The sequence below is a fragment of the Charadrius vociferus genome, unplaced genomic scaffold (assembly GCF_000708025.1).
Source record: "Charadrius vociferus isolate BGI_N301 unplaced genomic scaffold, ASM70802v2 scaffold262, whole genome shotgun sequence".
Taxonomy (NCBI): domain Eukaryota; kingdom Metazoa; phylum Chordata; class Aves; order Charadriiformes; family Charadriidae; genus Charadrius; species Charadrius vociferus.
Genome location: NW_009647218.1, coordinates 2409970 through 2482058, shown reverse-complemented (window position 1 = coordinate 2482058; position 72089 = coordinate 2409970). Strand labels below are relative to the sequence as shown.

At 40.6% G+C, this 72089-nt stretch overlaps 1 protein-coding gene across 1 annotated transcript; it reads left to right on the top strand.

Annotated features, from left to right (window-relative positions):
• Nucleotides 1-27395: 27395 nt before the first annotated feature.
• Nucleotides 27396-60612, top strand: LOC104281538 (multidrug resistance protein 1-like). The gene is made up of 27 exons (XM_009879553.1): nt 27396-27460; nt 27578-27626; nt 28659-28812; nt 29272-29338; nt 29548-29739; nt 30871-31042; nt 32063-32187; nt 34625-34799; nt 35781-35894; nt 36790-36900; nt 39275-39400; nt 40639-40842; nt 42088-42258; nt 44862-45023; nt 45499-45738; nt 47680-47826; nt 48328-48432; nt 49216-49293; nt 50433-50516; nt 52460-52663; nt 53527-53627; nt 54970-55110; nt 55602-55758; nt 57411-57608; nt 58542-58748; nt 59743-59889; nt 60409-60612. The coding sequence occupies exons 3-27, from the start codon at nt 28692-28694 to the stop codon at nt 60604-60606; spliced, it is 3747 nt and encodes a 1248-aa protein (XP_009877855.1). The 5' UTR covers nt 27396-27460; nt 27578-27626; nt 28659-28691; the 3' UTR covers nt 60607-60612.
• Nucleotides 60613-72089: the final 11477 nt, after the last annotated feature.

Genomic DNA, 72089 nt, shown 5'->3' with positions numbered 1-72089 from the left:
CTTCTGTTGAAGTTAAAGCTAATCTCTGATGGTGTTGATATGCCCTGGCCATCTTCCAGGGTCTGCTCCATAAAAACAGAATCAGAATGATAAGTCAGGCTCGCGGTTTTTAGGACTGTATGTTTGCCCCATCTTTGGCTTATCTATAGCAGGAGATAACAGCCAAGCCTGACCTCTTCTTAGGACACATTTATTAGCACAGTATTAAATGATCATTTTCGTTTATCATAAAAAGCAATTGCCATGATAAGAACTTTGTAAGGAAAATTTTGTCAAAAGCAGTCATCAGAGATTATTCTCTGTCCTCTTCTAGCTATGAATTCTTCTGCAACAGTAGTATTTGTGAGCTACCCTGGCATAAACTGCTCTCGATAATTAATTTATCTCGCACCCTGAGTGGTCACCACCCATGGGGGAGGATGCCAAACCTCTTTTTAAGCTGTCTTATTAGTCACAAGTAATGAGCACGTGTACAAATTGCAACTCTGATTCCTAAAACTTCAGACAGGGAGGCAGTGTCAGGAATGAACTACCAGAACTCAGCGACAAGTTTGCGTTTGGCTGTGCTGCTTCATGCCCACATCCAGACCTACAGCCACTTGGTAACCTGCGTTCACTCATCGTTTCTTACCATCTAAGGTTATGGGAAACAGACGTTTTCCTCATTTTTAGTACTGTCATCCTACGTATCATTTTCCCGCTATGTTTTCAAGTGGACTTTTCATGCATTAAGACTTTCTTGTCTTAGGAATTCATGTTCACTTTTAGAGAAATTATGGGTTTACTTTAAAAGTCTTCAGTAATATGTTGCATCAAAAGCTCAGGACCCAGTCAGCAGCTACTACCTGCTTTCAGTACTAGTACGGAGTCTCATAGATGCGACAGTTCTCCAAATTCTTTCTAACGTTCCTGTTCTCCTAGGAGTATTTCTGTTGCTGTGATTGCTGACTTATATAATAGAACTGTGAAGAGAAGGAGACCACCTGCAGGATAGTCCTAATTTGTAAGAGGCTACCTGACCTTAATTTTTCACGAAGCAGCTCCCAGAACTTCACATTCACTCATCATCTTCTTCCACATTTGCAGCATCACTAACCTTTTGGGGGGGGAAGCAGAACAATTAAGTAGACAAGCTCGAGACTACTAAAACATTGGTAGTGTGGAAAGGTACAGGCTTTTGCCCACCACATCTGGCCTTGACCTTCCTATGACACGGGAAGGAGATTTTAAAGTGGTTTTCTCAAAAATATGCCTCTGCCTCGACCACCTCTGGTGTGTACGTGGCTCAAAGTCTGGTTTTTGTACATACCTAACCATGATGAGTCATAAATGCACATTGTCTGGTTACAGGTGGAGTTACTAATAAGGTAACTGGTTATAAATGGATACAAGAGGCACGAATCTAATTGGAAGAAATGATCCTCAGTCAATGTTAATAACAACTGCACATGGTGTAACTTACAGATCAAAGTAGCTCCAGCACTGCTGTAGCTTTCATGGCTTCCAAAAAAAATTTCTCCTGTTGAAACCTCCCAGGATTCATTTCTGCCTAATTTTGGTTGATTTGATGAATAACTATGGATTTTGATGGGTTTGACTTTTCTTTCTTTTTCTTTGGAGTTTGCTGCCATTTCATACAGCTTTTATGAGAGAGCTTTATGGAAATACCTTTGTCCCATTTGGGGACAACTTGCAATGAGGTCTCCGTGCTCAGAACAAAATGCAAGCAGGGCTTTTGTGGTCATCCAGGAACAGCCCAGCTGTGAGGCAGATGTGCACTGGCATGCACCACCACATGTGGAGCCAGGTGGCAGCTGTGCAAGCTGGATCACCAGTGGGGAAGAGAGGCCCCGCGCCCCTCGGAGGATGTCACACTGTGTACAGAAACGTCACAGGGCAAAGGCTGTGTGAGGGCAGGAGCAGAGCAATGTGGAAACCAGGCCTTTTTCTGCAGGTACAGTTTAAGTCACCAAAGTGCTTTAATTTTGGGTTAGTCCAAAACATGGAGAGTACCAGCATGGAGAAAATTCACCACCGTGAATGATACCATGTGTAGATGAAGGACAAAAAGATGCTTTTCTGATATGAGATCAGCAGAGGAAAAGGAGAAACAGGGCAAAAATGAGCAATGTTAATACAAAGTTCATCTCACCTTACTGTAGGAATTCCTAAGTGTATTCATTTTTACCATGATTCAAAAAAGAATTAAGATAAAAGTAATTAAGTATTGAATGAGAGGCAGACAGCTCCTGCAATTACACAGATATGCAGTCCTCTATCTTGCAATTCCCTTCCTAGTCGTTGGGAGCTCCTCTGCCCAGATAGGCATTTCACCCTGATCTTGTAAATTAAAATTGGTCACAGGCAATTTGCTAGACCTGGCCATCAGGCCAGCATTGGGATGGGAGAGCAAAGCTTAAGGGCAGAGTAGCATTATGGGCTCAGTTTGCACATGATCTCTTGGAGTTGCTGTCATGTTACTAGAACAAAATGCATGTGCAGAAACAGGTTGAACAAAACTCGGCTGAAAGTTTGCTCCCTGCAAAAACTGACTGTGCGAGTTCTAAGGCAGTTTTGAATTCCAAATTCCTTTTGTAAAATAAAATGGGCACAGAAACATTGCTGGCTTTTTCTGAGATAAAATCACAGAGTTAGGAACTTGTGGTGACTTAATCAGTTATTCATTTACTTTTTTTTTTTTAACAGGCTGCCTTAATTTCTTTCTAAAAAACTAGAACAGAGGCTTTTGCTGAGTGTTTGCTGGCAAGATCTAGGAACTGGCGGCACCAGATCAAATGCTGCTGCTTAGCAATCCAGTTGTCTTTTGCTGAACAATGGAATTGTCTTACTTTATTTTCTTTCCTTCTGTTAAAGTGGCACAAAGACACCCTAAACAATGTTCAGCCTTTCCACGTCCCATGCAATGCACAAGGCTGTATGACTTAAATACATCTGTTAATGCAGGGTAGGAAAAGAAGTGCTTAATTTTAGGGAGAGAAAATCGGGAAATTAGGGCAAAGCAGCAATGAAGCTGTGACAGGGAATACCCAAGAAGAAGCACCTGTTGAAGGTCAGCTGCAGGGACATCACTTTGCTGGCAGTGAGTAGATATATTCCTGCCTGCCTCAGGGTAGGTTAAAAGCTGAGTGCAAACAGATGAGGAACTCATTCCTGTATCATCGCTGCTTCTTATTGCAGATATTTCCAGAGTTGAAGGTAGTTTGTTTTGTAGGACTGGAAGACCTGTCATGCAAGAAGTCCTCCTTTCCTCCCCCACCACCAACCGGGTAGTTGTCAGCAGGTAATACAGTCTGCTGCCCCTGTACAAAATTCACTTGCAGGTACCAGTGACAATGTTGATGAATGTGTCTGCTCCCAAGTATAAGGTCAAGTTTTCAAATGTTCTCCACCCAGAAGCTGTTAGTCAATGGGCACTTGAAAAAAAAAATCTGTTTTCATCAAGAGTTCATCTTCCTCACTTATTCAACAATTAATTGACTCTCAGCCCTGCTCTCCACAATTAGTGAATAAGTTGTTGAGAAGTTATTTTGGAAGGAACCCCGATGAAGGATTTTTTCTACTTTTTTCCATTTCAATAAAGTACAATAGCAGGTTTGGGGAAATAACTGCCTTTTGGGGCCAAAAAAAAATTATGTTCTTTCATCAAAACAACCCAGAAGATGGGAAAATATTTGGGGTGGGAGATGAAAAGTTTAGATCTTTTTTCCCCAGAATAAAATGTTAGAGTGCTGTATTAGAGGAGAAAAAGGAACAGAGAAATCTATTTCTAAAAAGTCAGAGGAAAAAATGTAACAGGCCGTAATTCAGAATTGAAGGAAATAAAAATATTCTACTTTTGAAATGCTGGTTTAAAATGCTTAGGAGTTTTCTTGTTGTTGTTTGGGGGGTTTTGGGGGTGGGTTTTTACTAGAAGTACACGTAGGATTTGGTAAAAGTTTACAAAGTGTTTTTGCCAGCAGGAAGCTGTGTTTTTCCATGGAAAAGAAGGGTTGTTTTCAATTTGGATCCAGTCTCAGTTGCAGGATCTGCCCCAGCCCAGCGCTGCCAGTAAGAGGAATGTGTGAACTACGCCTCTACATCTCGCCTCACTGCTCCTCTCCAGTACTGGTGTCTCCAGCTGTACCCCCCGGTTAGCAGTACAGGAAGGCAGAGTCCTAGAAGTTATCCTTTGCTTCCAGCTTCTGCATTTGTATTTTAAGTCCAATCAGTAGATGAAGAGTCCAGAACAGTGATGGGGCTCTGGGGCCTCAATGCCACCCAACAAGGGTCCAAATCTCAGAGACACGGCACAAGGCTTGGTGCTTTCACTGCTCTGCTGTGCAATTTGCTTTCTAACCAGCTTCATCAAAGAGAACAAGTGCTGTCATGGTTTGGAGGCACTGGAAGGCTTTGGGAAAACTCCAGGCTTCAAATGCCACGAATAGTTGTTCAATACAAAAGTACAAATGACCAAAATGAGCGAAAAGTTTCATTTGATTTTGCATTGTTCCTTTTCAAATGTGGTCCCATTCATATTTTCAAATCACGGTCTCTAGTTATTGCAGTGGGCTTAGTCATACAGCACCAGAAATTCTGACTGAAGATGTGTTTGTTTTCTAAACTTTCTCCAGTATGTGGTCTGAACAATTTTCCCCTCTTAGACTTCCCACTTTTTTTCCATTTTACTCATCCAACAAAAACTATGCAGCCTGGTTATTTCTGCATATACTCTGTATGTTTTTTCAGTTAATTACTTGATCAATTTTTGCAACCTAAAATCCAGGCAATGTGAAAAGCTAGTTAATTCTGTTTTTTACATAATACTTAATATGCACATCTGTGGTTCTTAACTTGACATGTAAAGATAAGCGTTCTATTATGGCAAACCTTCTTTTTCCCCCCTTTACTTCCGGACATCCTTCAGAGGCCTTCCAGTTGGTGTTAGACAACCTGACTCAACCAAGTGCTAGCTTCTTTCTTTAAATGTGTCCATACTTTAATGACTAATTCAAAGCAGCCTGTGCTTTTGTTTCCTCATTAAGTGCTGTATCAGATCAGATTGCACGGAGTAAATATTATCCCAAGCTGAGCAAGGTATAAAAGCCACAAGACCGTAGTATTTTCTAATATCTTTTGGTCAATTTAATGAGCTTTCAAAAATGTAATGAAAAATCTGTGAAGTGCGTATTTGGAACGGCTTAAGCTACACAAACCAAGGAAAGGCATCCCCTGCCTGCAACTGGAAATGCATAAACTGACAAGACTACTTGTATGAGAGGGCAGTGTTGACACAGCTGCCACACTGACCAGCTGCCACTGCCTTGGAAGCTACGCAGCTCTCCTCTGCACACCAGAAATGCTTCTCTCCTCTTCCCTTCAGCTGTAATGCCCACCTCTTCCTGGCATTAGCTCACTACATGCTTGTAAGATTATGGGATTTCCCTTTAAAAAAAAAGCCCAACAAATCATTTACAGAAGCATCAGTCCAGATAGGACAAGTACTTAAGAAATTTTCATATGTGCTCATTACCTAACAGAATATTTTCCACAGTGTTAATAACCTCAGCCTCTTTCATTAATCACCCAGAACACAATATCCTTTGATACCCTTATTGTTGTCAGCTGGAACGATCTGCAGGTGCAAGTAGTTTCAACAATTTTTTCTCCAGTATAGAATCATCATAGAATCATAGAATGGTTTAGGTTGAAAGGGACCTTGAAGACCATCTAGTTCCAACCCCCCTGCCATGGGCAGGGACCCCTCCCACTAGACCAGGTTGACACTTCCAGGGATGGGGCTTCCACAACATCCACTGGGCAACCTGTTCCAATGCCTCACTATCCTCACAGTGAAAAATTTCTCCCTGATATCTATTCTCAATCTCCCCTCTTCCAGTTTGAAGCCATTACCCCTCGTCCTATCGCTACATGCCCTTGTAAAAAGTTCCACTCCAGCTGTCTTATAGGTGTCCTTGAGATACTGGAAAGCTGCTATAAGGTCCTCCCAGAGTCTTCTCTTCTCCAGGCTGAACAACCCTAACTCTCAGTAATGCGGGAGAAATTAGTATTTGGCTGAAAGATACAATGCCATGGAATGTGTTACTTGGATGCAATTTAAAATTTGGTTTTGTAGCGATTTGGATGCAGTCATCTTTTCAGATGCAACTTGAGTGGCAGGATTGCTAGACTGAGCTACCCAGGTGCTTTTAGTGAGGTGCTTCCCAGACCAGCCTTTGTGGGGCTGGCTTTCTCTTCCTCTCAGAAATAAATAAGTAGAAGGCCAACTGTGACTATATAGGCTTGAACCATTTAAATTATAACGGAAGATTATTTTTTTAAGAATAGTCTATATTTTTCTGTTCCCCTTCAATTGATGTCAGCATCCTTCCTAAATAATATAATTACAGAATTGTACCTTGAACTGCAGTGCAAGCTGGAAAGCACTTCTAACTAGACATCTTTAGGTTGCAAAGGGAGGCTATACTTCTCCAAAGTAATCTTCCTTTAGAGATTTAACTGCACTCCATGATTTAGAAATACTATAAGCATTATTTTTTCTGACAGCATTCTGGCTTTTCTACTTGCAGTCCCAACTGGATCCTTCAATTTTGAGATAAGCAGATATGAAAAATAAACTTTGCTAAGAAGAGAGCCAACTTGAGCAAACCTCCAACAATGCTGGATACTGAGTTTGGAATAAACCCAAATACATTCTTTTATGTCATCCACTTCCATTATCTGACATCTGAATGGTGCATCAGAAAGAAATCCGCATTTCAGTGAACGTAACAGCAGTAAATAGTTAACTTTCAGGAAAAACACTATCTGCTTTAACATTTCTGGGCTATTGGTTTTGATCTGTTTGGGGTTGGGTGTTTTTTTCCTCCTTTGGCTATGAAGGTTTTTTATTAGTTTCCTGAAAGCGTGCAGTGTGTCTTCGAGTTCTCTGAATTGGCCATCTCCCTTTCACATGGCTTACACAGTGGAGTCTATTTTCCATGGGTTTTTATCTTCTTTCAGGTATTAAACATACAATAAATAGTAAGTTAGAAAGCCCTACGATTTTTGCAGTGCCAGTGAGGTCTCATGTGATTAACCTGCCGAGTAGGGCATGAAATGCTGAGAAACAAATGTTCCACGAGACAGGAACTGTACACAGTAAATGGAGCAAACCATGTTTTAATGTATGTATATGAATGGTTCTGCTTTGTTTTCCTAAGGGTAAATGAATATTTTATTATTTTTGCTTGATACACGGAAACTGATAAATGCACTAATGCCAATTACAGATAACAGCTTATGAACAAAAATTAAGCAAACTACATATGTGGGAGAGAAAAAGGCATACAGTCCTGCTCTACTTAAAGACAAATACATGAGTTTCAAACTTAGCTAAAAAGCCTGACCAATCTGCTTCATTTACAGATCAAGGCCACCTCCATTACTCCAATAAGCTGAATCAGGAGGTGATTGTATTTCTAAGTAGCACTTATTTCTAAGTAGCACTTGTGTTTAGATCTGTCATGGTGCCTCCAATAACTACAGCTACAGGTTATAGGTAAAGCCATAGTCATCCATAAGGGTTTTGCTTTGGAGCCTAAAGATCCTAAAGCTGCAAAAGGATCTTGGAGAATGATAAAGTTTCTGACCAACAGGGAAACATTCACCCAAACTTTGCACGACGTAAAGTCGACAGCCATGTTTAGGGCAGGATAATAGTTTTGGGAAACAGCTGCCTCCACAAAGCAAAACAGATCCTGGAGAAAATTTTCACTTCACATCAATTTTTTTTTCTTTGAGAAAAGCCTCATACTGATCCCCTTTGCTTGGCCAGTTATCGCTTCACTGTATTTGTGCAAATCTGCACCTGCTCCAGTTTGACTTGCATTTCTCCATGTAGTGTGCAAGTGCATGAAGGAATAGCAGGTACTCTAGACTTAACACATTTTCCTCACAGAAGAAATCAGTGGACTAACCAAGAAAAGTCATTAATTTTAGAAAGACCTCATTGTATTTTATTCTGCTTTCCCTTTGCCAAAGAAGTTGCTGTATTCAAAGGTCATGTAATTCCAGAATAAAAACTGGTTATAAAGAATGTTTGGCTGCGAGACCTGTGCAAACCCTGTCACAGCCTTCAGTTGTCTTCCTCTTCTTCAGGCCTTTCATCACTACATGTTCTATAAAAATCAAAGGACTGGCTCTTGCATGCCCCTGAAGAGAGAGCTGAAATATATATAATGGAAAATTTGAGATACGTATAAAATGGAATAAAGGAGATTTCAGTGTCTCATAGAAGTTTTTTTAAAACATCTAAAGTTTACCAGGTAAAAATAATAAATTTACCTCTGTTGCTGTTTCATTCTTCAGTAAGTGGGATGCATTTTAGAAAGCCTCTGCCTAGAGACCCTGTCATTTTTAAGTTGTTTTGACGCTAAGGTCAACCTTACTGTCTTACAGGTAAGATCCTGCCGAGCCAGACATTGGAAATAACAAAGAAATTAGCCACGGGGATAATTCGAGAAAGGAATGAAAGAAATGTTAATGTCTTTTGGAAAACTCCAGCTGAAATGCCACACTGATAGGAAAAATGTTTCAAGTGTTACACAGCAGATGTCAAATTAGGCTGGAATCTGGTTCAGTGAAGATTGGTCAGAAGGACAACTGGGAATTGATACTTTTTTTAAGGAGGGGAAGCCACAGCTTTGTGGATGCCTTCTAGATGAACGTGAAACAATTCCAACCTTCCTGGGCATGGTTTTCCCAGGTGCTGGAGGAAATGATAGAAAATTCATCTTTACTGTGTATTTCAGACTCCCATTTCTTAAGCACAGACATGTCAGAACATGTAGAAGATTTGATTATGAAGAAATAAATAATAATCCTTACCCTTATGGATATGAAATTATATGACAAAGACTTAACTTTTGTGGCATGTCTTTTTATCAGAAAGTAATTTAAAATTTTCACTATATTTCTACCCAACAAATGTTCACACGTTACCACAAAGGCTGGAAATGCTCCATATCGTATGGAAAATTATTTTTTTGCTATGTGGCAACTTACCAATATTATGAATGACCTCCCTAAAAAGAGTATGATTTTTGTGAGAAGAAAACCACCATTTTCCACCAGTAGCTCTGAAGTTTTTGTTTTATTTTTGAAAAATTAGACCGCTTTCCAAAATTTACAACTGAAATCTTGATCTCCCCAGCTCCCAACACGTACCTCTGTGCTTATTCCTGATCAAGAGCATGCCTGTGTCAGCTAAAACTGTGGCTTATGACAGGCACAAATTTAGAAAAGTGTCTAAAATTTCTTTTTAGAAAGAAAATAGCTGAGACTATAGACAAACTTATTTACATCTTTTTGTTACCTTTTACATCCTTGTATTGCCTTGTTTTGATGTTATAGACGCTGTTGTGCTTACGAGGCTGTGAGCGTACCTCCCCTGGGCTGACTTACAATGCAGCAAAATCCAGTGCAATGGGAAGATCTTTGGTATACATCAACCTGGTAAAACAAGATCAACTGAGCTGGACCCAGAAAGGATCCGCCTCTAAATATTGGTCTTGCGCACCAGGGCAACTCTTTTATCTTCTGCACAGCTAAGCAGCTGTGCAGATTGCCTAGCCCCCCTGCCAGTGATGTTTGTTTGGTTTAATTAGTTAGCATTAGAAAGGGATGCTGCTCATCACAAGGTCTTGCTATGACTCTTCGTTATGGTATGATGTGCATGGCAAAAAGCAGCTTTTTCATACTGAAAGGTAAGCTGAAATTTACCCCGCTCCTTCTTTCTGTCACCTTGTATGAATGTCAGGAGCAGGTTCCTGGTTCATAACCTTTTTATCTCTTGAAAATATTAAACATAAACCGCCCTCTGATAAGCAGTGATAGAGCATTTTGCAAGGGAGATGCAAAACAGATAAGGCAGTTAAGAAACCTGACTTAAAGTTTTCTCTCTGGCTCAAGGGAAGTTCCTGCTCTGTGCATGCAAAATCAGTTTACAGGAGAGAAAGTAACAAGCAACCAAATGAAGGTGTTACTCCTCCTGCATAATGACTACAAGTTGTAAATGACAAGGAGAAATGGGAACTGTGTTTTTAGTTGAATACATTCTGACCCCTCTAACAAATCTGTAGCGCTCCCTCTGCCTATTCATGGCCCTTTTGGTGGAGGAAAGCATTTTATCTCCCTCTCTGTTAGGGGTTATATCCAGTTATCTGCCTGCCACTGCCTGCCAATTTCCAGGCTATTTGCTAAAAATTTGTTATCAAAAGTTTTCAGTCCAATTTGATTCTGATAGCTGTCCCATTAAATGGAGATGAGATTTAGTAGCAGAGTTCAGACTAAGTATTGGCCAAACCAGTCACCAAATATATCCCATCTGAGTATCCCACACCAGCCCTTGCGAGAGGGACGTTTCATGTCCCAAAATTTAACTTGCCTATTGCAAATTAGGCTTTTACCATCACTTTCCAGATTTTAGTGCTTGATTTTGTAGCTGGAGCTCAGTACGTCTTGGCTAGGTTTACTTTACTATGATTGACTTAACCGATCGCCTACTCAGACACTGTTCCTCAGTTTATTGTTATAAAATAAGGGAGATAAAAGGTTTTGCTGCTTCACTAGGAAGTTGAAGCCCACGTGATAATGTAACGCTTGCAAAACACCTTTAGTCTCAGATGACAGTCGATATCAAAGCTCAAGACATCACTAATTTAGGGGTGTTGAGTAAGAGCAGTTCCAAGAATAGAATTATTCCCACTGTGAGGGGGTAATGGGTGAATACCGAATGTGATCAGAGAGGGAAGGGAAACATCCGCATTTTCCTTTGATGCCCAGGGATTTTTTGGTTTGCTCTGCAAATTCTTACAGAGCAAAGACTGGGCCTCCGACCGCCTTCTCTCAGTGGTGGCACACAGCGAGGACACCTGTCCTCGGTGACCTTTGAGAGGCATAAGGCAGGGACAAGCACAACTGAGCCTTGCCGGTAGCTGCCCCAGAAAACTGGCGAGGCCGGTGGTGGCAGAAAGGAGGAGTTATTTGAGGTTGAGGACAGAGGGGAGAAAGAATAGCCCCAGGAACTGGAGCAAGAGCTATCCTGGTTGCCACAGTTGCCCTTTCTATAGGGTTGTTTATTACTACACAGCGTGCAGCAGAGGGCACTTCTTGTATAGTGGGAGGTAAACAGGAACGACCTCAGTGCCGCGCTTCGAGTTTTTTAATTAGATTGCCCTTCACATTTTTATCACATGTTTTAGTTAGAGCCCAGACTGCAAATGTTGGTTGCTGCAAAGTCAGGCTGAGCATGCTGGTACACGCGCGTGTCCTTGCATACTGATAATTCACCCACTTGTTCAGCTTTTCCTTGCAGTGTTTCCACTGGTGTATTCCGACTCTTTTACTGCCACGGCAGGGTTGTTACTGAGGTAAGAAACAGTGCTGGCTTCAGCTATGGACATCTTTTTCCTGTCTTTTAAATAAATCATTCAACATACAAGAGAGAAAATGAAGGAGGGAAGGTGATGACTTCTGGTTTGGGGTTTTTTTTGGCATTTACTGCCTGTGGTTTTTTAGCCCTTAAAAAAATTGTGCTTCAAATGCTGATAACCTGTTCAGTATCAGGTGCATATCTGACTTTTCTGTCTGCACAACCTGGGCACTTTGCTCTTTCTTTGCATTCTCACAGCACTTCTGTGGATCAGAAAAGCTGTATTTCATAAATGCCATTTCATAAACAGATAAATACTTAATAACCTCAATGAAACCCTCATCTTTTTTTTTTTTTTTCAGTAAACAGGGGGAGAAAATTATCCGCCCAAGATCACACAAGTTAGCGGTAAGAGAGCTAAAAAGCAAATAAATCCTAACTTTCTAGATCATGACATCTCTAACAATTGCTTTCTAAAAGATTCAGAGCAAAGTTCCCATTATAAGCCCAGGGGAGTGACATAATAGCAGGAATAAGGGATCTAACATAGGGAAGGTTTTGTGTGAAGTATCCGTTTAATTCTCCGCATTCACTTCCTTGAATCAAGGTTGAATCAATCACTTCAGTGTCTGATTTTCCTCTCCTATGAACTCTCTAGCTTTTGCTGCAGGAACTGCAATCTATTTTAATTCAGGATATGCACCTAAAAGCAGATGCTGGTAATACAGTAACACTCCTTAAATGTCGTCTGTACTCAAAGTTTCAAACACTATTTTAAGGAAGCTACTTTGAACCTTCATTTGCAATGCTTTTAGGAAAGATTTGGAGTGTAGTATTTTGAAGACAAAAAAATAATCTAGCCATTTGGAGAATCTTATTTAATAAAATTATATATGAAAAGCCATTGCCTTTTTGTAGCTACGTAAAAAATAATTTGCCCACAAAATAATTTTAAATACATTTTGAAAACTTCCCTGAATGCTACATTTAGTGCAAGGTGCTCTTCCTACTGAAATCCATGAGAAGAGATTCCTTCTTTGTGGAGATGCAAACCACCAGGAAATAACCTGAGCACTACTCAGTGCCATAGAAACATAGATGCTGTCACGACAGCAGCACTTTAGAAATATTTCAGGGTTTTTCACTCCTACTATTCATCTATATGGAATTTTAAAGTTATAACATATCCTTTCCACTGTCACTGTGACACTTAGAAATGAAGCAAAGGAAAACAAGGTATACATCTCTCCTCGACTCCCTATTCAACCTGTAACTTTTCCTTGCCAGTTACGATGGCAATATTATGCCACATTGGTGTAGACAAATTTCAGTATTTTATTTTCTTGTATTAAATGTGCCTTAATGGGTAGGATAGGTCTTACCGTGACACTGCAGCCTTTCTTCTTCAATGAAGATATTTTAATGAGGACATCAGTAACAGCAAATTTTCTCCAACACAGTAACATTCCTAGCTTTATATAAAATTGACCATCAAAGCAGAAGAAATAAATACATATGGTTTTAAAACTGTGGATTTTAGCTAGTCTCTTTTCATGTACGCAACCATTGACACAACAAGCCACACAACTTTTCTGCATGTAACTGCTCAAATCACTAAATGCAAGTCCATAATATTTACCAAATTCCTCAGTGTTGTTGATTACTGTAAACTCATAATATTTTCAAAACACATGTTGACATGTGAAGGAAACATCAGACATCAGAAGGAAACATCAGACATCAGAAGGAAACAACCACAAGCACAGTTTTTTATGATGCAAGGTTCAACTAAGTCAAATGCTCTTTTCTGAGTGAGCCTTATGTACTGACTCTTAGACAGCAAGAAGCACAGTTAACCTAAACTCAACCTAATTTTTTGGTCTCCATGAGAGTATCAACTAAGACTACTGTGATTCTTCCAGTACAACATTTCAGGAGGATGATAGAGCTGAATGGATTCTGTATTTTGTTTATTTAAACAAATAACGTGCTTACTGAAAGTTTTGATCCTCCTGAGCCATGTTCTTTACAGGCTTTCACCTGGGGAAAAAATGGGTTGACATTGCAAAAATGCCGTGAGGTACCCCTTACATTCAAGTTGGGATACAGTTCCCGCATTCAGACACATCATTTCAGATGTCTGCTTGTAAAGAAGGTGTCCAGCTCCCGTTACTGTCAATGAAGATCTAGTCTATAGAACAAGTGAGATATCCAGAGTGCAGAAGTCAGATCGACTCACATTAAAGTAGATATCTACATTATTCACTAGGCTCCTGTTGGCCATAATGGGAATTTGGACATATAGTTCATACGCAGGCATCAACATGTAGTTACATAAATGTAGGTCTCTGAATCTGTCAGCTGAATCCCATTCCCAGTGTAGGCTACAGAAGAGTCAAGTGCAGTCCTGTAATTTTCCAAAAAGAATTTTAATCCTCCCCCACCAGCAAAGAGAATTTGCTAATCACCAGGTATCTAATCTCTCCTGTAAAACCGCTTCATGCTGTGTACATAACTCGGCATTAATTGGACCAAAAGCAGGACTCCAAGTGCCCTGCCAGCTATCGGACATCCCACCAGCCCGACTGCGTCTCCTCTCTCCCGCTGCATCGGGGCTTGTGTCCTGGCACTGGGGCACCCTTTTCCTCTGGGGGGCTCAGAGCCGGACCCATGACCCACATCCAGCAGAGCAGGAATTTAAATGTTGTGTATCCCACAGCGTTCTGAGCTGCTGGTAGAGAGGGGCTCCTTGCCCTCTCTCTTGATCATTTTTAGCAGTTCAGTGAATCTTGGCTTTGTCCTGTTCCATGCCCGGACTTTTACACACTTTTGGCGAGGGAGGGATTGTTTGCTGTTGGACTCTGGTTGAAGTTATCATAAAGTCACACTGGGGTCTGTGGCTGGAAGAGAGACAATAATAGCTTTCTTGATTAAAAAATGAATAAATCTCCCAGCTCTCAGGAGCAATAACTGGTTCTGAGCCTAGATTCATTTTGACCAGGTTTAAAGGTAGGGGAGTGTTGCAGAATGTTGCTGTTCTACAGCATTGCAATACGAATGGGTTGGAGGTGTAAAAGTGAATGATACATGTTCAGATCATGTCTTTTTATTGGTTATAGGACTGCGTCCAATATAAATAGAGTAAAAAAAAAAACAAAAAACAGTGCATTCACAGTGACGCTGTCTGAAAGCTTCTCCTGATTGCTGTATTGGACATATGGTATGAATTTCCTTGTCATTCATTAAAAGCTTTTTTTGAATGACATCAAAAAGGAAAACACAGAGTGCATATTGACTTCAAGGATATTTAGTCATGAGTAGTGCAGCTGGGATCTTCTAATTATTTCCATAAGTATCAGTTCATCAGAACAGTACAATTGCATCCTAGTGCATGACATAGGCTGTTATAAGGAGGAACAAGAGGAAAAGGATCTCTTTTTTTCCTTTTTCATTGACCTAAATAAATTTATATCCATTAAAAAATCAAAGTAATATTGGAGTAACAACCATTTTAAAACTGAATTTCTTCTTTTTCTTTGACTTTATTTTGGTGAAACTGATCCCAAATAGTTACTTTTTAGAATATCTGTTTTACTATCATTCTGCAATGCAGCTAAAGATCCCATAAAACAAAGGGATTCTCTGAACATAAGTTATTTTGTGGGCCAGTTAATTAACTGATATACTACCTGAATTTATTCCTGTACTAAGTCATTCATTAGACAATTATGAGACCATTCAGGAGCTTCAAATAGATTTTGGTAGTACAGCATAGATAATTTGGCATCCTTTTGAAAAGAATAAAGGAGAATTAAAAAATACTTTGTAACAACTACACTTATTTTTTCAATGATGTTCCTACCATTTCTTTCATAAGCCCAGGCACATAAAGGAAGATCAATATATTTCAAAAGGTAGTCTCTGATAGTCTAATCTTTTTTGGCAGTCTGTTGCTAACTAGAAAAGCCTAACCATTTCCTGAATGTTTAAGAGCTACTCAGGTATGTTCTTGTGCATACCTTGGAAGCACAAACTCCTCATTAAAAGGAAATATCCTTCATCAGACCTTTTTGATGCCCATGTTAATTTAAATCCAACCAGAAGTTCATTAGAGTTCTTGTAATCTGTTTAGAAAGTAGTACAACAGAAGGAAAGTTTGGTGAAAGCCTAGGTGTGACTGTGCAGTGATGCATACAGAAAAGTAAACTTACATAACTAGTTTACTATTGCAAACACAGTTAGAGCTAAAAGTTCAGCACTGCATGAAAACAGTACAGACAGTCCTGATCTCGGATTTACATCAACAGGACAAAAAACAGGGTCTGTATCTCACTAGCCCCCTTAGTTGCCTGAGCACTCCCCGGTCCATGTGAAGCATTTCCTTCACTCTTGTGAGCATAAATTGTTAAAGATTACACTGGAGAAAACATGGTCCTCAACATTGCACACCTGTCAGCCGAAGGGCTGGGTCAGGAACTCATGGGAAAAGGAGGCAGTTTTAGAATCACAGAATAGAATCATAGAATGATTTGGGTTGGAAGGGACCTTTAAAGGTCATCTGCTCCAACCCCCCCTGCAATGAGCAGGGACATCTTCAACTAGATCATGTTGCAACCTGACCTTGAGTGTTTTCAGGGATGGGGCATCTCCCACCTCTCTGGGTAACCTGTGCCAGTGTTTCACCACCCTCACAGTAAAAAAGTTCTTCTTTGTATCTAGTCTAAATCTGCCCTCTTTCAATTTAAAACCATTATCCCTTGTCTTATTGCAACAGGCCCTGCTAAAAAGTTTGTCCCCATCTTCCCTGTAGGCTCCCTTAAATACTGGAAGACAGTGATAAAGTCTCCCTGAAGCTTTCTCTAGGCTGAATGACCGCAACTCTCTCAGCCTGTCCTCATAGGAGAGGTGCTCCAGCCCTCTGATCATCATCGTTGCTCTCCTCTGGACCCACTCCAACAGGCCCATGTCCTTCTGGTGCTGAGGCCTGGACACGGTACTCCAGGTGGGGTCTCACCAGAGGGTAGTAGAGGGGACGAATCGCCTCCCTTGACCTGCTGGCCATGCTTCTTTTGATGCGGCCCAGGATACAGTTGGCTTTCTGGGCTGTGAGTGCAAATTGGCATCTCATGTCTAGCTTTTCATCTACATCCTTCTTGGCAGCACTGCTCAGCCTGTATTGATAGTAGGGGTTGCCCCGACCCAGGTGCAGGACCCTGCACTTGGCCTTGAAAGTTTTAGATCCCAGTCTGCAGAGTATGCACATAACTGAAGTCAGTGAATACTGTTACTTCTCAAGTGGAAGGAGGAAGAAGCAGAAAAAGCAGATTGTAGTGACACCTGAGAGTCTACCACATGGTACTCAAAAGGGGAGGATATTTAGAAGATGTCAGCATCTTCCTTTTAAGCACTGGGGTTTGACTAAGTCAGCTTTGGTACATGGAGTTCTTGCTCTGGCTCTCATCACAAGCTATCTACGCGTCAGTCAGATGTAATACTTTGTTCCTCCCTTCAGACCTGTCAGTCAGTCTTGTTCCCTCTGAACCAGAACGCAGTGCCATGGAAGCCAACATCGGGACTGGCCACCACGGACACAACAGTCTGAGACATAGGAACCACTGGTTGTCAGAAATCCTACTGCAGCTGTTGTCTGAAGTGCCGAAATGTTTTTCCTCAGAAAATAATGGACAAGTATGTGTGAATGGGCTGTCATGGAAAAGAAACACCTACCCCAAGGGAAAACAATATTGTGACCACATAACGTAATTTTTTGAGCAGAAGTAACATCTTCTCTAACCCGAGAGATTTAAGCCAGGTTTATAATTTATTCTGGTGATCAATTGTAGTTTGTACACAAGTAGTACAAGGCAGCTGCCTTCAGAAATTCCAAGATAATTCCTCATTAATCCTAGGATGCCTTTTCCCATTCATGTCCTCAGGGACCATATAACTTGGAGATGACCATGAGCTGTAATGTTAGGGGATAGCTAGGATTTTTTGACACCAAAGGCACGGAAAAAGGATTGGGAACTTCTAAACAAAGGAAAACTGTGGTTTTGGAGTGAGGGAGGTGGTGATACCAGGTGCACAGGCAGGTGTTGCAGCTCTCATGAGAGGAGACAACCATGGCGTAGAGCTGGTGGGGTGAAGAAGGGATTTAGGAAAAACTGTGCTCCTGAACCACATGGCATCAGCTCCAACCCAGTCCTGATAAAGCCACCCTCTTCATCAGTCAGGAGGTGTCCACATATGTTATTTAAATAGGAAGCCCAGTTTTATTTGTCTTCTTAAGATTTTAATTTTAGTTAGGCTTAAATGCTTTACATGTATCTGCACACACTTAGGTTCTGCCTCTGCTTTTTAAACTTTCCTTTTCCTAGATTAAATAGTATCAGTGGGAGGTCACTGTCCATCCACATATTTTTTTTTAAAAAAGAAGCCTCCATTTTAATCATGGTCTGTCCTGTCAAGGGAAATGCTCAGTGATGTGCTCGTAAGAGTCATGAAGTGGGTGCTCTGTAAGCAGGGATGTTTGCGCTGATTCCTTTAGATGAAAAGAACTGCATTCACTGACCCTTGGGAGCATTTAATCAGAACATCATTCATTAGTAAACACAAGCTACCTGGATGAACAAAACCTGTTTGATTTCAGGCATGTTATTTAAATTACATATACAAAATGCTAGATTATTGGAGGGGGAGAGGCTAGAGCAAAAGAGAGAGGTCCTTGCTCTCAAGATTTAGTATTGTGTTGAGAAATAGAAATATTTAAAGGAAAGTAATTGTCACTTGGTAATTCCCTCTGAGAGCCTGAGACTAAAGAATAAATGAACTGAAATTCTGTGTGCTGCCCACAACCTGTCCATCACTGTGCAGCACATTCAAAATGTTGTTCAGGTCAAAGAAAGGGGTTTGGCTGGTGTTATCCCTGTAATAAAGACATCTGATATTTTCTTCACATTTTCACGTGTGAACTGTTGATAATTCACCATCACCTAATTTTTTTTGGATGTGGGATGGGACTGAGTCCTTGAAAAAGACCTTTCTAACCACACAACTTATGATAATTCACCATCACCTAATTTTTTTGGATGTGAGATGGGACTGAGTCCTTGAATAAGACCATTTGGAAACAGAATACATGGTTTCTAACCACACAACTTCATTCATCCCAGGGTTATGTTAGTAAAACACAACGAAATTGTACCAGTGAACAAACCATATCAGTAGTTACGTCTGCACTGCTGAAAATATCTAACTCCTGAGGAGGTCCACAGCCTTCACAGTTTTAACAGCTTTTTTCCACTTTCTCAGAAGTAGCCCCTCTGGAGTGGACTGGCCACACTTCTATGGCCTCCCACTTAATCTGAAATTCCTTTGCATCTCGTGTGGTACACCCAAAACTGAAAGACATACTGATTACTTCTTGTCTTTCAACAGTCCATAGTGCTGTGTATGAGGGCTGCACTGTGTCACAGTGATGTTACCCAGAAAGCAAAAGCACAGAGAGATATTTTCATGGTCCAAAGTGAAGGATGCGCATTGCATGCTCCAGGATACATCATGACAGTGTGCAGAAATGAGAGCACAAGGACCACATTCCAGGACTGCAGAAGATGGAAAAAAAAACAAAACTGTCCTACAGAAATAAGTTCCTGGGAGCAAACTCAGGAATAAACTGTTCTCAAAACCAAACCCCACTTTCATCTGAAACTGAACTAATTGGTTCTCTCCAAAAAGAAGACTGGAAGTTAATATATATGCTATGTCAACCCACCCCAGGATACGGACTATGAAGTGAAGTTACTCTGCCATGTGTCCAATTTCCCATCTCTTACCAGCAGAAACCTTTGCCAAAACTGTCGCCATCTGTTCCACAGACTCAGTTAATACCAAACCTCATGTCTTTAACCAAAATACAAGATGTACCACTTTTGTTGTGCTTTGCCCTTCATTATGTTTATCAGCACAACAGACAAAATAGAGCCAATGAGGATCTCAAATGACAACTTCATCTTTCCCCATTCCTCAAAACAAAACCATCTGTATAAATTTTTTCCTTGTAGAAAATCATTTGACTTCACCTGGGGGGAAAAAATAAAAAAGGAAAAAAGGAACCATCTAGACACCGACAGCTCCACCAGTAACCTGGCCAGGAGCTTAACTATCCATAGAGTTAATGTCGTTTTCCTGATATCTACTTTTTGTCCTTCTTACTGTAGTTCAGTGCCGCAGTAGATATGGAAGACACTGGATTACGTTGTTTTTGCAACAATCTCTCATATTTTTGTAAAATGAATCGCATGTTTTCCACTACACCAAATCCAATTCCATTTGTCTTTCCTCAGAGATCATGTCTTTTATATATACTCCTTCAGTTTTGCTTTCTTCCATAATTTCTATCACCCACATCTTTCTTGAAATTACCAAAATTAGACACAGCATTCCAGCTGAGGACTTAACAGTGCTAAACAGAGAAAACACTACTCCATGTGTTTTGCATATGACCCTTCTGTGCATTTTGCTTTTCACAGCACTTTGACGTTGTTGGCTTCTGTTCAGTTTCCCATCCTGTATATCTCCTAGATATTATTCTGCAGAAAAGCTGCCTACATAGTCATTCCCAACCTCTACTTATTGATAGATTATTCCTACACAAGGATCTTGTGCTTCTGCATGAAAGAATGAGTTCTTATTTGTGTTTGCAGTCCGTAACAAGTTTGTACTAATTGCCAACTCTTGCCTGCGTTGCCCAACAGACATCCAGGCCTGTAATAGTTTCTTTAGTCCTCCCCTTTAGCTAGACTAATGAAACATCATCTTCCTAATATTCCTGCTCTAGCAGACCAAAAACCATTGTTTTGTCTTTCTCCTGGTATGGAGAAGGCCCTAGAATAAGGCAGTTCCTCCTTCTTTTCCCTTTGTCTCCTCCTGTCTTTCTGAAATAGGTGTATCTCTTGACGTTCAGTCCTATGAATTATTTCTGTAGGTCTTTATCAGCCAAAGTCACCATTTTGATAATGTATGAAGCTTTCCTGCTAAAGGTGTATCAAGGATTCAACATATGACTACTTTCTGTGCTTCCTATGATCTTACTACTTATATCACTCTACTGCTAAGGAAAAAAAAGATGTATTTTCTTTTATATTAAGCAATGAATCACATTGACCTTATTTTTTTTTTAAAGAAGAATTATAGTGATTATTTGAGAAATCTGCAAATTCTTTGCACTTACCAGCTAAATCTCTTCTAAACGAGACATGCAAACTTCATAGGAGAGAATAAAATGCATTTTCTTGTTTTTGTTCTTTGAGCAAATGTGTGCTAACTAGAGAATTTGTAAAACCATTTCAGACTCAATAAATTCTTGCAAGTTGTTCCGGTTAGAAAAAAAATACGATTAAATAGATATCTTTGATGTAACTCTGTTTAGTTAAAAGAATCAGATATGTTCCCAATCCCCAATTTCCAGAAAACTACAAATAGTTGTTTTGCTTGGTTACAGCGTTAGGACTTTCGGACAACATAGCTCAGTCTTTCTCAGAAAGTTCAGGAAGTATTGTAACATATTTCTTTACCAGATTTTTAATTCTTCCAACATTCACATCTACCCACACTTTTTCCATCTATTGCACCAAATCCCTGATAGCTTTACAGTTGCCAGTGCTATAGTAGCGCACATATAACTTGGTTTCGGTTGGCAGAATTACATTTTAGTTAGCTGCTCCCTGTAAAGAAACTAGAAAACTTCCTAACTTCTAGTTTGCAGATGTGATGAAAATCCCCAAACTTTTTGACTTAGTACTTCAGAACAACTTAGTAGCATGTGCATCCACGGCACTACCTCATACATTTAGGCATTGCAGAACATTCCACAGTAATACAAAAAGCATGAAGTCATCAAGGTGCTTGTCAACAGGTGAGACTCTCCTTTTGCATTTAAAACCAGAGCTAACTAGCTTAACCAGTGGTGTAATTAAGGTTACTGTAGTAACCAGAACTTAGGCGACTCTCATTGCCCCAGCTGGTAGTCTGAAACTATAGGTTTTCTGTTTTGAACTAACCCAGCTAGGTTTAGCATGGATCACTGTGACAGACAACGGGGAAAAAACTGTGTCCTCTAAAAGGCACAGAAGCCCACAGCTACTCCAGAAGGGAGTCCTTTTCATTCCCCGGGGGTACTCGGCACTGCGGGTTTGTATAGCCCAACCTGCATCAGTCAGGTAGTGATGGAGAAAACCCTACCTCCCCTGCTCCACAGACATTAATTAAGATTAGGCAGAATCTTTCTATTCATTTTTATATTGACAAAAGTTAAGTGTGTAGGATGTATTCGTAAGTCCCTTATTCATAATCCAAGTGGCCAACGCCCATAACCTATTACTCAGTGGAGAACTGAGCATAACGAGCCATTCCTTTTACGCCCACCAAAATATGACCCTGTCTCAGACAGAGTAAGGCTGCAGGTACCGTGACATGACTACAGCTACTACCAGTGGTTATTAATAATACTGCTGTTGAGCATGAGTAAAATACATAAGTCCCTGTACTGCTGGAGAAATGTGGGAGCTGACTACAACTCACAGTGACTAGCCCACCAAGCCTACAAGACCTACAGTATAAGTGTTCCATTTTGGTCTGATTTCTGACAAATAAATAAGAAAACGGGACTTTTTTATTTTTTTAAGTGATTCCGGCAGGTCTTTTCTGGCTGAATCACGGGTTTAACACAGATGCAGAAGTCCCAAAGCAACAAAGAGTAAAGAGCGGTGAGTAAAGATAAAGGTCCATCCTGTTAATTACAACCCATCTGCGTGGGAACGGTGGGCGATCAGCCGTGACTAAGGTAATGGGTCTACTACTAGCCCTGCTGCCCCACCTGTGGCTTGTGAGTGCAGGCTGAGTGTCCTGTGGGTCACCTTCTGCTCTGCTGCAGAAGTCAAAAAGCAGTAAGTATGTATGACACTTGTAAAATACAACAGACATTCTTTGTATTTGACTATCGTTTTGAGGAGGTGTTCTGGTAAAGTTGGGTGTCTACTACTTTCGCATACCACACATTGTACTCCCTTCAGCGTTGATGCTTTGCTGGGGAAATGAGTTCTTATGAGATTGTACTTTAGATTTGGTTGGGGGTTTTTTGGTGGTTTTTTTTGTTTGTTTGTTCTTAATAATGTTGTGCTTATGGTTAATAGTTCTTTAAAGTAGATATCTTTTCTAGTTCAGTCAGTTACAGTTGGTGTTAATTAATGATACTTGGCTGTGTTTAATTTTGCTTTTGCTGTCATTGACCACTTTTGGACAGATGAACCAAACACACGGAGTCATGGGTGAGTATTGTCTGTTTGGAATAGAGTACTTTTCAGATGCAGCAAGTATTTTCCAAAGTTACACAAAAATTTTTGGATAAAAGAAGAAATAGTGTTTCCCCTCCAAATCACATTATGATATTTTATCATAATATCCCCCACAAAAAAAATACAAGGGCATTACTGTAAACTACCATTTCTTGTGTTGCTTTTCTGCCTTCTTTTATTGATGGCAGTCTTCTCTGCTTGACACGCTCATGTTTTAGTCCAGAACTCTTGCTTCTGTGAAAATGTCAATTGTGCTAATTTATTTTTTATTTAGGCGCAAAGTAGTTAGCTAGACTACAAGGTCATGTTTCTCAGTAGGTTAGATCAGAAATCTTTTTCTAGGAGATTATTTCTTAGTCCTTCTTTTGTTCATTGTCTTTTTTAATTTGTTTGTTTATGGGTTTGGTCTGTCGTGTCTCCCCCACCCCCCACCTTGGAGATGCTCATTAACCCGTATAAAGTATAACATCACTCCCAAAGGAAGAAAGGGGAGGGATGGTGACAACTTTCTTCTCAACACCACATGTTTCCCTTTTCTGTGCTATCAGTTCTTTGCCCTGCTGATCTTGCACCCACTTTTTGGACTGTCTTTTCTATGCAAGGGAATTCTGACACTCTTTTTTTTTTTCTTACCAGGCATGCAGTGTAAAGAGCAACAGATCTGAATCCTTATCGACACTTTATTGCTACTGTGTGTGAATAACCGATAATGAAGTTTTGAGAAGTGTACGTGTTTCAGAGATATCAAACACTCCCTAGCTGCCAGTAATCCCAATGAAGATGCTTAGATACTTAACAGCTCTGAAAAGTGGTCCAAGAGGTTTTGGGGCTCGTACTACCTTCATTCTTCTACTTTGCTATCTGTGTGCTCTGTCAGTCCCCCACCAATCGTAAAATCCAGGCATTTGCTTTCTAAGTGGGATGTCCCTATGTTTAAAGTTTTATATGTGACGATAGTTTCTTCTGAAAATAACAATCACCTGTTTTGACAAAAACTGAGACATGGTGAGGAGTTATTCTTGCTCCTGTTGAGATGAATAAGAAAAAAACTGTTGGCTTCAGTGAAGGAAATACTGCACACAGCTGTGAACCTCAGGGCTGGGACAGTGAAGTACTTAGCTTGCTGTTCTGTCTCTTCTGCTAAAATCTGTAAATGCAGATTCTTCATGGCTGCAGAAGCCAAACCTTTTCATAAATGTTCTAGAACAGGAAATGTAGCAGCTAATGTGCGTTACACAGGCTTAATGATGAGTCTGTAATAGAAACCCTGGGTAATGCTAATGAGATAAGAAGGTGCTTAAAAAAGTAATAGGGCCGACATGTAGGATTTTGAATCGAAGTGAACATATAGGGTCCCAGTGGGCAGGAGACGATGATGCTTAATAATGCCTTTTCTTCTGAGATTCTTTCAGGGCATCATAAACAATATGTAAAATGTAATCTGAATCCTGTGGGGAAGGCAGAAAAGGGAAGCTTAAATGAGGCTGAGTCCTGAACTTGTTACTTGAGAATAACTTTAGCTGAGTAACTAGTTCAATTGCCCGGGACTTGGCTTTGGGATAATGGCATTTGAGTGGATGGGAAAATAGGAGTTTATTTTTCATAAACACTTTTAAAGTGCTTAATAAAGGCATTACTGGAAGCAAATGATACAGATGCCAATATGTGCGGGTGGGGAAGCTGAAAAACTGTTCTGGAGAAAATCTGTTTACCTGATTTCTTCAGAGGAAAAAATAAATAAATAAACCCACCCTCTGAGCTAACCCAAAAAAAGAAACTTTTGCCAAAACAAAACCCCACACAAATTGTGGGGAGGAGGTGGGAATTAAATGAGCAAAATGTGACATTTAGCTTCTGCAAAATCAATAGTTTAGCTAGCCTTGAGCTTCACGGCTACCTGAAAGGAGTTTGTAGCGAGGTGGGGATTGGTCTCTTCTCCCAACAAGCCAAAGGACAAGAGGAAATGGCCTCAAGTTGTGCCAGGGGAGGTTTAGGATGCATATTAGGAAAAAATTCTTCACCTAAAGGGTTATCAAACATTGGAACAGGCTGCCCAGGGAAGTGGTGGAATCACCATCCCTGGAGGTATTTAAAAGATGGGTAGGCGTGGTGCTTAGAGATGTGGTTTTGGCAGTGTTAGGTTGATGGTTGGACTCGATGATCTTAAAGATCCCTTCCAAACTAGATGATGCAATGATTCTATGTCATTTAGAAGTGGGAAATGAAAACGCTTCCTTTAATAACATTTCTTAGTTCAAAATCACCAGCATATCTTTACTTTCAGTTGAAATTCACCAAATGCAGCGAAGCAATTCCCCAAAGTTGATATTACAACCTCGCAGATAGCTCTCTCAAGCCTGAATTTTACACCAGACAAGTGATGACTCTTCAAATCCCCCCTCGCCTCTGCTTATCAGCAAGAGCTTGCCAAACTCAAATTCTTCTCGTTTTTAGTAACGGTAAGACTCGGGGTGGAAAGCGATACTCCGATAAGGGGGGCCGGGGCGGCTCTCCCAGTGCGGTTGGCGAGGGAGGCTGCTCGGGGGTGGGAGCCCACCGGCCGAAATCGCCCACCCGAGGTCTCTCTGCGGGACCCCGGGCTCCTGCCCGGCTGCGGCACCGACCTTCACCTGCAACCCGAGCCGAGGGAGGGAGGGAGGGAAGGAGTAAGGGGCCGTAGTCACCCACGCGTATGGGCACAGCGTGGGTTGTGAAGGTAAGCTGAAATAACACAAGGGGAGAGGAAAAAAAAAAAATGCAGCCAGAAATCTATCAAGAAGGGCACTTAAAAAAAAAAAATCCCACAACTTTTTTTTTGTATTCAAGTTGACTATACGTTTTGTTATAGTTATTATTTTAGCCTACATCAAATTCATGTGTGGGGTTTTTGCCTTTTTTTCTTAAAACCTGTGTGCGTGATACATCAAGAAGAAGAGCCTACGGAAACGTGGAGCATCAGTCATCTACCTCTGAATCTTGCTTAGCTGGCATATGGCGTAATGCATACATGCATCTTTAGGCTTTATCATTATAATTATGATCCTGTTACAACTGGTATCTTTAGGCTTTATCATTATAATTATGATCCTGTTACAACTGTTCAATAAGTTTTAATCAAACACAAGATCATAAGAGAAATCCTCTGTTCTGTAATAGGTCATCCATAATAGTTTGTGTATGAATGATCTAGGGATTTAGCAGAAATGACTACTAAAAAAGGCTACTGAGTTAGGTTCCATTGTTCTAGTTTGCTCTGTTCTTAATATCTCATTCAAAGCAGTTCTTTATCATGCTGTTACATATTTCTTTTAGTCGTTACATTTAAGTAGGACAATGCTGAGATCAAAAATGTAATGAGTCATGGAAAAACCCACAAATATTTTAATGTGAACTCTTTAAATAATGACTATTTCTAAATGTTTTGTTGCTTTTTTAATGTAGGTTTTGATTAATGTGACTTTATCTCACAAGTGTGCAACAAAGAACAATGATGGATTGTTTTGTAAATTCTACAGAAAAGGACCTCTCTGATGCTGGTAAGCCACAGGCATGAAAGCGGTGTATGTGTTTGAGGAATGTATTCCACAGCTCCAAATCTAAAGCTGCATTATAACTCTTTCCTGATTGCTATAGTGGTTTTATAGGAGGTACCACAATGAGTTTCTAGTGAGATAAAGCCACCACCTAGAAAACATTAGTGCATGAATCATTCCACCAAGTTCAACAAAATTAATTCACATGGGTAAAACTATTTAGGTGGGTCCTATCCTGGCCATGAAAATGCTCCTAAAATAAGCTCAGTAAGGTGGAAGCACATTATTGCCTTTGAATGGTTATATAAACCAGTCTCTATAGACTGACTTACATTAAAAACAGTGTGTGGATAATTCTATTCATAGTGAGCCAGCAGTTAAGGTAAAAGTAAATTGGGGATGGCTGCTGTGTGGAGTCCTTTTATCCCTGTGCAATTCACAGCTCGCTCCCTACTGTGGTTGCTTGTCAGTTTCTTTATCCATTTATTACATCTCATTTTATGGATTTAGAATCATAACCTTTCTGGGGTATGACTCCTCTTTTGTCTAGGTTTCTAAAGCCCCCAGCATAAAGGAATTGGGACGCATGGCAACTGCTGCCATACAAAGAAATAATGAAGATGGTTCTTACAGGCAAAGACATGATTCTTTGGTTAACTCGCATCTGTTGTGTTACCTACAGCAATTATAACCTTCACTATAAGCAGTTACTTATTTCGGTAGGGCTTCTCCTCTTTGCGTTCAGTTGTGTAGGTGTTTGCAGAATTATTAATTCTGGCTTTTAGTTTTTGATAGCCTTTCTGGATAAATACATTTTAATTGTAAAAATGAAGTTTGTCTCCATCTCGGAAATGGAGCTGGAAGCTTTTTTTCTGGAGTAGAGGAGATGAACTGAATTAAAAGGAAGTTTCAAGAAAAACTCACCAGGCTGTTCCATGAACATGAGGAAAAACTAGTCTTTAAGCTTTAATGCGAAAGACTCAGCAGTGAGAGTTGCATGAAACTGGTTCAAAAGATGGGATATTATGTTTAAAAAGTCTGGTTTCTATTTCAGACTCTGCAAGCAAGGGGTATGACAACCCTTCTTTCCAACATGATGAAAATCTTGAACAAAGTGACCAGTTAAAGCACGGGAAAAAAACGTAGGTATTCTTTGAACTTAACATATTGGCCACTGGTGTATTGGGGGTGAGAGAGGGGGTTAATGCAGCATTGCTGGAAAAAGCTCATCTTAATTAGTCTTTTGTATTTTCCTCTAGGAAGGAAAATGAGAAGCCAGAGAAAAAGGTGGTTGGCATTTTTGAATTGGTTAGTGACCAGTTTGATGGTCGGCTTTATTTCCTTTCCCTTATTTGTGCGTTGTTTATTTATGAATTGCGATTGATAGGCAATCAAAACTGTAGAAGAAGCCTGAGACCTATGAAATACTACTGCTGGCGGTAGGCTGCTTTAAAATTTGGCCTCTTAGGTCAGATTCCCACCTCAGTGTATTGGTAGCACTTAGAGCAGTCTGACCTTAGTGCCATTGGAGGCTGAAGCTCATCCCTGCTGAGGCTGATCTAGGATATATATACTGCACAGGCCCTGGCTCTACTTATAATGAATTCATCTTGTGTTTGACCTCTGAGGCATCTGCTGTCTGACAGAAACACTGGTAGGGTTTTTTGTCAGTTTTCTATACATCAGCTATTCCCAAATAACTCTTACATGTGGACTTGCTTGTTCTGGAATAAGAACTTTTATTCTTCTCTGGCTTATTCCATGTCCATTTACACTTTGGAAGAGAGTTAGGACAATCAGGAATAAAATGTTCTGATTTCAGATTAACGACATCCAGAAATAGCTATGGCAGTTTAAATTCACATCCTTCTTTAAACCAAACAAACGTTCAAGAATAGACAAGCCTTAAGATACAGTCTCTGCTGCAAACATTTTCTACTGGTAGATATAATGCAGGTGCTGGTCAATAACTCACTCTTGTTTACATTTCAAAGGCATTATCTTAGTAAATATGTAACTTACTGGAACACAAAATGCAATATATTGGACAGAGAAGATCATCACTTAGAAACATGTAGGACATACATTTTGGTTTTTTGCCTGCTGACTTGGGGAAGAACCATGTGTCCTGCCAATATTCCCTTAGCAGCCTTACTGAGTACTGATTTAAAGTTGTATGGGACCTGAGTTTACCTTCAGTTAGAGTGTTGCTGCTACTTAGAACATGTAGGTAGAAACAAAGCGTATTCTGTAAGTCTGTTGTACTGCAGCAAATACGTGAATTGTCAGGCATAATTTCACTCTTTTTTTTTCTCTCCCTTTTTTTTAATGCTCACATAGTTCTGTTATGCTGATTGGGTGGATGTCCTTTTGATGGTAGTTGGTTTGATGGCAGCTGCTGCAAATGGTACTGGATTGCCACTGATGATCATTGTCTTTGGAGAGATGACAAACAGCTTTGTGCTAAGTGGCGTGAAATCAAACATGTCAGAAGGTGAAAAGTTAAAATTGACTTCTCTATGTACCAGTTATGTTTTGCTACTGGAGCTAAGATTTTATGATATTTTTTTTTCCCCAGACTGTGCACTGGTGCACATCTGAACAAGTATACAATGAGGAAAATTCATCCTGCTGCAAATTAACCAATTGTTTTAATCAATCTTTAATGGCTTGAAAAGGACAAAAGTAGTGCACTGGCTGTGCTCTTTATGAATGAACTTCAAATTTGGCTAGATAGTAAGGAGCATGACCGCCTTCCATGTTATCAGGCACTGTAATTACTAGAAGTTCAGAAAAACTAACTGTGTATTTGCCAAATGATTCTGTATTTTGCAAAACCCTTCTTGCAAAATACGAAACATTCCAAAAACTGATGACCCTAGATTGCCTTGCTTTATCTTCTACATATAATACTTGCACAAATATTACTACTTTTTTTTTCCCCCCCTCACAGATACTTCAGTAAATAGTTCCAGCTGTCTGCCAGTTCCAGGCATAGATATAGAAGCTGAAATGACAAAGTAAGAGTCTTTGTAGTAATTTTCTTTTACTGTGTTATCCCTTTGAGCAGAAGCCAAATGTTTGCCGTCTCAGAAAGGCTTCCTAATAACGTATCAAGGCTTCGGTATTTACTTTGATGGGGTAAATGAAGACTAGTTGTTGCTCTGTGTGTTTAACTTCTCTCACAAGATGCGGTGGGGTCACACAGCCTTTTGTTCCATTATCACAGGTTTGCTTACTACTACGTGGGAATTGGCTGCGCTGTGTTGATCCTGAGCACCATCCAAGTATGGACGTTTTTGATTGCTGCTACGAGGCAGACAGCCAGGATCCGGCAGAAGTTCTTTTTTGCAGTGCTCCATCAGGAGATGGCTTGGTTTGATACTACCCAGATAGGAACGCTGAACACCAGACTGACAGAGTGAGGGCTCTGTTCATTTTTTACCCCCCTAAGTATGACATTTAAAAGAAAACCGTCATTTATCTTCTATGGAAGAGCCTATAGAGAGTTCAGAGGGAAAAAAAAAAACAACACACAAACAAATCCAAACCTGAAGTGTGAAATATTACAGCTCTGAGGGAGAAATTCATCATCCTCTTCCGCTTCATTTGTGCAGTTCTGTGATACATGCATGGGAAGGATTTTTGCTGTGAAATGCCTGACATTGGCTTTCTAATGTCCATGAAGTACGTGGCAGACAGTACTAGATAAACAGCTCTGCTGTCTCCAGCTAGTTTACAAACACTGAAAGCTCTGACACTTTATTGAATGGAAATGAGCTTGCATTTACATCCAGCCAGATCTCAAACTGGACTCTGTCCAGTCAGTTAGTCTTTGGAGCTTTTCCATGGACTTAAATAGATTTAGGGATGAGGACTGTATGCCCCAAGATGCAATGGGGCTATATTCATGAACACAGACTTTTAATTTTTTTTTTTCTGGATTTTAAGGTAGCTTTGGACAGAGCTGTGTCCTGAAAGGTGTAAAAGAAGCTTAAATGAAACCACTTTCAGCTCCGATATCTGTTTGTGCTAGGAAGGCAAAACGGGGAAGGAAATTTTTATGAAAAACAGAGGTTCTTCCAAGTAATGTTTGTTCTGATAGAATGGAGATAACCCTTGACCTGAGTGAGACCATAGCCAAAATTAAGAACATCAAATGCATCAGAAAGCTGAGCAGAAGGATTCATTTGGAGATGGTCACGGAAGGCGAGGAGGCTGTTTGGCTGTTTACTCGTGTTGCTCCATTTGGATACTGGATAAGGAAACTAGGTCATTTGTGACCTAGTGACAGGGCATGGAAACAGCAGAGAATGATGGAAAGTACAGAAAATGAGTCCTAAAAAATAGGAGGTTTCTGCTGTGTTTTGGCCACACAAGAGACTAATGGTACCGTTCAGTAGCTGTGGTTAGAAATTTCCCTGTGCCAGTTAGGAAATGGCAAAGCTTCTGACATTAGGCCACACAGCGTGAAACGGAGGGGGAGGGAGGCAGAATGAAAGGCATTCAAAGCTAACAAATCTTTTTTTTTTATTATTATTGTTATTTAAAGTGACATCAACACCATCCACGAAGGCATCGGAGACAAGATCTGTATATTTGTACAGTTTTTTGCCACATTTCTGGCAGGGATTATTATAGGATTCATCCACGGGTGGAAGCTGACACTGGTGATTTTGTCAGTCAGCCCTCTGCTTGCTGCATCAGCAGCAGTTTGGTCAACTGTAAGTGTGTGGGGATTGATAAACAAAGCAAACCAGAAAAACATTACAACTCTTACGCACGTGAAAAGAGGAGAGAATGGGAGAAACCTAGTGTGGTTTCTAAGTTGGGAGGTTGGCCCCATGCTTACTTTACGATTTCTGCTCCTCCTGTAGCTTTTCTCTGGGTTCCTAAGCATGTAGTTCCATGTCATATTCCTTCTGTCCACATACTCTGTACTCGTGCCATGTAGCAGAGGATAATCTGCGTCAGACCATCTTCCTCGCACAGCTCTTTCCTCCTGCAGAGCACTGGGGAAGCCCGGGCACATGCTCACGACCCTCACTCCTCTCTCTTAACACAAATGCCCTCCAAGATCTTTCCATCTGCACACACATGACACCCCATCTCTTGCAAATAATTTACCGAGTTTCATGCTGTGCACAGAGTAGACACCAGGACACATATACAGCTACTGCAGACCAGAGTGATACAAATTAGTGAAATATCCGGAGAGGTTTTCCATTCAGGTAGGAAGATATTTTCCCCTGGTGATCTGTTGTAGCCAAGTTAATGGGTACAGCTTGTATTCCCAAGTGGTTACTTACATATGACGTTAAGGTTTTTTTTCTGCTTAAGGCATTTAAAATAAGCTAGGAAGAGGAGAATAAGAAGCTGTAATGTGACAGCCTTACTTACTTCAATGTCTACTCTTGCTTGAGCTTCTGAACACCTCCGACACCCCCCAGAGCAGTCACGGCATACCTCCCTGACCCCACAGGCATCATAGTGCTGTTCGTGGGCTGTCCTCAGCTTGGCAGGAAAGTGGGTCAGTCATGAAGCTCATCTGATGTAGTCTTTCACTTTAATGAGGACGTAATGAGAGAGACTGAGCTGAATTTGGGGGAAATTTGGGGTACAGTTGACCCTGTCTTTCCTAAAACCTCATCTCATGCCTTGAACATTGATCATTCTTATTCACCAGTACAGTGTGCATATCCTTTCAGGTAGGCTGCAATAACATCTGTTTTCCAACTTTCCAGCTCCTGGCATCCCTTACTGCTAAAGAGCTGTCTGCTTATGCCAAAGCAGGAGCTGTGGCAGAAGAAATTTTGACAGCAATCAGGACTGTTGTGGCTTTCAATGGCCAGCAAAAAGCATTAGCAAAGTAAGTTTTTGGAATAATAATAATATTCTAAATATGGGAAAGGAGTTCGGCTGTGGGTTGGGTTTGTGGTTTGTGGGGTGGGTGGGTGGTTGGGGTTTTTTTGTAGGGGCAAGGGAATGGGATTCTCCTCAGTGTCATTTTAACCTTCTATAAGTGGACAGCTGACCTGAAAATAAAGATTTGTAAATAGACCTAGTCAGTGAATACAGGCTATTTTGTGTTATCACTGCAGCATAGACCCAAATTTCTCCTCTGATTGAGATCTGGAGTTGAATTTAAAGTGAAAATGGTGAGAAGGTTATCTTTACCTAGTAGTCAAATGCAGCAAAGCATGTGGTTAATTGCTTAACTTCTAGAACATGTGCATTGCTGTTCTGATCTTTGATTAATGAGCTTATATTTAAGCTTCACTGGATAACAGCCTTAAGTAAAATCACATCACTGGTTTTTACTGCTTTGGTGATTTGCACATAACATTAGTAGTCCACCTAATGCAGTCTTGGCCCTAGTCACATGTAATAGGTGAGGTGGATATGGCTGACCACAAATCTATTCACATATCATAAATAATGACATTTGGTATACAAATACAGGGCATCACCAATACCATGCAGTTGGGAAAGGCAAACCAGGAGACCTGATCCACATGATCCATGAATGTCTTCTATCTTTTTTCAACTCTTAGGTTTGCCCTGGTCTTGTGCAAATTTCCTAAGGTGACATTAGCCTTAGCTTGGGGTCCTACAGCCTGCTCCTGCATTTGTGTGCTTCCAAGGGCTGAGCTCTATCTTATAGCACTGTACTCTGCTTACTGGGGTTTGTCCTTAAGTCGCAAGACTATTAAGACTCTTTCTGCTTACACAGTAAAGGTAAAAAAGTCCTAAGATGGCCTAGATCAGTTGTCCCTCCTTCCCTCATCTTCTTCTTGATCCCTGCAAATACCAGTGTCTAAACATCCAGTGGTAGGCACTGCTTCAAACTACTTTTTCTTTTTTGTTTTTTTGGTGGGTTTTTTTGGAGGTCTAGAGACAAAATTACTGATACTCAAGTAGCTACATGCCAGTAAGACCTTTTCTTTCCTCCATGGCTGACCAGGCAGCCTCTTCCACAGCTCCATGTCCATTTAATGTAAATAAATAAATAAATAAATAAATGGGGGGAGGGGGCATGGAACTGTTGGATCTCCTAGGAACATCTTCTATGAGGGACAAACTGCTCCTAGGGACTGACCAGGGCATTTTGCAAACCATGGATTGTGAGTCTTGCACAACTCTTGAATGATGGCCTCAGAGTTAGGAAAAGAAACCTTTCGCTGCACGGTGCCTCCACTGACCCCAAGTGTTTACACTTGCAAAGGACCTTTGGTCATCTGCTTCTGGCAGTGGTTTGGCTCTTCCTCTGCAGTCAAGTGATCACATGTACTTGTTACAATGCTTAAATCCAGTTCTCATTTCTCTGGAGGTCCTATGATGCTGCTGACCTGAAGGTAGAGCTTGGGTTTTAAGAACACAACCAAGCCAGAACATTTAAATGTATTTAAGTAACAAATACAACATCAGTAGCATGTAAAAAACTTACACAAACAAAATTAATGCACATTGTTTTAAGACTCCTTCACAGCTGACTGAATTTCACATCTTCCTACTGTGGGGAAGTTCTGTATAGAAAAATATGTATTAGGAAAAAAATGCAAGCTGCTGAGCGTGTTGCTAACAAGTAAAAAGATACACTATTCCTAGTCTATACTTTCCATAATGAGCTTGAGTAAGTGCAAGCTATTAGCTGGAAACTGTAGATGAATGAATGTGAACTATCCTTAGAAGGAATAATTCACTCCTTGAACTTGTCAGTCTTTACACTGGTCTTCTGTGTTCACTTATTTGCTATATTGCCATATTAATCGGTAAACTAACCTAAGGGAAAGATTCCTGACTTCCCAGAATGGCCAGTATGAGAACAACTCTGGCGTCAGAGGAGCTCTGGCTTCTTTTCATTTATGTGCCTTCATCCATAGTGCCTGGAGTTCAGTTTTGGTTTTGCCTTTTTTTAAATGTGGAACACTAAGCCTTACCTTTGATAGGTAATGTTTATAAAACTTTTTGAAGGTTTCACTTCTGGATTAATGCAAACAAATGGCTCAAGAGAGGTATCTTGTCTTCCATGATGATAATGAAGTTATGCTAACTCAATTGTTTTCTAAATATCTCTTCCATAGTGATATGAGAATATTGTCAGCATATGTCAGAGCAGATTTATTCAAATGAATTTTATCCCTACTAGTCCCCTGTAATAAATAAATAAAAAAAAATATTCTCTTTGTGAGACTTGAGTTGCATTTAAGGCAAAAAACTTTTTAATTAAAAGAGGGTACTGGGAAATATCAAAAAGAATGGCATGTGGTACCTGTCAAATTAATGGTTTCCTTATCCACTTTCAGATATGATGCTAACTTAGAGATGGCTAGAAGTGTCGGAGTGAAAAAATCCATTACCACTAACACATCTCTAGGTGTTTCACAATTTCTTATCTTTGGATCCTATGCACTTGCATTTTGGTATGGAACCAAGCTCACTGCTGAGGAAGAAAATTATGACATTGGCCGTGTGTTAATTGTAAGTACAGCAACACAGCTTTCACAAATGCTCTGTAATTTCAAGAAAATAGTTATGTAAGTGGTGTATACAATTATCTCTATTTTCTTCTCAGTGCTTGCTAAATCAGCTGTTAAAGATTCATTTGGTATAAAAGAATTCAAAAGAAGCCATTCCTGTTGTCTAGTTTTTGATATAATGAGTTTGAACAGGGCACCTTGAATTCCCACTCTAATCAATGCAGAGGCAAAAGTATCTGCAGAGGATTACTTTCCTCACTTTTCTTGGACCCTCTTGTAGGGCAGGATGAACAACCTAGAGCTGGAGCTTAGGGAGCAAAGACAAGTAAGCTGGACTGCCAGCAAAATTCTGACTAGCCACTAGGATTAATGAATCCCACTGGTGTGTTGAAGGTGTCCTGGGAAGTCCTCAACATCTCATTAGCCACAACATCATCTCTGCATTTTGTTGTTTATTTGCAAGCATTTGCTGTACATTACCAATGTCTAAGTTAGTGTTGGTTTGAGGATATTCTGCTATCTTCTTGTTGTCAAAAGTTTGGCTACATGCTTAACTTTTGCACTGGAGTGACTTCTGATGTCTGACTCTTCAGTATAGTTTATCACAGCATGTCAAGTTAATTGCATGATGGTCCCACAGGTGGGATTTCAGCTAAGAAACTCTGGACTAAGTTTTGCAAGCCTCTTAACTTTGGGAACATCTGGAAAGCAACAGAGAAAGATTTTTGCTCTATTTGTAGATGATAGACTATGCGGAAGCATCAAAAAGAAAAGCCATTCACGCCACAAAAGCATGTGTCAGTAGTTACCACTCACCTAAGGAAAATAGGGAGAGGACAGGAGTGACTTGGAACTGTATCTTTCACTTTTGTATTTAATTCTCCTGGAAAGGGTGCACTGGAAAGACTTGGGCATTTAACAGCCAGGCACCGGTGGCTCTATAAGCACTGTTAGCTGTGGTGCTGCCCTCTGTCTCCCACAGGTGTTCTTCTCTGTCCTCATCGGAGCCTTCTCCCTGGGCCAGGCGGCTCCCAATCTGGAGAGCGTGGCTAATGCACGTGGGGCTGCCTATGAAGTATATCAGATTATCAATAAGGTAAGTATCTAAGTAAGTAGAAAAGAAGCCTTTCAACCACACTTAATTTCCCCCCCTTCTTTTCTTTTTTTCCTCGAGACATGTAACCAAACCACTCAAAAGCCCCTAAACCATAAAATCTATAGATGCCTACCACTGAACCCCATAATATTTCCATTCACATCAAGAAAACTGCCTCTTTATTTGTTACAATGAATGTTGGGAAACCTGGTGTGTGTATCTGAGATTTATGGATGAGGTCTTTCTCTAATATTAGACTTGCAACTCCAGAGGGAAAGCAGTAAGGCATTATACTACTTTTTAAAAATGCGTGTATGCCCAATTTGAGCTGAGCTGAGCTGTTTGGTTTTTTGTTTGTTTTTTTTTTTGGGGGGGGGGAGTTGGTGAGGAGGGGATTAACAGTGCTGTTGAAAGCTATAATAATATACATCTGCAGTGCTGATGTTGCTATGAAAAAGGCTTTCCACATTGTTATTATCTTGGTCTTGCTGTGTTATGCAGCAATTGGATATCTGTGTATATAAAATATTTTAAACAAGTAGGACTAGAAGGACCATGCAGAAATGCTATATTGTTCTTCTTGATGCAAGTATAAAATCCTCCTATATGGATATGAGTGCCATGTTTTTGCTGCAAGACAGTACAGTTAAGTTCTGCAATTACACATTTTCTGCTGTGGATCTTGTTGCGTTTGAAAATGTACTGTTTGTCAAAGTAGAACTCAGAGTTAGATGTTCCCCCACATTCGGCATCCTGCAAGAAAAATGCAGCAGTTCTGCAATGGTGTACTGCAGTGTAAACCAGCAGCTGAGAAAGTAGAGAACAATGTATCTAGCTGAAGTAACAGTTCCAAAAGTGTAATAACCAGCAATATATTTTAAAAATCTGTTTCCAGAAACGGCTCATAGATAGCAGTTCTAAAGAAGGCTACAAACCAGACAAACTCATAGGAGAAATTGAATTCAGAAACATCCATTTCAGTTACCCATCCAGACCTGATGTTAAAGTAAGTGTTCATTTTAATGTACTGTACTGAAATTCTGCTGCCTATGTCTGTATTATTTGTCTAATCTTGTTGTTCTTGAATGCAAAATGCATTCCTATCTTGGGAGACAGGACATTATTTTTTTCCCCCAATAATGCACAAAGACAAAGCTCTAGACCTTCTGCCACGGGTGACCTGCTCACCATTCTTCTCTGCTGGAGAAAGCTAAGACAAGTATGTGTTGCTCCTTGTCTGAATTTCTGTGAACAAGAGCTCTGATAAACCAAATAAGATTTTTTTTTCAAGATGTGTCATTACAACTTCCAGACTTTACAGAGTTAAACCAAGAAGTCTCTCTTTCTAGCCCCTTGGTTGTTCTGAGTTGCTGTGGAAAATGACCTGTGAGATAGGCTTTACAGCAATATACCATCAAATGGATTGAAACACGTCATCCTAAATATACATTTGGAAGTCAAATGTTAGTTTGGGTAGCTGTTAAAACTGCTGTTCAATAAACAGATGTCCCTATTCTTTGCCAGTTGAACTTCCTTTAGTACCCTTACGGTGCAGTGCTCTGTACGTCATGTCATGGTGATTATTTTTGTGGTGATACAGTAGGTTTGACCTCTCTACCGTATTCAACAGTTCATAATCTGCTGAAGACCTTCATAAAGGTGAAAGGAAAAGGGATTTGCTGATGTTGTTACTTGAGGAAGAAAAAGGTAGAAACAGAGATTTCAAATGTCAACAATTCAAAACTGGACATGCCAATTAAGTGGTGAGAAAGGGAAAGTTCACATGACTGTGGCTCTTTCTTCAGATGGCTCTTCACACCTCAGTCATCTGATGTCTCTCCCGTCATGCATCAAAGCTGTTTCTAGGATACTGGGGCTGCTGAGGGACAGACCCAGAGCCAGGCTTTCTGCCTCACTGAAGTCAGTGCAATGCATCTTCTTTTCCTCTTGGCTCAGAAATCAGAAGTGACAAAGCAGACTCTTCATCCTTCTTCCTAAAAATGCTATTCAGGCTGATGAGCTATGTTATGGGTCTGCACGCCAAATGGGAGGGAAATAAGAAATATTTTGTTGTCCTTCCCAAATCTACTGAGTCAGCAGCTCTCCCTGCTGAGAGTATCAATGCTATTTCATAGAGCCAAAAAGGAGTCAGCAAAGATATGTAGAAGTTATCCACAATCTCTCAAGCAATTGATGTAACACAGTGTAATCTCCTCTGTCTAGCCTAAACCAAATCAAAGAGATCTAACAAGTCTAGTTATTGTCAGTTTTAGTCTTGACAACACCTTGCCTGATAAAAGAGAGTTAGAAATAGCCTATTAGGTGGTTGTGACTATTTGCATCTGGAGAAATCACGGTATCCAGAATATAGTTCTTGCTTGATAATGCAGGCAGCAGGATATCAGCTTCTTGGAGATACAAACCCTGCTGGATGTAACACAGGGAGAGGAGAGCAATATTGCAACTATTTTAATCTCTCATTGCAAAAACATGTGTAGGCAAAATTATAAATCAGCCTGGTATAAACAAGAAGAGTTCCCATAGCAGCCAAATATTTTGGCAACTACACAGCATTACTTGTATATGACATGGACATCTTTTGAGGTAAAATGTTCCTAAATGTGAAAATGGCAACAAAGATACCATTAATCTGTAACTACTCCCCAGGTTGCTGAGGCTGTTAACAATGAGGATTGGGATTTATTAAGGGCTTTCCAGCATTACCTTGTCAAAGCAGCCACTTACATTCTAAAAATAGAAGCAAGCAGGCTTTTTTCTCAGCAATAATATCTAGCACCTTAGAAGTGTTTTTCTGTGAGATTTCATAACTAAATGTTATGCCATTGTCTGAGCATTGGAAAACAGAGGACAGCAGGAGAACATAAGATGCCAAGCCTGCTACCAGATCACACAAATTGGAGAAAATGAGCTATCAAGTTTAGAGCACTGTGGCTGTGTCTATATTAGTTGATCTGAGTGTGCTGGGGAATTTTCCCAGGCACTGGAATGCAATGGTCTATGCAAGGGAACTCTTAAAATGTTTCTTGGCATGAACTTGGCCTGTTCCAGTTATCAATCTTCTCAAATAATTCCCAAGCTTGGTTTGGTAGCCAGAAGGATCCAGGGACCATTCCCAAAAGGCAGGTTGCATGTAGCCATCCTGTTTTGAAGGCTAATACCCTTGACAAGCATAGATGCAGGCTCTTTCGTATCAGTGCCCCAGAATGGTCCCAGGTACAATTAACTTACTAATATTGCCATGCCTTCAGAGTGCACCCCTTACTACTGCCTTGATTATTGCTACAGTTACCTTAACAGACTGTTCTCTAATCAGACTTGTCAAACTAAGATTTTCTTTTTTTTTTTTTTGTTTCCCCCAGATTCTCAAAGGTCTAAATTTGAAAGTTCAAACTGGGAAGACCATTGCTTTAGTTGGTGCCAGTGGCTGTGGAAAAAGCACTACTGTTCAATTGCTGCAGAGATTCTATGATCCTGTCCAGGGAGAAGTGAGTGCCTGCAAGTGAACTGTAAAAACTGAGAGCTATTAGGATAAGCACAAGTTTCCCATACTGACTGAACCTTGATTTTATTTTTTTTTATTGAATTTGAGCATACCTCTGCATAGTTCAGTATTTCCACAATTTACATTTCAAATGAACTACCTTCTCCTGTTGGCTTGACTTCGTTGTTCTCCTTCTTGCAGCACTATGCCAGAAGTAGTAAATACCACAAATCTTCGAATAGATGCAAGATCTGAATTTAAAATTATTTTCGTTAACAATTGGCTTTTAAAGTTTTGTAAACTTTTTCAAACAAACAGTGCTCTGCTGTATTTTGCTTCCTTATCATTGAATGTAAATTAAAACCTGGAGAGGGTTTTCTTATTTTAAATGGTTGTTTTCTTGGTTTATTTTTCTCTATCTGCTAACCCACAACAAAAGTTTCCATTGTTACACATTGTATATCTGCTCTACTACTAAACACTTGATCCAGTCAGTAAATGGTAAATACTTCTCACAAGAAATTTCCCAAGGAAAACAGGAGGAAAATAAACAATATATTTTTACGGAAAATATTGGTTTTATACTTAATATTTGAAGATTGCTACTTAGTAGTTGTTACTACTAGTTGGAACTAGATAAGCATTTTGAATATTAAACACAACTATTACTACATAATGGATCAAGGTGGCTATCTATCATCAACAGAGTTGTTTCTTAAACAACTTCTTTCTGTGGCTGTTCATCCCTGCCCCCATGCTTCAGTTTGCTGTTCCTCTCCTGTGCTAATGTCAGTGTTCATAGGACCACACTGCAAATTATCTAGGTTAAAAATAACTTTCCCTTCCTTTTTAGTCATTCTGGATTATTGTTTTGATCGGGTGTAAAGCGCAGCCATAGATGCAGTTGAGTAGCCACAACTGCAAGGGCAGCAAACTGGCACAGGGGCATGAGAACAGGGTAAAAAGTATGTGTGGTTATTGAAGGAGAGGGGGGAACCGATAAAAAAAAAAACTCCTGATGTCTTCTCTGTTTATGCTGCTTCTCACCATTTCCTAGCTTATGCAGTGGGTGGAAAAACTACAGTTGTAACTTCTCCCCCAACATAGTTTTCTACTAAAGACAACAATTTGTTTGTTTGTTTTTGTCCTTGTAGCTGCTACTTAAGTCAAGTAATAGTAATTAATTGATCTATTACTAACAGAATGCATTTCCTCAGTTTTGATATACATTTCTCCTCTCAGATTACCTTAGATGGTAGGGATATTCGGACGCTTAATGTAAAGTGGCTACGAGAAAATATTGGTATTGTGAGCCAGGAGCCTGTTTTGTTTGCAACGACAATAGCTGAGAACATTCGCTATGGCCGAGAAGATATTTCTGATGCTGAAATCGAGCAAGCAGCCAAGGAAGCCAATGCTTTCGACTTCATATCTAGACTGCCTGATGTGAGTTCATGAACTTCTTTTGAGTGGAAGAACGAAAGGTCCATTTAGGCTGGTGCCCTGTTTCTGAGAGAGAGAGCACGGGAATTCAAGTTGTAGTATAAGTTCCCAAAATACTCTTATAGCCTCCAGCAGCTTTCAGTCCAGGGGCTTTCTGGACTAGATATTGTGCCTTTGTTTGGTTGCCCTCAAAGGATTTTTGCCTAAGTCTGGAAAAAATGTCAATGCCTTAACTCAGGAGAAAGGAAGCTTCACAGCTGTATTACCATCCCTACCCATCTCATGAGGCATGGGAAGAGTTGGGCTTTTAAAGAGAAGATCCAGAAATCCAAAATCCTTTTTCAGGAGCTGTCTGCGCATTCAGTAGGAAATGGAGGGTGGAAGTAAATAAGTATGCCCTGAACCAAAGCAATTTTTAGCAGCTGAGAGCTTGAGGTTTCCATCTGCCTTAGGTTCACAGCTTTGAGCCCTCTCCTAGCAGTAGGTGTCTTACTCCTTTCAGGGTGGGGGTGGGAAGTGAGATAAGTCATTCAAAACACATCCTTAGGAATGGATGATGATATATCCTTCCATTTGGTTCTGCAGTTAAAAAGATGTGGACAAAGTGCCCACCTGGAATTTGATTTCAAATTCTTCTACTACTGCACAGAGCTTGACCCCCATCTCTCAAGCATGTGCCATTTCTAGCACGTCAGTATTTTCCAAGGTTTCTTCTTCTCAGGAAGAGTTATTTGATCATATTTGCTCTTAAACAGCTATATAATAAAAGACTACAGTAGACTTCAAGGCTTGCCACTTTGGAGTGAAGGACACAGCCAGTAAGAACCAAGCCATGGCTCCGATGAGGGTGTCTCTGGTTCAGAGGAGGCAACATTAGAGGTCCTGGTGGGTCCCTATGATCCCAACCCTGTTGGAAAGCTAGGTAGTCATCAGTAAATACAGACATGTCTTTTACAGGCTTGTCTTGAGAGAACCCAGCGTTTGGAGCACTCTCTGAGCAAGCAGTAAAGGTCAAGATTTCAAAGAACGAGAAGTTCAAATTTAGGCATGTAAAGTATGTAATGGGGATAGGAGGGCTTGGCTAAGGACAAGATGGATGGATGTAGTTGCATATTTGCTCTGCCCATGCTCAATTCAGCCAGAAAAATCTGCCTTTTGTCTGGAAGCTGAGTACTTACGATTGCATAGAGAAGCGAGGATTTCATTTGAGATGTTCCACAACTTTGGTTTTGTTTTCTCTTTTCTTAGAAATTTAACACCATGGTAGGGGAAAGAGGGGCTCAGCTGAGTGGGGGACAGAAGCAGCGAATAGCTATTGCCCGTGCCCTGGCAAGAAATCCCAAGATTCTTCTTCTGGATGAAGCTACATCTGCATTAGATACTCAGAGCGAATCCATAGTGCAAGCAGCTCTTGATAAGGTAGGAGTGATGTTATTGAAGCTAACAGTCACCATTAAAAGATGCACCAGCATGTAAGAAAAATTAACATACAATTTTCAGTGCAGGTTTCCACTGGAATAAAGAACACCGGAAAATAAAATTTGGATGGATGTTTCAATATCAGTGATTTAACAAGGAGTTTAAATGATCAAAATCTTACTTCATCTCTTTGGTTGTTTTCGTGTTATTACCAATTACCAAGACACTTACACTCATATGTAACTGTAGTTTGGGTCTCCTGCACCCTCTTCCTCAAATCATAATTGTTCATTTGCTGGTGAAATATGGGTGGCATCTTACCAAGGCAAGATATGAGGAGTGAATGGCCTTTTTCAGGTAGTTTAGTAGAAAAATACAGCATAATATTCCTAGTATTTGTTCTTCATTGAACAGTTGCTTCAAGATTTTCAGAAAGCTCTTGGGATTTAGCCATTTTCTTTCTTTACAGCGACTGAATGCAAATCACAGAACAAAAGCAGTGCCAGTTACAAATACTGAGTCTGTGCCCCTTTCGTGTTTTTTATCAGCCCCACAGCTCTAGAGTGGGCGCTGCTGGGGAGCAGAGCTGTCAGAGCTCGTACCCATGCTTCTGTCCCACCAGCTTACGGTCCCTTCCTCGCAGCCTTCCTTTGTCAGCAGTTTCCACCAGGACGTAGTGGAGCCTGGAGGCTTTGATTAAAAAAGAAATTCATGGTTGGGCTGGAATGTTTTTTCATTTATCTAATATTTATTTTAATGTCTTTTTAAAAGCTAAGTGAAAAATCCTGCCTTTCATTTCCGTAGTTATGCACAGAGAGATATGAGTTACAAGTATGGCTCTGGGGAAATAACAGAATTTACCACCTTCATCGCCAGTCAGTTTAAATCTGAGGCAAAATGTAGCTGTCGGTTATATTCACATGACTGTACTGATATTATTAGTATTGAGGTAGCATGTGGATGCAAAAATAATATTCGTTTAATCTAATTTGTGTATAAATGATATTATTGCTGCAAAGTTAAGCACTGAAAGATTGCCACTTCAGCCATAATTTAGCCTTCTTCTGCATGTTCTTTAATTCCATGATCAAATACTAACCTTTTCCAGAAGCTTATTGCGTCATTTAGTACATAAAAAGAGGGAGATTGCTCAATTAAGGGGACTGTTCTATATACTCTTCCTCATCCTTCAGCATGTTCCCAGAACACACCAAAATTTGAGTCTTGAATCATAATTTATTCATCTTTTCACAGCTTTTTGATGTCCATCAATGTAGTCCCCAAATGAGAGTTACAAATTTCTTCTCAATAACCCTGAAAAAGTGGTGCTAGTATCACTTGTTATTTTCGCAGCTGAGGAGCAGAGATATTAACCTCACAACTGCACCCCATTTCTGAGCAGTGATATGCAGATGCTTGTAGTCTGCTGTTTTTCAGATAACTTTGCATCTTTTAGAGCATTTGGCTTGTTCCAATCTCAGCTCCCAGCTGCAGTGGTGAAGGCCCTGCACCTCTGCGCATCAGGGCACAGGCATGAAAATGGCACCGAGACAGACCACCTGTGACATGCTTTGAGTGACTCTGGTCTGTGAGAACTTGATGGCAAGCGAAGGGGAAGAATTCAAATCTCCATGGAAGCATTCACCTACTGAAACTGTCCTCATCTTCTCCACACCCCTGTTCCTGTGCCCATATGATGTACAACTTCTCTAGCAAGTAGCTTCCAGCAGGTTCCTTGATGGCAGAACATATTTGCTGTGTGAGGTACCCTTGGATTTCTCCTCCTACCCCTAAGCTACCATCTGCTCCAGGCGTCAGCGAGGAGGCAAGCCGCTCTCTCCAGCAGCCGCAAGCTGGCGCGTGCTCGTTTGCTGCACGAGGACGGTGCGCGCCACTGGTCTGTGTGTGGGAGCTGGAGAGGGATGCAGCATGTAACCTGCAGACTGAGGCTTCGGCGGCTCTCGCTGCCAAATCCCAGCAGGCCCCTGCAAAGAATGTATTCATTGACAATTTGAGTTGTAGCTTATTGCAAAAGACTCAGAGAGCGCTTCAGGGAGTGGCTAAAACCCATTTCTGACCCCAGATGTGCTCTATTCCTCGACGCTTTCCTGTGAAGTCTTGTCAGAAGTCATGCTAATGTTGTATTTCCAAAAATATGCAGGGACAGTATAAAAAGAAAATATCCTTTCTTTACATACTAGCTATCCTAGCTTTACTTTGAGAGAGATCTAACTATGCTCTCTGTGTTTCCCTCCCATGCATGGATACACATGGAAACATTTTCTGGCCAGCTTTAGCTCAAATAGTTCAAGTTTGGTAAAATGTCAAGCAACCTTAATTATAGCCTTTAATACCTGCGTTGCCTGTCTAATAAGATTAATGTAGTATACTCTGCCTAAATTAGGCAAGTGAAAGTATCCTTAGAGTGGTAAAAAAGAGATGTGAAACCAGGGGAAAAAAAAAAACTTTACTTTTAGAAGAAAGAATTCTTTTTAAAGTTTGGATTTATTTTCTGTTACAAATGCCTAAAATAACTTTGTTTTATTTCTGTACTGGTTTCTTGCCCATTTTAATGTAAACTGCATTTGTTGTTTTTCCGTAAGGCTCGGACTGGACGCACCACCATTGTGATTGCTCACAGACTGTCTACCATCAGGACTGCTGACACTATTGCTGGATTTGAGAAAGGCGTCGTGGTTGAACAGGGAACACACAGTGAACTCATGTTGCAGAAGGGAGTCTACTATTCTCTTGTCATGCAGCAGGTAAAAGCAAATTTATTTCTTTCCTTTCTCCGTTTCACAAATTTGTGAAATGCTGGTGCATGGAGCCATTTTCTCTCTGTAGTTCCTGCGTGTTGTCCAGCTGGCAGCTGCTCAGTCGCTCTAGTCTGGGCAGGGACACAGGCTTGGAATTCTTGGGGGTTTTACCCATAAAAGTGTTTCACATGTACACAATCCAATATGTCAGGAACATAACTGAGTTGAAGGCACAGGCTGCATAATTATGGCATAACCACAGAACTGTTAGATTCCAGGTGGATTCCATAGACTGCTTAAAGAAAAAGAGAGGGAATTGGGACCAAATAGTCTACTGCTGTGCCATTACAGACTGAAATAAGCGGCCTATAGGCAACAGTGATTGTATGATTGAAACGGTAATACAAGAAAAAAAATTTTACTCTTGCTTCTTCCTGCTCAAAACGCCTTGTGATTGTATGATGTCCTGAATTCTCACTAGGGTTGTAGCAATAATGTTCAAGCTGATGGGACATCAGAAGAAAGTGAAGACACAGGGCCTGAGGAGTATGAGGAAAATGGCAGGAACAATCTTGTGGAGGAGATGACTCCTCAAGATCATTTTGAAGAATCAGTGATCTCTGGGAGAGGCAGCATTCGACGAAGATCCAGCAGATATAAGAGCAAGAGGAGCTCTTCTAAGAAAAAGTCTTCAGGGAAAAAGAAAAAAAAAGAGCTGGAGGTTGGTATTAAAACTTTAGTTTAGAATTTTAGTGAAAGCATTATAAGCATAAACACAAAGTACATAATTTTAATTGCTTTCACATAGCTGGCTGCCATGCAAACTTTACTCTGGTGCTATTACAGTCAGTATTCACCAGGCTGAGTATTTGTCCTAGTAATATAGGGACAATTATATATGTCTTACCAAAAAACTTCTTCTTAACACTATTGACTTAGTGTGCAGCTGGAAAAAACTTTTGCTGCTGATTTGTCATGCTTCATAAAATTAAGTGTATTATTTCAGTGTTACTTTGTTTTAATTCTAATTAAAACGAGTTGTGAGATTTCATTTGCAGGATTCTTTACTTCCTGGTACTTACTGTTGCAAATACTGGTGGATAATGTAATCCCTGGGGTGTGCGTACAAAGTTTTAAGGCACTTCGGAATATCATATATCAAACAAAAACAATATATTGAAACCCTAACATTTTAAAGTGTATTCTAAATAAAAGAACCATTATATTCTCTCTCCCTGTCTCAGTATAGGCTTTAAAACATCCAGTTCTGGAGGTTTTTATTCAGATAAAACACTTCAGTTGACAAATATCATGTAGAGACAAAAGTCATATAGGAAGTTCAGGTTTTAGAAACAGAACTTTGTCAAAGTCGAGTAAAACTTGCTCATGGCAATCAATAAGAGCAGATTTCTAGTGGGCTCTGGATCAGACTTCGGATATGCAGCTCAACAGAAACTTGATTTTGTTTTTTCCTATTTTGTGCTGCTTGAACTACAGCATTTTTTTGCATGAAATATATTGGAAGAGTTTTTTGGCATTGTTTGGATTTGGTTTGTTTTTTTTAGCTGACTTCAGGACTTCAAGAAGTGAAGAAATATAATGCAAATTATGAAGTAAAACCATAGATCTTTATAAATCTATGGAAGTTAGGACCTCATCTTATGGAAGCTTTAGTGTAACTTGTATCTATTGGCACTCCTTCTCACTAAAATATAGGTTCCAGCTAATACATATTTCAAGTAGTATGAAGGAGCTGGATCCATTGCTATTATCACAAAAAAGTTACGCAACTTCAAAAGATACTTTTTGTCTGTGTATTAATACTACCTAAGACCTCAGAGGAAGTGGTGGGTGTTCATGCTCAAGACTTCAGTATTCATCACAGTCACAAAAAATTAAGAAATAAAGCATTCAGCAGTTGCAGTTATTTCAGAAAGCTCAGCCCACTTTTATGGTTGAGGCTTAGCCACCCTCATTCTGCACCCGAAACATGGGATAAAATAACCAGGAAGCAAAAGCAATTTACTCTTAATCCTGCCTAATATATTGTCTCATTTCCAATGTTTTATTTTTTTTGCTTTTCCAGAACTCCCCCCGTGGAGGCATAGGCACTCGAATAAATTAGTAAAGCAGAACAGGGCATTTCTTGTACTTTCAAAGGAGGCGCAGGCTCACTGGCTGTTACACATGCCTATTTCATGCTCTTGGTAATGATGCATAGGCTATAGTTTGCAAAAGATGACCTCTCTACCCAGTTGTATCACTGCCAGCCCACTCATATTTAGCTGAACCGGAGGGTTCTTTTCTGTGCTTTGAACAGTGAGACTTTTAGTTCTCAATAAAGATTCAAGTGTTAGTTGGCATCCATGGTGACCAGTCCTATCTGACTCTCAATGAACTGTCCTGGCCCTTCTCCCCTCATGACTTTGCCTTTTGTTAAGTTTTCTGCCTCCAAACTTTTACAGTGCGGTTGAAGTTCTAGGATATGAAACAGCAAAGCTGCAGATATCCAGCGTGTTTTCTCACTCTGAGTGCACAGAGAGGGCTTTCAGTAGTTTACCAAGACAGTTCACTACTCAAAGCCTAATGAACACCCACTGTCTGGGGAATTTCATGTTCTGCAACTTTCCAAGGAAAACTTGCAGCTTTCCCTTTCCTGTAGGAAGAAAATCTCCCTGCTGTGCCTTACTCAAGAATCTTGGCTCTGAACAAACCTGAATGGCTGTATGTACTGCTGGGAGTGATTGCTGCTGCTGTCTCAGGTGGGGTCCATCCTGCATTTGCTGTTATATTTGGAAAAATCATTGGGGTAAGGTTTCTCTAGGTTTTTTTGATTTGTTTGCAAATGGACATTGCAGTCATGAGCCCCCCCCATTCTCAGACAGTTCTCCCCATGTAAGACTCTAGGTGGGATTTACTTGTATAAATGGATCCAATAAAAAAATGGATAAATGTTGGTGAAGTGACCCTCTAGAGGCAGAGCCCAGTGGAACTGCCCAGAGGGAAGGAGGAAAAAGAGTTGGAGCTGGGGGAACAAACTAGCAAGATGCAGGTTAAATGGAAAGCTGGACTGTCTTCTGGCCCTCAGCAAAAAGTTGACTGCAGACTTATTTCAGAATCCAGGATGCTTGCGAAGAGAAATTGAAGTAGACAAACTTCTTGAGATGAAAGCTGGTTTATGTATTTACTGTACCAGCTTTCATCTCAAGAAGTTTGTCTACTTCAATTTCTCTTCGCAAGCATCCTGGATTTCATGTATTTACTGGCACTTATTGTCTACGTACTCATTTTTGTGTTTTTTCTTGCATAGGCTTTTCAAGAAACAGATCCAGAAAAGAGGAATAAAAACACTTTGGTGCTTTCTTTAATGTTTCTTTTGCTTGGAGTGATTACCTTAGCAGCATATATAATCCAAGTAAGTGTCACTACACTGAAATGTTAGAAGTTCTTAACTCTCCGGCAGGCTGCAGGTGTAACTTGTATCAATGCAGTCCGGGAAGCAAAACACCAGTCAGAGCTTACAAAAACACATAGAGGTGCCAGTGTTCTTCCTGAGATATGTTGGGTTTATGGATGCATTTGCTTAAAGACATATGTCCATATTTGCTGCTGGTTTAAATACGCCACTGAAGGCAATGCAGGTTCAGCATGGTTGAAATCGAATTTGAGGCTCTGGCCTTAAAAGTCAAAGTTGAGACTGACATTTCTCATTGACAGTCTATAGGCTCTTGCCAAAGTAAGCATAAAATAGACTCACTCTGCAGCAGATGATGTTTTTCCTACCATCAAGCAAACTCCATCATTTGCTGTCCTCTTCTGATTGCTCCAAAGCTGGCGGGAAACAGTTGCTGCACATTGTCCATCTCATGAAATCCATTGATGTGACTGCTGTGAGTGAATGTCTCTGGTGGCAGTCAGATTAGGGAGGCCAATGACTAGATAGGCTGGTTTATCTTCTAGTGCTGCTGAGGCATAGGAATAAAGCATTCGAACGAAGCTTCTGCCTTCTTTGCCATGTTGCTTCTTTTCCAGGGGAAAATAGAGATTCCGGTTCCAGGAATGAGAATGGCACTTTTCCCAAGACTTATGTATGCACTCGGGGTTGTAGGAGACTTTTTGGTGTCATTGCTTTTGTTGTGCAGCTTTGTAAACAGAGTTAAAGCATCAGTTGAGAATGTGACTCTCTTTCCTCCCCCAGGGATTCATGTTTGGGAAGTCTGGGGAAATACTAACAATGAGACTGCGCTCTTTGTCCTTCAGAGCATTACTTCAGCAGGTATGAATTATGCATCTAGGGTATCATGAGAGCCAGATGGCTTTTGCAGACTGTTACAAGGTACACATTGGGTTTTAATTGTGTGGTCTGGAGAAAAGAAAACAAAATATGTCTTTTCTACCACTAGTTTAGGAAAAAGTACAACTTTTCTGAAAATCTCCTAATCCATGTGCAATTTGGCTTAGTGCTGCTCCTGCAGATAGTGTAATTTTGAAGGGGTGTCATTGCAAATGTGCATATTTCTGACATGTTATAATACGCACACACTTTGCAGCTGTCTGTGGGTGCTAGGATGACCTAAAAAGTTTAATCTCCTCCTGCTTGGGTGGTCATGATGCAAGTATGTAATATACAGATTTAAGTCTAATCGCTTTAAATACCTGTAGATTTAAATCTAGATACTGGAATCCATAGCAAATAGACAGTCTGATATTTTTTTTTACTGCAAAATTGCCCTATTGCATCAAGAATTACCCATGAGAAGAATAAAGTTACTTATATTAAACCATTTTTGTTAATTTGTGCGACTTCGCGTTACTTGCACGGGAGTTTTGAGAATGCATAACGCGGCACCGCCACGTCCGATGAGGACAAGAACCTGTGTGTTCATAGAAACATCTGAAAGGAACTAGGAGAGGGAAAAGTAGTGATTAAAAACAAAAAACAAAAAACAAAACAAAACAAACCTGCCGTAGCCTTTGGATGTAAAAGGGCCTAATTTCCTTTCTGTATGTACAAATATAGATAAGCAATTGCTCTTCTATTGTTAATGGAATAGGTAACTTGTAAGTAAAGAATAGTTAAAGTCTTCGGGCCCAAGGAAGAAATGAGTAAAAGGAGTTTATAATAAAAGTTTCTAAATAGGCGTGCTCAGAAGAACACCACAGCTCACTTTGATTGTGAACAATTAGATGTTCACAACAGCATAATACTTTTTAAGGTTTTTCTTTTAGTTTACTTGGGAGACGCTAACTACAGAGGAAGAATATTGCAGTTAGCCATCATGACTTGTACTTCCATTTCCCCATATGCTACCTGAGCTGGAAATGTTTGTTCTTTTTATTAGTAACCCTGATAAATCTGCAATATGGTCAGAATATGTAATTATTTGGAACAGAAATTAGTGTCTTTTCTTGCAGGAGATTGGATGGTACGATGATCAGAAAAATGCTGTTGGTGTTCTGCTAACTCGGCTTGCTACAGATGCTTCCCAAGTCAAAGGGGTATGCAGATTCTTTTTTATGTGCTTTTTAGATATTTTTTTTCCTTATAAATATTAATTGAAATTGGTGAGGGACACTGAGGTATTATTTCAGGACAGCAGGTATTAAATCTAACCCACAAACTGGCAGATGCATTTACATAGCATGCTGTTGACACCTTGGAAATGGCTTCCCAGCTGGTAATTTATGAGAACTATCAAAAATCCAGCAAGTCTTTAAGCTAAATATATAATAACTTTAGGCCACTTCACTGTGCAGAGTGAAATCTGCATATGTGCTGGGGACCAGAATCGGTGGACCCCAGGTTTTTATACCCTATGATGGGTGTCCCCTGAGTACCATGAAGAAGTTGTATCTGCAGATGATACAAACCCTTACAGACCTTAGTGAAGAGAATTCTTCTTCCCATTCCCATCAAATGCGCTTCACACACAAGCAGACCAAACAGCAAGAAATGGCCCAGCATTAATAAAGAACACCAGGGAGGGAGAGGGCCAAGGGAGGGAATGACTCGAGGTGGTGGTATGGGAGAGGTGGCTACTGGACACTGTCAGGAGAATATGGCAATTTGTGCACAATTCCTCCTACTGCTCACCTCATCAGCAGTCCGTGACGGTCTGCCAAATGTATCTCCATTTCTTCCCTTCTTCCTGGGAGAAAGGAGGGGGAGAAAGAAAAAAATCACTGCAGGACTTGTGGGGGAAAAGTTTACTGGTTTGTTTTAAGATGTGTTTGTTTCCTTCAAATTTGTATATCAAAAATTCTTTAATCCCTACATTTTTCAGTCTCAGTAGACTTTTATTTCTCTCTCCTGTCCTTTCTTATGGGCTAGCAGTGAGAAAATAGCCTTTGACAAAACTCGGTCATTTTCATCTTTTAAAGATCCAGTTTGTTTCAGTGGCATTGAACTAGATCTCCCTGTCAGGGCAGTAGAAAGGAGAGGTGCACAGGGTCCCCTAACTACAAAAGCCAGCTAAAGGCATGAATTGCTCTCCAAAGCTATTGTGTTCTCTGGAGCGCTACAGAGTGTCAGTAAGTAAGTACCGTGCTTCATGCTGCGCTGGCTGAAGTTTCCAAATTCATCTTTATGTGCAGCCCCTAGAACATATGGCAACAATTCACCTTGGCATTGGTTTAATTATTACTCTTTTTTAAATTTTATTGAACAAGAAAAGTCTTTTCAGGGCAGGAAAGTCTTTGGCAAAAGAGAGAATTTTTGCTTCCCACCCAAGGATTTTTGTTTTTTCCATCAAGCCAAATTTTGGAAGATGAAATATTTCCACAGGGCTGTTTTCAGACCTTTTTTCTGTAGATCAGAGCCCACCCGGATGCTGGATGCTAACCATCTCTCATTTTGAAAGTTCTTGATGAAAAGGTTACACAGCCTGGGAGGAGACAGGGGTTCTTCAGTATGAGTTCATCTTTCCCAATCATTATCCCCGCTGAGATAAAGCGTTTCTACAGGGTGGCCATATCCAGAGTTTTTTTTTCTGAGAACACAACTCCAGGTGCAGCAGTGTGAGAACCTGAGGATGAGTAGTTTCCATCATCATTAGCAGGACGGGTCAATGGATGACTGTTGTTAGAAAGAAGCCCCTCTTGCCTAATGCTGGCCACCCAACAGCCAACCTGCCATACTGTGGCAGCGGCTGCAGTCTTCTGTGCCACAGGTAGTGCAGGAAGTCCCAGATATTTCACTAAACAACTGTCATGACCAACTGTTGAGATTCCTTTAAGCTCGCTTGAAGGCCTGAGTGCTGGCAGGTAAGAGGAACATCTAGGAACAGTTGCATAAGTGCATAACGTCCCGGCACGGCACCGCGCAGGGTTTGGCTTTCCAGCTGAAGAGTTCGCCTTGCCTGTGTAGCAATTTCAAGTGGTGATATAAGTAACAAAAATAAAATCTAATGATGGATCTTTGGGGGTTTCTGGGGTTTTCTTAGGCAACTGGAAGCCGACTTGGACTGATGACTATGACTGTCTTTACCCTTCTGACTGCCATCGTTATTGCTTTTGTATACGGCTGGCAGTTAACTTTGCTTATCCTGGCCTGCATTCCTTTTGTTATTGCTGCAAACGCTGCAAGTGTTAGCTCTGTGTCTGGTCATGCCGCAAAAGATCAAAAAGCTTTGGAAGAGGCTGGAAGAGTAAGTTCTCCAGTTTTAACTACAGGGTTATGGTGTGAGATCACTTTTAAGGACAACACTGTAGCTGTATTAAGGCTGATGCAATTATCCAAGATAAATGAAGGGGGGAAGAGGAGGGGACGGGACAGGGTGGGAGACAAAGTGGATGTTTATATATCCCTGAGAAAAGCAAAACATAGATAACACAAAACATCTGTAAATTAGGCTATAAAAATGCATTTGAAAGCCTGCATGGTGTATTTCTGGGCAGGGACAGCTGTAACAGCAGCAGCCCCGGCACTGCTGTGCCTTATGCCCAGGGCCAGCAGTGGAGCTCTGTGCCTCTCCGTGCGGTGGCCAGAAGCGTCGCAGGGCTGAGACACCGAGCGCTGACATTGCTACCTTCTTATTCCATCGTAAAATGCAAACCATTAATGTGCTCAAGGGTTTAGGGATACTGCCTTCGTTCACCTGATGGCACTCTTCTAGGAGACAGAAGTAGTCCGTGCGAAAGTGCAAGCCATGTCCAGATGACTGGGGTTCATTCCTGATTTATGAAATAGGTTTTAAATCATCGGGGTCACAACCCACAGGTTAGGGCAGGGGCTGCTGAGGCTTCCTGCGTGCTGGCCCAAGCTTCTGAGCTCAAACTTTTTGATGGCTTCAGCCCCACCTTGTCTTGTGACCGTGGGGTGAATAATCTCATTGCTCTGGGCTTTCCTTCACCTGGTAATAGACCTCAATCTCCTCTCTTAGGCAACAATTTTAGATCACTTTCTGATCTAAAATAATAAATGTTAGAGAAGAGATCGAGTGTTTAGGAGATATGTTGTGGATTGCAGTTGTAAGGAACTACCTCTTATTTGTTTTATCTCCCAATTTAGATTTCAACAGAATCAGTTGAAAACATAAGAACTGTAGCTTCACTGACCAGGGAAGAAGCATTTTATGAAAGATACGTTACAAGTTTGAATGGTCCATATAGGTGGGATTTTTTCCTTATTATTTCTCTCTTTGTACATTTCAGTCTTTCAGATTTATTGTAAATATACATCTTGCAAGCTGCCCAATACCCAAAAGATTGGGAAGGATATCCATAGCCATTTACATAGTTTTGAAATTTGTTCACTTGCTATGTTTTAGTGTACATTCTTAAATGCAGGGTGAAAATACCTTTGCAGGATTTGCCTTTTCATGATGCAAACACTTTATAAACTGCATTCTCTCCATATGTGTTATAGTATATTGTTTTCTTGTGTATGCCTAGAGTATAGGACTTACGTTCATTCTGTTTCTGTATATTGGATTGATACTAGTTAACTCAGGAACTGATTGCTAACTCCCATACCACACCCTTTATAACAAAACCCAGATTTATTCCCCTCAGATGACTTTGAAACCTTGAAATAAACTTCATATGTTTCCCGTGTTTGACCCACTATATCCCACTGAAACGCATTCAAATCATCAGGGATGCCAGATTTTTCTAGCTCCATTTTATTTAAACAATTGCCCAAAATCTCATTTGTTTCTTTCCTCCTTCAAGGTAACTAATATAGAAGAAGGAATTGAAAACGATGCACTGTACAATCTGTCCTCAGCCAAAACAGTGTTAAAATTCGGTGTCTGGTGAACTGTTAATACTCCAGATATGGGCAGGATGCTCACCTGGACTGTCAAAGGTCTCTGATTTACAACTAGGAATAGAAAGATTTCCATTTCCTCAGAAAGCATCCTAAGCCATGAGGGCAGAGAGTCTTCCAGACCCTGATTCAGTGTGCATTCAATTAGCTACACAAAATGAAACTTCTCCAGAAGGATGGATTGAGAAATAGAGGCTTACTCTAAATCCCTGCGGGGATATCCAGCAATACATCCCTGCTCCGAATTGGGATGAGAGCTCACTGCTCGGATGGGAAGATGTGGTGGAAACCCACAGGCAGCTCTTAGCCAGGGCTGGAGCCTGCTTGTTTTCTTATTAAAATGGGTCATATGTGGTAGTTATTGAATTTTATTATTTTTTTTTAAACTGCTCTGTTGACCTGCCCTGCTACAGAAAAACAAAGGAAGAGATTCAAGATGGCGTTAACTGAGGACAAAGGATCTCATTGCTCTGACTAAGCAGTTCCATGTCAGGGTGCAGGATGCTTTTAGGGTCTGGCAGGGGTTGTTTGCGAATGCGCGCATCTTCTGAACTGATTTGCTGTGTTTTCAGGGGGTGAAGTATATTGCTTGAAAGCTTTAACCCAGACATCTGGCCATCCCCCAGCCAGCATCTGCTGTTTCTGTTTTACAAGTCATTTACGGAAAGTCTCTTCCTTTACCAGAGATTCTCTGACAAAAGCCCCTTTCTATGGATTTACCTACGGAGTAGCTCAGTGTGCAAACTACTTTATTAATGCAGCAGTCTTCAGATTTGGAGCATGGCTCATTGCCCATTGTCTGAGCAACTTTGAAAATGTATTTATGTGAGTATACTCCATAAAATGTAAAAAGGAAAAAAAAAACCCAAACCATACACATGATAGTGATTTCAATGCATGCAGATTATTTCATCTAATTACAGAGGTAATGGAACGTAGAGATTCAGGAATTCAGTCCAGTTGGAAGTGCAGTTTGGGCACAAGGGTTGTTTTGGGGAAAGGTGCATATTCGGGCAGTGAAGCAGTAAGTGGCCACGCTCAGTGCACCTACACTGGAGAAGTCTTTGTTTGACATCCCTTCCAGGCAGAGGGTATTGCATAGAGAAGTGATGTGACACCGCTGTTCATCTATAAAGTAGTTATAGGAATAAGCGGAACTTCCTAATACTGGATGACATTTTGAGGGGTGAGGAGCTCCAGAAATGTGACAATCTAAAGATACTAAAAAACTTTATTCTGAGGGTTTGTTTTACACATGAGGAAAAAAATGCATTGTTCTGTCTGAAATGAGTGATGCTTTATCTTTTGGTTTTTAGAGTCTTCTCTTCCGTCATATTTGCAGCTATGAATGTTGGTCAGTCTGCTTCCCTGGCACCAGATTATGGCAAAGCTAGAATGTCAGCTCAAAGAATCTTTCAACTTTTGGACAGAAAACCTCTAATTGACAGTTATAGTGAAGAAGGTGAAAAATTGGTAAGGTTTTTTGCAGAAAAACCTTGAAACAAACTAAATTACTAATGCTCTATTGTCTGAAACTATTCATAGTTTCTCTTTTTTAGGTTGTCGCAAAAGACAGACATTATTTAAAACAGTGGTACTGCCCCATTATTTTTAATGGGCCATATTATTCTCAGTCGCATGTGTATACCTTTAAATGTAGCTTTGATCTGAATGAGCTAAAAAAAAAAAATTACTTTTCGTTCTACTGACCCACATCTTAAATGTCTTCAGGAAAACACTGACAATGGCAGTTCCACTTATAGTTGCATTACCGTTGTAAGAGTTTGCAGGAGAAATACAATTCAAGTGGATTTTTGTACTGTTTTTGTAGAAAAGAGAGAGTAGTTCCTTCATGGACAGAGCAGTTTTGCCAAAATCTGCCCTTTTACAACTGTGGAAACTCTTACAAGTAAAAATGTGCTCTTGTGAAGTCAAAACTAACTTATTGAATAATCTATTTTGGTCTAAAGTTAAGAGGGGAATAAAAAAAAAGAAAAAAAAAACAGCAAGAACAAAAACTAAAAAAACAAAACACACTTAAAAAATCCTCCAAAAATCACCTCTAAACAAAAATTGTCATTAAGGAAACTGACCTCAGCACTTGCTAAATTTCTCCATGAGGTGCTTTCAGTTTGCATGATCCCGAAGGATTCCATTTGTACATCCACATTTAAAATGAACTCCCCATGTAGGTTTTATATGGTTTTAGCCCCTACTCAGGAAGCCATAATCAGTTTCTATAACTTGAAGTTTATACACAGGATTTTCAGCCCTTAAAGTTATGAGCACGTTTTAAGTACCTTCTTGAACCAGAACCCTCTGGCACAGATGCTGAAAGATTTGGCAGAAGATCCCTGGTAAAATGAAATTGAAATGAAAATATTTCTAGTATAGGCTGGACTTGAATACGAGTGATGCATGTGACTTCTGCAAAGCAAAGCTTTGGTCCTGTTAAATGAGATCACCAGCTGTCGTGGGAGCACTGTACTGGGTGGTGGGGCTAATACATAAGTAGGGCTGTCTCCTGCCCCAAACAATAGGAGAGGCAATAGTCTTAATGTGTGCCCCTTTTCTTCCACTTGTGCTTAGAAATCAGCCTGGCTAAAATGGCTAATTATCAACTATCGTTGCTGTTTAAAACACAGCTTGTCCTACACGCTGCCTACCAAAGAATTTAGCTCTGCTATCTTAACAGCTGATCTTGACCTTGTGTTGCATTCGTTCAGATTGTGGTACCTGCAGTGTGAGATCAGGACAGCAAATGTTATGGATTATATCAAAAGTAGAATTGCCTCAATTACCTGTGCCAGAGATGAAAAATATTAATGTTGTTGTTTATTAGTCTAAAGATATTCATTCCAAAGGTGAAGTGAGAAATAGATAAGAGAAGCAGAAAACTGTTTCTTCAGAAGCATCTAGCAACTTACATCTGCAGATCATCCCATAAATAATGATATGTATATTGGATATACTCAATCCAATATGTAATTTAAAAGAACTTCAAAAGCAGTTTTGAAAACACCCTCCTAAGCTTTCTTGTCAGTTCTCTCATTTTAATAACAGTCTTACAAGTGTTACTATAGTTAAAGCTAACCTAAGCATGTGAACTCTCTGTTGTTTTTCAGAGCAATTTTGAAGGAAACATTGAATTCAGAAACATCCATTTTGTATATCCATCAAGGCCAGAAGTTCAAGTTTTGCAAGGACTCAATGTGAAGGTTAACAAAGGACAGACCCTGGCGTTAGTAGGAAGCAGCGGCTGTGGCAAAAGCACATCCATTCAGCTCCTGGAGAGATTTTATGACCCTGTGGAAGGACAAGTGGTAAAAATAGATTTGTGTGGCTATTAATAACAATTAAATCTACAGAATACTCTATCTTCCAAGGTTTCAGAGGCTTTAAACAATCCTGGAAATATCTCTGGTGAGATGCCTTTTTTTTTTTTTTTTTTTAGAGGTGTGGGTTACTGAGGTTGTGGCTCCAGTGGAGCTGTAAACAACCTCAAGACCCCTGTCATTGCCTGCCCCGTGCATTGGCCACAGGTACCAGCGCTGGCACCCGTGTTGGCATGGTGTGCTGGCTCAGGGCGCAGATCTCACCAGGGAGGAGGATGAGTGTCTCAGACTGCGTTGCCTCCCCAAAGCTGCTCACAGGCTGGTCACACAGGGGCATAACGTTGATGTCACTTGCTTGTCAGTGTATAAGTCATCTCATTAATATGAATTCATGCATCAGAGACAGATATGTGCTTCAGATAATACAGATGTAATCCCACAGGGATGTTCCTGCATCATCGTCAGAACGTTGCAACGGGCTTTTTGCTGCAATCCCCATTAATGGGTATAGAAAGTCCAAAGAAACCTCCTTGGAGGTTTTAAGCCTGAGTTAAAGGCCTACAGCTGTGAAAATTTATTGTTGTGTTCAGCTTCTTACAGGTAGGCTTTCCCGTGAGGTTCCCAGTGCTTGTGGTCAGCAGGGCTGGAAGGACCGCAGGAACAGGCTGTGGTCTGCACTCTGTGTTTCTGTCTGCTGGGAAACGGGAGCAAAAACACACACAAAATTAAAAACGAATGAAAGGAAATATTTCATCTATACTGTCGGTTCTTTTCCATTTTGCATGCAAAACTTACTTGATCTCATCAGGGAATCCACCACGTAAAAGGCTTCCTCTTACAGTTCGTGTTTCCTGTTTACTGTGTGTCTCTGTGGATGAGCTCTGGAGTCAACTTGGCATCATTTTTCTGTTGGTTTTCTAGTTAGCAGATGGATTTGATACCAGATCTTTGCATTTACAATGGCTGAGGTCCAGACTGGGCCTGGTGTCACAGGAGCCCATTTTGTTTGACTGCAGCATTGCTGAAAATATTCGGTATGGAGACAACAGTAGGGTGGTTAGTCAGGAGGAAATTGAAGAAGCAGCTAAAGCAGCAAATATTCATACCTTCATTGAAAAACTGCCAGAGGTAAGACACAGCAATCTCTTCGCAGTGAAATTAGATATTTGCAATGATACTGAGAAATCTAGGTAATGCTCATTTACATAGATCAAATTAAAAATAAACAGTTTTGCTCCCCTTAATAGGAAAAAGTACAGAATTTTATGTTTAAAACTGTCAGCATGTTTCAAGCTTAAAATCCTTCTTAGTTTGTTCAAAAACAAAATAAAACCAATGTTCCAATTAGTATAGGGGTAGACAAAGCAGACTATGAAAGGGGGAAATATAAGAGGATGCTATATGTACAAAAATGTCCTCATAATTTTTTTGATATTTTTTCCTTCAACAGCCAAAACTTCTCAAGTTACTCTGAGAAAGACAATATTTTTTTTTTCTAAAATAATTCTGTTTCTAATTGGATGGGCACGCACAGGGAGTGTTTCTTAACAAATATGAATGGCAACAAATCAAAAGTGAATGACATGGCATTTGACCTTCATGCCTGCCAAGAATTTGGTTCTAACAAGGAAAAATGCTTTGATAGTTTGTTTTCATTGTAGTTCTGTGTAACTTGAAAATGATGTAGTGATGCTGAAAAATATTTCGTCTTCATTACCACTTATGACATTTGGGATCCTTTATTCGAAAGTAATGCAGAATCAAGTTCTTCATGTATATGGCAGTAAGAATTAAATCTCTAGTCGCTCTTATGATCATGTGCTCATGGCAGATGTCTGTGGACACCTTACGGCTATATCACCAGTGGTACCATTCAAGACCTATTCCAGTCTTTGGGGAAGTAAATTTTCAGACCAGTTATAAATATGTGGGGCTGTATATATAACTGTCTATACAAGAGGTGTTTATAAAACTTTAGCTTTATTAAAACCACTTGCACTATTCTTTTCTTTCAAGATGGAAATACCTAATCATTTTTATAGCCATGCATAAAACTTTACTTTTCTAATCTTCCTCCTCTAAGAGTATTCACAGGCCACCTTCTTTAATTTTTAACATACAGAAATATAATACCCGGGTAGGTGAGAAAGGAACACAACTTTCTGGAGGTCAAAAACAAAGAATCGCAATTGCCCGTGCTCTGGTTCGTAATCCTGCCATTCTGCTTCTGGATGAAGCTACATCTGCTCTTGACACGGAAAGTGAAAAGGTGAGTAATAATTATGTGAAATATATATGTATACATACATGGCTAGTTGCTTTCTGTAGAATAAAATCAATGCAAACATGTTGCAGATGCTCAGCTGTGAAACAACAGGGCAGGTCTATTGTGGTAGCTTTTCCAGCTGTAAGCTATGAATTGAATGGCACTGGGATCTCTACTAAACACCAAGTAAAACCCCCAAAACTTTAAGTAGAAAATGCCATGGGGAGCTGATACTCTTCAGCTGTCTTCCTATAAGCTGTATTTGATGGTAAATACTGAATTTGGGTTCTGACCCTAACTGGATGCCCAAGAACCCACTTCTCAGTGTCTCATGCTCATTTGCACAGTCTCACCGACCTCAGTGAGATACCCTGTTGAGTAATAGTCGCATGTAGGCACTGACTTGTATATCTATGGGAGACCTATTCAGGTGATAACAAAGACTAAGAAAACAAATGTGGTTGGTATGACAAGTGAAGGCTTTCCAGGTGCTAATAGCATTTTCATGACATCTGTGTGCAGATCGTCCAGAAAGCTCTCGATAATGCCCGGCAAGGTCGAACCTGCATCGTCATTGCTCACCGCCTGACGACTGTACAGACTGCAGACATCATTGCAGTGATCCAGAACGGCAGGGTGGTTGAGCAGGGCACCCACAGCCAGTTATTGGCGAAGGAAGGACACTACTATGCCCTTGTAAATGCACAAGTCTCTAACTAGTACTGTTTGCGGGGGGTGGGGGGGGTTAATTGTTTTTTGGTTTTTTTTCTGGGAAGACATGAAAAAATTACAGAGAATTAATGTTGTCTGTGCTGATGGAGCAGGGACCGTATGTTGCATCCTGGTTGCTGTATCCAGTGTAGCCCTTGCCCCACACACTCTTGGGGATAAGCAGTGCGTGCCCTGGGGTGGCTCATGGAGGGTGCACGGAGGAGTCCCGGGGGCTGAATCTGCTGACCAGTTGTGATCGTGTGATCTGGAAGGAGTCAGACCTGGAGTAGTCTCATCCATACCATGGCTTAGGTGAGGCACCCTGGTCCCACTGTCCCCCCAAACCCTGGCCCATACCAGGCACCATAGACAAAGGCGGTACCAGAGTATGACAGTGTAACCATGGATCATGGACGAGCAGTGAGCTGATGCTTGTGTTTGTCTGTTGGGTTCCTTCACCAGCCAGGTGCAGCTGTAAAGTCGTCTTAATTAAAGATGACTTTCAATTCTTACTGGCTGCTGAGATTCCAAATAAAGGCATTTGTATTAAATTCAGAGAGAAGAGGTTGGATGTGTGGATTTGTTGGGGTTTTTTCCCTGCTTCACGCCACATTTCTAATATTGTTGTGCTTCACACGGTTCTTGGAGATTCAATGTTCTATTTCAGATAATAATTGTAATAGTTAGAAGCTTTCCATATAGAGATAAACTAACATAAAAGATACCATTGTTTTGTTTAATATTTTTCAATTGCTGACCTAACAGAGTTCAATTTATCTTTGCATCCATCAGGGTAATTTCAAAGGTCTTGTGGGGAAGCTAGGATGGCTTCTTCTGGAGTGGACTCATGTCAGCCACATAAATAACTTTTCTTTAAAACAACAACAACAAAAAAAAACGACTAAAAAGTGCTTTTAAATATGAGATCCTTTATTTTGAATAGACATGGCACTTAGGGGCACTATTTAGTGGTGGACTTGGTAGCAGTAGGTTAACAGTTGGACTTGATCTTAAGGGTCTTTTCCAACCTAAAGGATTCTGTGATTCTACGAACAATTTTTAAGATTATTTGAAGTGTTGGCAAAATTCATTTACACATATGCTTTAATAATTGCTTATTCCTCTGATATATTCCTCAGGGTGCAACAACACATCCTTCAACAGCTGAAGAATATGTACTGTGTAGTCAGAGTGACTCAGCAGCTGGGACTTTTTGGCTGGTTAAACCCAATTGCAGCATTTTAATTTTCCAAGGCTTTGCACGTGGCTTTGGGTTAGGATTTATGGCCTGGAGCAACCTGCAGTACTTTATGATTTCCAGATAACTCTGCTCAATTGTAGCAGACAAAACTTACAGTAATGACTATCTCCTTTGCTCATTTCAATTGTTTTCCGGTATCAGGATCCATGAGGGGAATAAAACACACAAAAGAAAACAAATTCTGGTCTCAGCTTTGCCAAAATAAATACAGTCGCTCTCACAGAGTTTTTCTCAGGGATTGTTAGAAGAGGAGTTATCACTCATTCAGGCACCCCTCTTGTGTGACCTCTTCACTTTCTCGTGATAAGCAGATACTACAGGAGCTGCTGCCCTCATTAAATTCGCAATTATCCACTGTGGGCTCCAATTAATTCCCTTTTCCCTGTTTTGTTTCTGCACTGGAGTTAAAATTACAAGCAGTAGAGTTTGATTCTCACTTTTGAAAGTAAAATATCTTCCTTCTTAATCCAGAATCCTTTTGGGGGAAGAAAGAATTGGTTTTCTACTTTTGGGTTAGATGTATATGTGGTTTTCATTACAATTGTAATGACAAATAAATTTTTGTAATATTACAATTCACTACGATCTATTGCAGTAAAAATTAAGTAAGACACAGTAAAAATGGGAATTTTATTTAAATATATAAATAGAGGAGATAATAGTCACTAAGCTAAGGCTCTGTAACATAATGAATCATCTAACATCTGGGGCTAGTTAATGGGCCATCTTTATGGAAAATACTGTGTTCACATCCATGCAGATTATGGAGAAGATACATACGTGCTTCCTTCCCAGCAGCTTGGAATTATTTACTAGCACAGGGGCAAGAGGAATGAGGTAATATGCACTATTTGACCTGGAAGGTGCTGAAAGAACTGCAGGATGGTCAGCCTAGAAAAATAAGTTCTGTGACTTGTGTTTCCCTTTATTTGCTCTTTTAGAGGTCAACATTACCTACCATGGAAAGAAAAGTGGCTACACTTGCATCCCTTTTGGCATGTTCCTCAGCCTTGTTTGCATAGTGCATTCTCATGTTGCAATAGCTGGACCGACTCAGTACCAGCTATGTAGGTTAAGGATAAACACATAAAGGTCTTGAAGTAAGATGCTGGGCAGCACTGTGTCACATCATCCCTTAGGGAAAGGTAGGCATGGGTTTTGGCCAGGACCAGAGGGAGCAGGTGCTGATGTCGTGATGGAGGCAGCTTGTGTGCAGCACTCTGGGTTGTGGCAGCCACATGGGGAAAGAGCAGTGCCTGACAGCTGTGCCTCGGGAGCATCCTCTGCTTTTAGGCAGGGGAAATAGAAAACAAAACTGAAGGAAATATTGTTGATTTACTTAAGTTCAAGAGTGAGATGTTATGTAACACAGGGACACTTCACTGATTTATCTCAATACAAACATGCTAAAAGCCTCTCATATCACAGCCCTGTTTAAAAGATCAGCTGCAGATCTGAGAAAAACACCAGACAAAAACAAGTCCTACCCAACACAAAAGAAGTGGTGAGCAAGGAAACAGAGCAAAATCCCTGCTACCTGTAAGAACGATAAAAAAAAGCACACTACGGCATGCCTGCTAAAGGATGGACTGAACTGGATGAGATATAAATAGATTAATACGCTCAGCTTGTAGACACTAATAAAAAACTCTGATGGTTTGGTTCAGACCATCTCAGTCACCTTCCCAACTAGCTACGCCCATAAATCTTGCAGGCTGGCTCTGATTAAAAGCAGACCTAAGTTCAGAGACAAATGGATGTCAAAAGCACCTCTTCAGCACCAAACGCTAGACTGATATAGAGATCAAAAGAATTAGCCCTGACAGAAAAGAAAACCTATGAGGACACATCTTAAGAGCAGAGGATTTGTTGTCCCCATCGCTCTCTGTCCTGTGCTGCCATCTACCCCAGGTGTCAGACTTTAAAAAAGACTTCCCTTACCTCTGCCCAAGCAGGGGCTGGTGTTCTCCAAACATGCCCACAATATAGTGAGTCACTGCTGGTGTCACTGGGGACCTCACCCCTAAAATTACTGCCACAGGGATAGCGACGAAAGAAACACATCAGCCCACACTTGTCAAGGAACGCCAAAATCGTTGTTCATGACAAGAAGCACTTAGCCCAGACAGGTGCTTTATGCCAGCACTGATCTAAGCCTCCTATGGAATTATTAAGGTATGATGTCCCAAAAGAGAGAGTGAAGATGTCAGAGAAGGCATTCATAAGGGATTTTGGAGAAAGAATTGAGTGTTTCTTAACCACTTGACTTCATTGTAGTATCATACGTAACAGTTAAATTTTGATAAAATTTTGCAATTCTTAGTCTAGTTACAATGTTAATTACTAATGCAGACCGAAGCCCCAGAGATGGAATGAGTAGCTAGCAGAAGCATGTGAACTAGAGGGCACAGGACCCGATTGTCTTTCTGGCCTCAAAATGTTAATTGTCCTCTTGTTTTTATGAGCATTGGAGTGCACCAGTCCCAGTGGGTGTGGATGTTTCCCATTCCTGGATGTGCTATTTCAGTTTGAAATACCTGTCGGCAGTTCAGGAATAATGCTGTTTGCAAAACAGTAAATTAATATAATGTTTATTATCACATGCTTTTTCCCAAATGCCTACTTTCACCTGCAGCCTATAAAATTTCAGTTTATATTACTCTAAAACCTGTAAAGTACGCATTGTCATGAAGAAGTTTTTTAATAATGCTGATTGTATGGCAAGAAGGAAAGTTTCCACTAAAATTGCAATTCGCAACCCTTGTACTTTTAGAAACCATCTTCTTTATTTGAAAAATGGGGAGAAAAAAACAATTGGAGTCTTTTTAGGCTCAGCTGAAATACCAGTACATCAATGTATACCTGGATTAGATTGATGAGTTTAATTGAAATTCAAAGATTTTGCAAAATTCTGCTAAACAACCTGTGGCAGGCAATACCTAACCTGTCCTATCTTGGCTACCATCAACACACACTGTATCGCTGACTTTTCACTTCTGTGTTTGCAAATGGGAATATGTCGAAGGGCTCTTGTCATACTGAGCTGTAGGAAAATTCCTGTCACGTCTGGGAGCGGGCCTATTTGAATGTTAACGGTCAGTGATTTCACCTAATGAGTAAGGGAAATGTTAAGAAAATATGTGGGATCGTTAAGGTCTGCTCACCTGACATTGCTGGAGGGTCTGAAGTGAAACTGTTCTCCCAGACTTTGTCTGCTCTAGGAAAGTAGCTGCCCTTGTAACACCTGTAAAAAAAAGCCATACAGATATCAGCAAGACAGCTGATAACCTAGTGCCGATGGAGTTTCGATTTCAAGGGTTAAATATCTTCTCTGGATGAGGCTTGTGCCTCCCCTTCCATGAAGAAACATTTTGCTACAGCGATGCTCCAGCTCTGCCTGTGTTTAAGGCTCACCCACTGCCTGCTGCCAGGGGCACTCTACCCAGGGAAATCCTTTTTTCCAAGGAAAAAAAAAAAAGAAGCAGAAGAGTTCATACAGTTAATCGTGGTTGTGTCTTGCTAAAGAAGGAAATAAAGTGACAGCTTTTTCAAGGTATTTCCAAGCTCTTCTGTTTGCGAATGGACTTGGATTATACTGGAGAAATGTGGCTTGGCAGTCACTACAGCTATATCCAAACTGTACATGAACTGGTCAAGGCAGTGGATGAACGTCAGTACATGACTTGACTTCCTTCAGTGTATCCATACTGCTGCATGTAGGACAAACTTGACTTCTGTAAAACACTTCTCCATGTCTGAGACAGTAAAACGTGTCGAAGATCTTCAACACAGTTAGGTGAGAAAAGAAATAGCTAGGCAACAGGGCCACAAACGGCATATATGTATTTTCTTCTTGTAAAATATACCTGAGGGCCTTATTTTGCTAAGTCCTGACCCTTAGGTACTTGTAAAGGACTGATTCTTTTCTATACAAAGGTAGAAGAATCCAGTTGCCTTGCTATTCTTTACCAGCCTCCAGCTGCCCTATATAAAAGCCTTACCACAGATTGCTCATCACCCTGATGTTTTCCAGGGTTATAGCTCACCCTGACTCTTCTCTTCCAGTTGCCTGGGCTGCTTTTCCTCCTCAAGCACCTTCCCTAGCGCACACAGCAGATGCTGCACCATGTGGTCAGATGCAAAAGGACAGACAGAGACGAGAGGGGAAGTGCCAAAAGCAATGGCGATGCAATAGGATCGCTGTCTAAAATTAACAAAAAAATTTCTCAGCAGAAAACTGGTCATTGCTCTCAGTGAGCAAATAATTTACACTGCATTGCTTCCATCTGCCTCTGTGCTTTGTCATCTAGGCTGCAGGCAGCTCTTGTCTACCTGAGACCTGAGACCCTAGCAGTCATCTTCTCATTTTAGCATTTATTGCCTACCTGGCTCAGCAGCAGTTACGTCCAGAAAGTATTTTCTGAAGCATGTCTTTCCGTCTGGAAATAATAATTCACTGTGCCCTTAGGGAAGTTCACACATCCGCTCGAGTTATCCCCAGCCTGTCCAATGACATCAGTATCACATGCTCCAAAGCAAACTCGCTAAGCCTTCCTGTAATTCTCCTGAAGATGCCAATCTTTATTTTACTGAATGCTTTCACAGAAAGATATTTTAAAGTTGTGTTAGCTCAGCAAACAGAATTTGTGGACTTGTTTGAACTGACCATTATGTATTTCCTTGCTCTGCTGTTGCCATAGGAGTAACATCCTAATTTCTTTCTAACCATTAAGAATGTTGTCTGTGACTACTGCCTTCTCCTGTGTAGTCCAAAGCAAAACCATCTTGCAGTTAATCACCACTAGAATAGTTCCTTTTGGTACGGTCCTTGAGGTTTGAAAGAATGACCTGAATATGGCTGGTTTTTTGTGCAAATAATTGTTCAAGCTCACCCCTGGTCGCAAAAGGCTGTCCTCAGTATTTGATCCACCACGGGCAGCATTCGTGGAGAACGCACGTGGTATTTAACCAAGAGGGAAACAAGAGGGAAACAGGCACTGTCCTGGGACACTTACCACTCAACGGCAGACATTTAGGGCTGAAGCAATCAATCAGAGTGCCTTTAAAGCACCTCTAGGTTATGATTCATCTGTTTCCACATATCTGTCTCATCATACAGTGACCTACACCAGGGACGTGCCTATTTCTTACCATAAATCTAAATGGGGAGTCTCAGTTTTTTGTACAGATTATACATTTACCTTAGGTGAAGTGACTTCCGTTCTGAATGTTTGATCTTTCTAAAAGAGATTGCTCAGTTAGCTTATCAAGCCTGCAGATAATTTTTGGAGGTCCTGACCAGAAAGGCAGCGGGGAGCGCACTCTTGCAGACAAGGAGTCCTTCGAAGAAGAGGAAGGGCCTCTGCAGTGAAGGAGGGTGAAGTTTCTTCATCTAGGTATTAGCTGTGCAAGCAGGTTGGAGTGAAAGACAAACGTTCAGGAAACAGGAATTATTTATCCTGAATGTGTAAGATGGAAAAGAAAATTACAGATTGCAGAAGCATCCAAAACAGCTTATAATAATGAGTGAAATAGCAGAATATGGATTCTTTTTTCCCTCTTGGATGGCATGAGGGGAATTTTAAACAAGAGTTAACATTTTCAGGGATCAAAATAAACGGTGTTTCTGACAATCCCATGCGTTGCCTGTTTTTTTACAAAACTACACTAAAAATGGTAAGTGGAGTTCCCATTTTCACATCTGCTATTCATATGAACAAACACCTGGCAATGTAGTGTATGTGTTGCTTCAGAGGAAACTCAACCAAACAACTATCACTTTATACAGCACTAATGGTCTCAGTTATAAACCCAGTACACGTGTTTTATTTACTGTAAATGAAGTGTATATCAGCAACACTGAATATGAAAATGAAACTTTAATGGGCCACTTTTATGATACTAGAGCAATGTGAAGAGACATCTGTAATGTGATTTACTTTTTAATATTCAGTAATGTAGTTTTAGTTGGAATAAATAGGGTTTCCAATAAAGACTCACATGACTATTTTCTTCAATTTCTTATTTCACACATACTTGGAGACCTGGAGCAACTTTTTCCATGAATTTATGCCAATCCTTTTGGGACTCGTCCAGTGTTATGTTTTAATGTTTTCTTTCTCTCTCTCTCTTTTTTTTTTTTTTTGGTATATCTTAGTACCTTGCTATAATTATTCTACACTTATACACTTAGTTGCACAGTGTGATTATCTATATTGATTCTGATAAATTTGTCTGCATCCACAATCATTAAATAATCTTTACATCTATCACGTCTTAATTGTTTCTCACAAATAAACAGTTATGGATGTGCTTTTTCTGAGAGAGAAAATGTCTAACCTACCCCACTTATGGAAGAGAGGAAACCATACACTTTGCAATATTTAGAGTATACCTAAATGGATATATAGTATTATATTTATAAAATATATATTTGTATATATTTAAATACATCAGAGATTGCTTCATGATGAGAAGTTTGGAAAGAATCCAAGCAAAAATTCAAATGAATCATGGGAAAATTCCATTTGCTTTCAGCATTTTAGTTCAATCTTGCGGAGTCGAAAGTAGCTTTTTCTTCTGATAGTCATCAAGCATTGATGATGCAATTTCTCTTTTCAGCTTAGTCAGACACAGGCCATCACTCTTGACTCACATACTGCACTTGCCCACATGAAGTTAGTTACTTGCGTGGATTTATTCCATTTTTCAGCAGATAAACCTTTCTTAACTTTTATGTTTAGGGCTTTTAGCCATACCTCCTGGGAAAGCAATTAAAGTCCTTGCACTTGAAAAGCCCAAACAGCTCACACTATGAAAGCAGCAGCAGGTCCACCCGGAACCCAGAAGCTGCCTCCTGGCTTCCATGAGAGATGGTATATGAAAAGCTACGCAACCCAAACCAGCTTCCCTGAAAGCACTTCTTATAGCAAATTTAAACCTCTCCTCATCTTGCTGCTTTGCCAGAGGCTTGCTTTCTTCCAGAAAGTACAGCTTTCCTGTGAAGGCTTCATATTTTCACTCTCCCCCCAGCCATCCCACAGTTGCCCAATGTTCTCAGAAAAACACAGGGGCAGCAGTGCCCCACTGCTGCTCTGAACCCCAGTCAGCGCTCAGAAAACGCTCCGCAGAGAAGGGGCCTGGAAGTGCCACTTGCCATGGGCCAACACCCCCACAGAGTGTCCTTAAAAACTATCACAAGCCAACAGGAGCACAGCTTATCCCACCCTAGTCAACTTTACATAGTTACTGCCAAGCATCAGTAAACAACTGTAATGCGTGGGTGACATTTAAAACACATTTCGTTAAAGTCCAGCTTTTGCCACGAATTCTTCAGCTTGTTTTCATCTTTATGGGGAGTATAATACATCTAAAAATGTATTTTATCCTTTCTCCTGTTAAGTACACTCAATCATAATGCCACCAGGACTGGCACATTTGCATGTGTTAGTAATAAACTTGTGCTAACACAAGTCATATTTAAGCTGAGTCTCATTTTTTTTAATAAAAAAAAAAAAAACCACAAGAAAAAGAAATCAGGCACTGATAACTGGTTTTTAATGTTGCATATAACAGGTTGTGTTATTTGATTATGTGTGACTTGTGAATACCAGAATATTGTTAAAAACAATCTACCGCATAACATATATACCTTTTTACATCAGTAGTTCTGTTTGTTTTCTCAAAAATCTGATGGAATTTCCTTCATATCCCCCCCCCCCCCCTTTTCTTCTCTCATTGCCCCACATATTAGTCAATGTCTCAGCTGCAAACACTGCTACAAAGAAACTAAGCTATCCTGGTAGCTCCATCCTTCACTAAGGCTAGAAAGGGTCCACTTGGTGAGACCGTATTACTCGAGATGATGTTTCCCTGGAATCAGAAGTACACAAAAAGTGACTTGTTTCACTTACAGAGGTGGTATGTGGGCGGGTAGATAAAGATGGCCAGATCCACTGCTGGAACTGGAAATGTCCAGGAACTTCAAGTACTGAGGCAGGTATCGCATGTAACCCCAGTTTGATGGCAAGTCAAAATCAGAAGGGGCTTTACTATAACTGTTACCATAGTTACTGTTTAGATAATTACCTCTAAAATGTGCCAGCTCTTTTCTGACAAGGCAGGGGGAACCGTGTCCCCAGATGAGATCAGTCTAGGAAAAAACAAAACAGGAAAAAAACCCAAACCTCTAACACTTGAAGTATACGGTTAGATAAATACACAGAAACAGAAACATCTCCAGATCTTTCCCCAGGACTCTGCACTATTTTAACCTTCCAAAATACTTGGCAACTGTTAAAGGTTGAATTGAATGTTAGTCAGTGTGTGTGTTTTCTGGGAATATTTCATGAGGTTCGAGGGGTGAATGATGTTCTACAAGGACATTAGTCACACATCTTTCATGTGGCCTTCCCTCTTTCAGCACATCACATTCACTTGTCCTATCTTGCTTCAGATTAAATAGCAAACCTGTCAAGAGAGAGGGAGGTGTTTCCCCATGTTGTTTATGAAACAACCAGCACCATTCAGCTTCGGTCCTGCCTGAATACTTTCAAGCACATGAAACACAATAATGAAGTGTCTCAAACAAAGAAGTCCCACAGATGAAAAGGGTAAGCAAACTCCAGAAGTGGTGAGTAATGATGCTACAGGAAACTAACAAAAGACAGAGGATTTCTGTTGGGTATGGTTGCTCTCTGGGTGATTAGTAGTAGAGATTTCAAAAGGTCATATTTTTCTAAGAAGCCTCATTATGCTCAGATCACAAGACAGGGAGGGGGTTTTCTCCATCCAGCGACAGCTGAGATAAGCAATCTGTCCACCCACTCCCAGGTCTCGGAGCATGAGGGGCTGTCGCAGCCCCCAAGACTGCACCAAGAGAGCCTTGAGGAGGCAACACAGAGGTGAGCTATGACTGCAGGACCAGCTAATGTGTTAGATACTCCAGGATCAGTGCCAGGATGTGTATCAGAAGGTTTCCAAAATTAGCTCAGGGTCTTACCGGACACTGTTAATTCTGCCATGGCAAGTTTTTCCCTAGAAAATTGCAATTGAGAAGCCACTGCAAAGATGTTCTCCCCCAAATTGTTTTGGGGGAAGCCAGAATGAAAATGCGTTCATTCAAGAATTATTTCAGCTAAACCAAATATTATGAACATTCTGTTCAAGCAGAAACTGAAAGTTTTGTTTCTGTTATTAAAATTATTCATTAGAAACAATTTCTCCAGTTAAAAATATTTTCTTGTTGTTCTAGAAATGTTGAGATGAAGAGTTTCAACCTTCTCAGCAATTTTTCATGGCTAAAAACATTTTCCATATTTAGCTGTGAATAGTTGTAGCTAACCTCTGCTGCCCATTTTGCCGGATAAAGTATATACCCAAAGCCAATCACCCAGTCCTGTTTCTAACAAACTGGAGATGCAACTCTGGCATCTGTGACAAGTGGAACCTCTTGGGGAAGGGAGGCCGAGGAGACGAAAACCAGATTAATTTAAAAAAAAAGCCCAAAAGTTGTTCGTGTTCTGGTTATGCTCTGTAGTGCATCGCATAGCGCCGTCTCACACCCTGAGCGAGACTGCTCTGTCCCCGGCTGTGCCTGTCTCATCCAGGGAAAAGGGGTTGGCTTAATAACGTGAGCCAGGGAGGAAAGTGCTTGAAAAGCCCCCCTGGCACTGAGGAGGCTGGGCTGGGCCCACAGCATCTGAAGTTGGCCACAGCACCCTGCAGAGCTCTTCTCGTCTAGCTGAGCTGCAGAGCACCTGGCACCCTGATGGTCACCCCACCTACGCTCACCGGGTTGCTGAGGCAGGACCAGAAAGAAAGATTTGTGGAAAATGGATGGAGACAGATGCGTGGAAGAGGAAAGGGAGGACAATGACAGGAAGCCACAGCTTCTGTTCCCCTGTGCTTTGTCCTGCGCTACCCCGACCTCTGGCCATGGTGGCTGACAGCCGCTGCCCATGCTCGCTATGCCTCTCCCAGAGCTCACCACACAAATACTCATTTCAGTGTGACGAGAGTAGCCATGCTGCTCAACACCTGCCCTGTACGGCCACCATCTGCACCTCCCCGGCTCATCCCCTGAAGCACTGTCCCAGGTGGGACACCCCTTCCACCTCCCTTCTCCCACGGGAGACAGTTGGGGTCCAGGGCTGCTGGTAGTGTCCTGTTTGGGCCTTCCAGCAGGTCAAAGGAGGTGATTCTGCCCCTCTACCCTACTCTCGTGAGACCC

Bases quoted from the DNA above. Each gene is read 5' to 3' on its own strand.
- LOC104281538 (XM_009879553.1), top strand. From the start codon at position 28,692: ATGGTAGTTGGTTTGATGGCAGCTGCTGCAAATGGTACTGGATTGCCA. The intron at 28,813-29,271 runs GTGAAAAGTTAA...CCCCCCTCACAG, and splicing joins GAAATCAAACATGTCAGAAG to ATACTTCAGTAAATAGTTCC. The intron at 45,024-45,498 runs GTAAAAGCAAAT...AATTCTCACTAG, and splicing joins ATTCTCTTGTCATGCAGCAG to GGTTGTAGCAATAATGTTCA.